The 72089-nt window shown below is 44.2% G+C and overlaps 1 protein-coding gene and 1 long non-coding RNA gene across 3 annotated transcripts; one reads left to right on the top strand and one right to left on the bottom strand.

The window, feature by feature from the left end:
- Positions 1 to 16417: 16417 nt before the first annotated feature.
- On the bottom strand, positions 16418 to 42872 carry YWHAQ (tyrosine 3-monooxygenase/tryptophan 5-monooxygenase activation protein theta). The gene is made up of 6 exons (XM_042827905.1): positions 42771 to 42872; positions 41454 to 41838; positions 21560 to 21683; positions 18979 to 19142; positions 18540 to 18635; positions 16418 to 17487 (listed from the first exon to the last, which is right to left on the bottom strand). Exons 2-6 carry the CDS (start codon positions 41745 to 41747, stop codon positions 17428 to 17430), a joined length of 738 nt encoding a protein of 245 aa, XP_042683839.1. The 5' UTR covers positions 41748 to 41838; positions 42771 to 42872; the 3' UTR covers positions 16418 to 17427.
- LOC122165170 lies at positions 41990 to 52413 on the top strand. 2 transcript variants are annotated; one of them, XR_006170418.1, is made up of 2 exons: positions 41990 to 42073; positions 46454 to 52413. It is a non-coding gene; the product is annotated as an uncharacterized LOC122165170 (long non-coding RNA). The 2 variants fall into 2 exon arrangements; XR_006170417.1 differs by lacking the exon at positions 41990 to 42073 and adding an exon at positions 43012 to 43096.
- The last annotated feature ends 19676 nt before the right edge of the window (positions 52414 to 72089 follow it).

Genomic DNA, 72089 nt, shown 5'->3' with positions numbered 1-72089 from the left:
CTGCCTTCTTGGTAATCAAATAAACTGCTGAGCTGGCTTTTTCATTGAACTGGAATGTGTTTGGTGCTGGTAGCACAGCTATGCTGTCACAAGCAGCAGTTCAGTGGTTCTATGTCCTCAAATGTCAAACTAGGTCATCAGTCTCCCAAGAGTTTGGACCACTGGAATCTGGTCAACTCTCAAAAGAGCCTACTTGAACATGCTGTTGAAAACACGTTCCATGTCATTCCACAGAGGCTGTACTGGTCGCTCATGGGTACAGTAAGGAAGCTACTGGCAAAACATTTCTTCAGCTGTAATTAGCTTAAGGAACCTGTATGGAAGCAGGGAGAGCTTTGACGAGGTCATCTCCTTTCTATATGTGAGTTTGTTTTCCAGAAGTAAAGTGTGGGTACAGATAGATCAAATATGCCCTGTAAGTACCAAGTATTAGTAGTTATTGCACACCTGCTACATCTGCTAACGTAAAGCACTAATTCAAAAGAACTGGGAAATGATCTGAAAATGAGCACACTGCCAGATCCATTTTAAGTGGTTATTTTAGAGGCAGGAGAATTTTCCTTATGAGAACTGACAGTAATACTTAGTGCTCCTGCTTCTCACATGTGATGGCGTATTGTTAATGGCAAAGAACTGGTAGGCAGGAAGCTTATAAGGTCCCTAAAGAAGTGAGCATGGGCACAGAATTTGCTGCAAATCTAGGACAAAGCTCATACTTGGTTATCACTCTTTAATGCTTTTGATCTGAAAAGAACACTGCTTTATACTTAACCAGGGATTTAATATGACTGTTTGTAAATGAAAGTATTTTGGACTTCAGGGTAAATATAATAAAGGTTTGAGTGACTGCTCTGAGCAAATGCCTGTTAGTAAAGATAGCAGGTAAACAGCACTGTAATCAAAGGAATCAAACCCTTTTGAAGTTAATGAGGAAGTATGTGACAAATATCATCAAGAATGCAGTTCAAAGGACACCGTTCCTATCTCTAAGATACACATAGGAAGCCTGATTCTGATCTTATGCTACCTGTAGTCCTGGCTTCAGCCAATTCAAATCTGCTCCTCTTTCAGAAATCTGCAGCAGCTAACTCTGCCTCTGGGACACAGACAGGCTGACCCTGTGGGATCAGGGCAGAGAAGGGTGCTGAAACAGGCCGTGAAGGAGGTCATGAAAGATGAGGAGGTCAGTAAGTGTCTGAGAACAAAATTTAAGAGAAAAAGATCAAACTCTGTAATGCTGCCGGAGCGTTTGATCTTTCATTTGCCCCCTTGATAGCTTGTCTGCCCTGCCTTTTCTTTTCCCTTTGAGCTCCAGCAAAAATATGGCAATTTGACCAGGGAAGTGGTGCTCAATATGGTTTATCCTTGTATGTGTTATCATTAAACTGCTGTGAACTCCTAGGTATGTGATTTATTTCCCTGGCTGGTTAGTTTGTTGGTGGGTTATGTTCATTTTTTCCTGACTTGTGTTCTTCACAAATATAGCTAATAAAAGGGAGAGTAAAAGGTGTAACTGATGATGCAGAACAAAGGTTTACTTACACTTGCTTTGATGCCTGGGCTGTTTGGAACACTCCCGAAGGCAGCTGACTGGGAAAAGTCCAAGGCAGGAAACTTTGTGATTGGACACCATAGCCCAAATCTTACCTTTTACACAGGAGTCAGTGTTCTTGATACAACTTCTTGAGCAGCAGTGTCTGCAACACCATAGCCACAGAATTACAGTAACAGTGGTTGGGTATTTACCAATACCTGTTGGGTGTCTTCAGTAGGATTACAGTCTGAAAGGATGTACTGCCAGCATTTTTTCACTGCGCATACTTTGCTATCGGAGTAATTTCCCTGGAGGGCATAGTAATATCACTAGATTGTTCTCTGCAAATTAAACAATTATTTTGATCTAAAAGATGGTCCTATGCATCCTGAAGAGAAACCTTGATGGAACCAGGGTAAGAAAGGATGTGTTGCTACTTTTTTTTTGCTGCAATTACACTGAGATTAAAGAAAACTGAACTTTTTAGGTGAAATTCTTGCAGCGCAAAGAAAAATGCAGTGTAGAATGGCAGACATTTTTGTAAGATCTCTAAATGCATGTTACTTGGTTTCTCCTTGCTCCTGTTAATGCAGAGATATTGCACATATGACAGAAGATAAACCTTAGCTTTTTTTTTTTATTGTGTTTGTTCATCAAACTTCAACATTGCTTCTACAGTGCAAGCCTTTGGCATTTCATGTAACGACTTCAATAATGTTGACATTTAAGTTGTTTGAAAAGGTCAATTTACCTTAAGAAGAAGTATTTAACTGGCTACTTGTACACTGCAGTACAAGAACATAAACAGGACTTTAAGGATTTTACTTGTATTACAATTTTTCCAGACGATACAACCAGTCGTTACTGTGCCAGATGTGTTTTTAAGTGACCTAACATGCTACAGTCCAAGTAATATATTTAGTGCAAAATTTGAACTTTAATAACACTTTTCTATCTCCATTTGAAAGTAGAAATATGAGTTATGAAAAGGTTTCAGAGGCTCAGAGGACTGAAAACTTGCAGCTGATGATGTGTGGTTACTGGTGTGGGTTCAGCCTAGGTCCTTAGTAACCAACAGTTGTTAATATCTGATTATAACTAATTTCCAAAATGAAGTGAGTCAGTCTTCTGCAAACAGACGTGGACACATCTCTTAAATAAATCACAGAACCATCAAAGAATCATAAAATGGTTTGGGTTGGAAGGGACCTTAGAGATGAGCTAATTCCAACCTCCAGGATTGCCAACCACTAGACCAGGCAGTAGATCAGGCTGCTTAGGGCCACATTCAGCCTGACCTTGAATGCCTCCAGGGCATCCGCAGCTTCTCTGGGCAGCCTTTGCCAGCACCTCACCACCGTCTGAGTGAAAAATTTCCCCCTAACATCTAATATAAATCTCTTAGTTTAAAACTGTTTGTCCTTGTCCTATTGCTATCAAACTGTAAAAAATCAATCTCCCTCCTGACTACAAGCTTTAAGTATTGGAAGGCCACAATGGGGTCACCTCAAGCCTTCTCTTCTCCAGGCTGAACAAACCCAGCTCCCTCAGCCTGTCTTCACAGGAGAAGTGTTCCAGTCCTCTGAGCATCCTCGTGGTCTCCTCTGGACCCACTCCACATCTTTCTTGTGCTGAGGGCTCCAGGCCTGGGCACAGTACTTCAGAGGGGGCCTCTTGAGGGTATAGTAGAAGGGAAAAATCACTTCCCTCACCCTGCTGGCCACCTGACTTTTGAGGCAGCCTGGAGTACTGTCAGCTCCTGGCCAGCTTTTTGTCCATCAGGACCCCCAAGTCCTTCCCCCCAGGGCTGCTCTCAATGAGTTTTTCTCCCTGTCTGTATTCACATCCGGGATTGCACTGACCCAGGTGCAACACCTTGCACTTGGCCCTGTTGAACCTCATTTGGTTCACGTGTGCTCCCATCTCAAGCCTGTCCATGTCCCTTGGGATGGCATATCTTCCTTCTATGGTATCAGCTGCAACACTCAGCTGGGTGTCATCCACAAACTTATCTTAATCTGCACTTAATCTGATTACCTAAGTCGTTGATAAAGATATTAAAGTACACCAGTCCCAAAGCAGACCCCTAGGGGACCCCACTTATCATCGGCCTCCACCTGGACATAGATCCTCTGACTACAACCCTCTGGCTGCAACCAGCCAACCAGTTATTTCTCCACTGAATAGTCCAGCCTTCAAATCCCCGATTTGGAGACAAGGATGTGGTGTGGGACCGTGTCAAAGGCCTTGCACAAGTCCAGCAGGATGACATCAGTTGCCCTTCTTTTGTCCACCAACACCACCACTCCACTGTGAATATACACACACACAAATACGTAGAAAAATATCTTCAATATATATAATACATACATAATGTATATCAATGTATGTATTTCAGCATACACACACCAGCAGAACTGAAACTAGCTGGCACATTAGTTATTATTTTCCCACCCTCTCACTCCCCCAGAATGTGCTGCATCTTTTAAGTTACAGTTTTAAGGTGGAGATTCCAACTATTCTTGGCTTCCCAATGAACTGAACAGGAGCGTTGGCCTGGATTATTTCATTTTAGTCAACTAAACTCATAGTGAACTAATTTTTAGTGGATAGTTGTTTCTTTTATTAATCCCATATTCTCCCATTTCCTTGATTGCAGGCATTAATACCAGGACATTTCATTCTGGAACACTGCAGAATTAGCTTCCCACACAATAAGCATGGGAAAGCTCAAAGCAAGGTTAGTTTTTTGTGCTTAAACTTGCTTTTAACCCTAAACACAACTGCAAAGGTAAGAAGAAAACAAGAACTGTAGTAAGATACGTTTTCTTTCTATGCCTCTGTTTTTCTGGGCTGTCATTTGGACCGACAGCTCTGGTAAGGTTACCAAGGTTTCTCACTTGATGATTTTTGTCCTTTAGTTTAACAACTCTTTTTTTTGTGCAATTTACTTTTGAATCGTGGAAATTTTCAGTACTGGAAAGAATTACTTCTAAAGTGACATTTATTGTGCAGCTCTCATGAGTGTGAATCTGGTACCGCTTTGTTTAAACCAACATGAAAATTATAAGACCAAATCCAGAATCCAGTGCAAATTGAACAAATAACCCTACCCTAGGTCAGACAGAGAGGGGTGCTCAGTCATATGCAGGCTTTGTTACATGGCCACATTAGTCCAACCCAATTTGCATTCCCACAGGGAGGGATAGCCCTCCTCATCTCTCCTCCCACACATTTCTGCTGTTCCAAAGCCAGCTTGCTTGTGGGTCAGTGCACAGCTGGGGAAGTGATATGTGGAAGCTGTCCATTTTCATCACCAGTTTTGCATCCAGGCTGCCTAATGTCAGACTAAGGGAGGCACTGGGGACGAGCACAGATGAGAAGGCAGAAGGTTTAAGGAGCAATACAGTTTTTGTTGGATTAAATCGACCGCATAACTGTGGCCTCAGAGGGATGGATGCAGTGCAGTAACTGGTTGTCAGCATAGGAAGCACAGTTAGAGATAACAGGTTGCTGCTGGAGCTTTCTATCACAGCAATTTCAATTTAATGAAATAGTCCTCATGCACCACTGCAAGCAAGTATACATCAGCACAGCCTTTGGGTTCCTTTAATTTATAAGGCTCAGACTGATACATCTCATCACACAACACTGCTTAAAAGCTGTGCTTAGTGTTTCTAAGCCAGGGATTTGAACAAGGACCTTTGAAATAAGAAAGCAGGTAAACAATTACTAACAGCAAATAAAAGTTTGGGAAATGGGTGGATGCGAGTGGTTATGAAAGCTGAATGACAAGAGCAACAAAGCAAAATATGTCAGACTGCGTCTACTAGTTGCTTTTGTCTCATTTAGTTTTGTCTTTTCTTGGACAGCAATAATCACACTATTCCATTTGGAAAACATGGAATAATTTCACAAGTCAAGGGAAAAAATAAGTAGCAACAGGCTGGAAATACGCTGTTAAATGTAGAATTTTGAATTTTTGGTCATTCTTTCCACAAAGGGCCTTTAGTATTAACTGAGGCATTCCATGTTTCTACAGTTAAGCATTTTTCCATTATCAGATTTCTTTTCTTACTAACCAGTAAGATTTTATCATGTACACGTATTTATTTATACAGCAATTAAGAGCTTGAAGATTGTTTTCTTATTGTGTTTTAGAAATTGGGATAGGACTACACAGGGACATGCTTTATGTTGGGAATGCAGGGCATGGAAAACAACTGACGTCCCTACATCTCATCCTTGTCTCCGGCTCCACAAGAGGCAGTGTGGACAGAGCACATCTGCCCACACAAGGAGAAAGGAGCTGGAACACAGGGCTGGTAACCGAGTCTAATCCTCCCAAGGAAGAATGTCTGCTTCACAAAACATTTACTCCTCCCTCATACCTGGGCTACAAAACGTATTTCCAGCATCCTGTAACAAACAATGCCAACAGAAATAAGACTGAGAGTCAGGAGAATTCAGGAGAGATTGGCCATTCTATGATTCTGTGACACTGCAAAGACCCAAGGTTTCTGCTGTCATGTAAATTACATGAAATAAACTTCCAGCAATGAGCACTTAACTCCAGATTAAAAAGAAGGAAATAAAAATGATGCCACTTCTTGCAAAATTGATCTGAGTGGAAAATTCCTTGAGGGTGTTGGCTGCTTATCACCATCCATGCAGTGTTTGTAGATCAGAGTTGCGCCGAATCTCAAGGATGAACATCTGCTTTCAGGTTATGTGGCTGTTTTGTATAGTTTCCCATCAAAACATTTACCCTCAGCATCTCTCTTCATGCAGATGGAAGTCTTACGTGCTTTCTTGTAATCTGCTCTCATTTTAATGCTAAAAGAGATATGTATCTTTGTAGGTATGGGGTTTTTTTGTAGGTATGGTATGAACAGTGCTTACAGAGAATTATACAAATGGGATACGTAAGGTGGGAATGAAATTCCACACAAAAACTCTATAGTTTGAAGTTATAGCAATTAAATATTTCAAAGACCTGTCCAGTGAGAATGTTGTGTGTTATGTAGACACTCATCCTGAAATTCTTAACACATCAGATAAGATCTGACACTGGGAGACCACAGGCTGCGTGATGGAGCGGGAGCAGTCAGTCAGCAAGAAGCACCAAGTGATGGGAAAGACACATGCAACCAAATGTCAGGGGAGGTTTTACTTGCAAGTAAATAAATAAATAAAAATAAAAAATCTTTGAACTACGACAGCCGGCTCGTGGCTGATCCAGGAACAGCAGCAGAAAGCAGCCTTAACACCGTTTTAACCAGGTGTTAGTTGGCACCCCTTACCCTTGTCATTTGGATACAAGACACTGTGATGTAGAAGTAGCCAGTTACACAGGACCTAGCAATGATTATCCCTGCAACTGTGTCTTTGAGCTCGTTTTTCTCCAATCTTGCTCACACTCATCCATCAGCTGCATCAAACAGATGTCTCACGCAGCTGAGACAGCAGTTCTGAATTCCAGGCCAAGCAGATGGCAAGTCATTTTTAAAGGTTTCATCTGAAAGACCAACATAAACATAGAAAACTATGTGGGGTTCAATTAATCAGTCCTTGCAAGGTGATGGAATCAAGGTCAGTTAGCTTCATTTGTTACACAAGGAGATACATTTTCTGTATTTTTTTTATCCCTATTGTCAGTCATTGCTTGCATGACTAGCTGTGGAATCAGAGACAGCGCTAATGGAAAAGAAAAATTAGGTCATCTGGTCCATCCTCACTGCCAGGGCATGGCTGCTCCCTGCAGTGTATCACTTCCCACACAGTTATCTTTCCAACTGTCCTCTGTAAGATGGAAATGCAATTCAGAGTCCCATTTGCCTCTAACTGCCAGAGCTGCTGAGCAGTCCTGTTGGGACAAAAATGCTTACTGAGAATTGGAGACTCAGAGCTAACAATTTTAAATATGTAGAAAGGAAAAAGAAGGGAAGAAGGAAAGAAGGCAAGAAGGAAAGAAGGAGAGGACAGAAACACCAAATGTCAGAATATATCCGTCTCAATTAGTAAAATATTTCTGAGGGGAAAAAAAAAAAAGTGCAATATTTGAGATAATTGGGGTCACTGTTTTCACTCATCCAGGAAATAGTTTCCATGACACAATTCTACAAATGGAACAATGGGTTTCCTGCTACAGCAACAAGCAACGAGTGCTGTTTGTTAGCTGGTTAGGAAGCAGCCTCCCATCAGGAGACTCAGCACATGCACTGACTGCGGGACTCAAAGCTGCCTTGACTACTTGAAGGGTTTGAGTCCCCATCCTTCGGCTAAACATCTCAGCGTGGCAGCACTGATTTATTAAGCAGGATTGGTTTATTAAGAAGAAAAAAAGAAAAAGAAAAAGAAAAAGAAAAAGAAAAAGAAAAAGAAAAAGAAAAAGAAAAAGAAAAAGAAAAAGAAAAAGAGAAAAATAAAGGAAAAATAGCTATAGTGCTTAATGCAAGGAAATGGCAAACTACTTTCCTTTCAATAGCTGTATCACCAGTAACTTGCATGAGAATGCTGTCTGTTAGTCCCTTGACAACACTAATCAAGTAACTCCAGTGGTTTGACAGCCCAAATGTTTCCTGACAGATCGATCTCCTTTCCTTGTTAGCTTGTTTTTCACCAATGTAGTTTCACTTAAAGATTCACTTTCTTAAATCAGGCAAGGATTCTCTTTAACATTGCTCAGCTTTGCTATGGCATTTCCTCCTGCCACCAGATTCTCAGATTTCTCTGCTTCCATGTGCTTATCTACATCAGTTCTTGAGTGACGTTTTCAGATCATTATCTTTCTCTGGAGGATTTTGTTTGCATGGCACCCTCACAACAACATTTTTACCGGATAGGACTCAAGAGCATTTAAGGATCTTCAGCAGAAACCCAGCAGTTCAGAAACAAGCACATCACAACAAAATGAGTAATTTCTTCTCTAGAAAGTCTCTGGAAAGACAACTGCTGCAACCTCACATACATGTCAGTACATTTAGTGGCTTTTTGTATCCCACCAGAACTGTAGATTTTCTTAGTGAAGAGCCTTTTCCCTCTCCCACTAAAGAAAGAAGAGTCCGCGCAGGTGTTTCTGACTTAAGGAATTACACAGATTACTCTCCACAGCTGCCTTAACAAGTCAGCAATTTAATCCATATAGCTTTCCCTTTTGTCTCCAGCAAATTAGACTCAGGACTACAAGCAAATAGGAGAAATGAAGTAACGTTCCCATAAACCCAGAAGTCACCATCAAGCTCTTACCACGCTACTTATCTTTAAAAGTGTATGAGTACACTCTGCAGTTCTTTCAGAAAAATAATGCTTGGCCTGGTTTTAATTTTAATGGGCTTCATTCCATGTTTTTACATAGTTCTTAAAGCACACAGCTACAAAATGTTGTTTAAAGAAGTCATCAGTCTTGACAGTACGGCCAACATTTCAAGTATGGTTTCTCTGAAACATGTGTAAGCATCCAAAAAAAAGTGTATGTAAGTCTATTGTGAAGATTTACTGAAATAAAAATGATGAGATTCACTCTGACATGAACAAGTTCATCCAGCTTTCTTGAAGTAACAGGATTTTAGACTCCACCTGTACAGAAAGATGTCATTAACAGCAGAATACACTACTATAGTGTTTTTGGGCACAGCAATTTCATGCTACTGGGGAAAAACAAAACCCCATTCTAGCACTTCAAATCCACTGAGTCGTCATATTCTTTCCCACTATTCTTATTGCACTGCTTAGCTCTACTGATTTACTGATCAGCAGTGAGGCCTGCCTAATTGTCTCTTCGAGTGAAACTTGGAGTCAAGGAATCAAGTATGAAGTTTCCAGATGCTGACACAGACCTCAGATCTTTAAAATTGGATGCTGCTTAGACAAGAACAAACCGCCTTTTCTCCTCTGGTTCTAATTGGGCAAAAATAGTATTTGCAGTTCATCCATCAGTCAGGATGGACAGATGAGCAACACTGCCTGCCTGTGACTAACAACTTCTGTCTTTTAAAGCAGAGTAGTGACAAGTAAACCGCCCTTATAAAGAGCAACAATTTAGGAAAAAAATATGTTTATTCATTTTGAATGTCAGTGCACACATTGATTAAAGATCATTCTATTAGGCAACCAAGATTAGAATGTAAAGATTCTCCCTCCCATGGCTATTTTACCTTTTAAATAGATTTTGTGCAGAAGCACAAAACAAAATGCTCTCTTTGCCTATGAAATAATCATTTACAAAATGAAAATGGAACAATTGCAGACCTTCTATCAACAGAATTCCTACTAAAATCAGCAAAACTTGGAGCAAAATGATGTGCAGCCTTGAGATCTGCCTCTGACAACTAATTACTGTTTGAGATACATTGAAGCTCCCAATTCCTACCATTCCTGCAGAGCACAAAAGGTGCCTGGAGCACTCTCATCCATCAATCCAAGATGCAGCCCTCCCGACAGTGGAATGCTTATTGAGCATGGCTGGTTTAGCCAACAGGCAGAACTAATGCATAAACAAATGGGTATAAACTGACCAAGAATGAGCTTTTCATTTAGATTCTAGCTATCAGCAGAGCGACGACCTGGATCAAGCTTCCAGCAGCAGAGGAAGAAGAGAATCTAAACATGAGGCTTTGTAAACATGCTGCATGGTGCCTGTGTGAAGCGAAGATCCAGCAGCTCTCCTTCCACCTTATTTAAGTACATAAACCATGGCAAACATTGTCCCGCTTTGAAGCAAAATTCTTTGATTGTTAGCTTGGCACACTTGGTGCTTTCTTCTCCATAGGAACCATTTATTTACATATTTCTATAAATCATTATTTTGCTATGTATTAAAGCTGCTGGATTGGAAGCACATTCCACAGCTCCACTGGAGATGACTGTGCATTCAATACAGAACAGCACATACATTTTTCCTTGTAAAAGAAAGGTACACTCTCTACCCACAGCTGTAAGCACGTGGTCTGCCTTGGCCACAGAAGAACCTTCATGCCTCTGCACATCCCTGCATCACTGTGTTGAAAGTAAAAAGATACCTGAAGTTATTTCCACGTTGGAAGAAATAGTAAGAGAGGGCTCTTAGCATTCAGTGTTACTCTGATCTTTGAACTCCTTTCCCTTTTCTTGCCTTACCAATATGTAGATCGCTCCGAAAGTAATGCCTCCTGTTTAGTTGCATAGAAGTTAAAACAAAGAGCACAATAACACTTTGATAGAACAAATTCTCAGCTACAAAACACTATTTTTCAACCACCATTAGCTCTGCTTTTTCACCAGCAGTGAACAAGAACCTGCATGCTTTGCTTGTAACAGTGTGCATGGCTGTCCAGAATGCAGCTTGTCTTTCATGTCACTGCTGCACCCACTGCCTCATTGTGCTCACATCCACTGCTTGGTCTCCACAAATGTTCAGCAAGCATCAATGAATGTCAGTGGGTGCAATTATTTCTGCATGGAGGAATTCAGTGACACACCTTTGCTTCATACGCACTTCCGTTTCAAATGCCATTGTGTCAGAGTGCCCCCCTGCTGCCATCTGTCACACAGCAACAACATGTTATGGAATACTGGTGGGAAAGTTCAACCTCTGTTTGCAATACCACCAACATAGAATCATAGAATCACCAAGGTTGGAAAAGACCTAAAAGATCACCCAGTCCAACCGTTCACCTATTCCCAATAGCTCCCACTAAACCATATCCCTCAACACAACATCCAGCCTTTCCTTGAACACCCCCGGGGTCGGTGACTCCACCACCTCCCTGGGCAGTCCATTCCAGTGCCTGACCACCCTTTCTGAAAAGTAATACTTCCTCATGTCCAGCCTGAATCTCCCCTATCGTAGCTTGAAGCCATTCCCCCTGGTCCTATCACTAATGACACGAGAGAAGAGGCCGACCCCCAGCTCACTACAACCTCCCTTTAGGAAGTTATAGAGAGCAAATCCCCCTTTGACGTCGTTGGCCACCAGATAAAAGAGGAGGCATTACTTTCGGAGCAGCCCTCGTACTTGCACTGGCAATCATTTAGCAGTACCTCTCCCCTCCACAGTCCTGGACACAATATGCCTGGCTGCAGAGCCCACCCCCTCCTACGGGTACCTTCAAGGTGCAAGAGATGAGAACTAGAGATGCCTCCAAGAGCAGCAGCAGCTCTCCCCAATACACCGCACACCCGACCGTCACTCCAGGTCCTTGGAGTAGTGAGCAGGAAGGAAGGGCAAGGCCAGGCACATTTAACCCGAGGCCCTCAGGCTGCCTACTGCCTGCCACAGCCCATCCCGCAGCTGCCTCCTGCCAGTGCAGTGGCTCTGCCTCACTGTGCGGCCTGGCCCAGCCCTGGGCATGCAGCCATTGCTCACAACGTTACAGAAGTGCCCTGTCAAGAGTCTGGGCTGAAAATGGGGCATGGAGAGGGGCAGAATCACAAGGTTGGAAACGACCTGCAAGATCATCCAGTCCAACCACCCTCCCATTCCTATTACTACCACAAGCACTAAACCATCTCTCGTAGCTCCTCATCTAGGCGCCTCTTGAACACTGCCAGGGACGCCGACTCCACCACCTCCCTGGGCAGCCATTCCAGTGCCTGACCACCCTTTGAGAGAAAAAGTTTCTCCTAATATCCAACCTAAACCTCCTCTGGTACAACTTCGTGCCATTTCCTCGGGTCCTACTATTTGCCTGGGAGAAGAGGCCAGACCCTTTTGCACCACAGCCTCCCTTCAGGAAGTTGTAGAGTGCAATGCGGTCTCCCCTGAGCCTCCTCTTCTCCAGACTGAACAATCCCAGCTCCCTCAGCCGCTCCTCAGAAGCCCTGTGCTCCAGACCCCTCATCAGTTTTGTTGCCCTCCTTTGAACACGTTCCAGGGCCTCAATGTCTTTCTTGCAGTGAGGGGCCCAAAACTGAACACAGCACTCGAGGTGCGGCCTCACCAGTGCTGAGTACAGGGGATGATCACCTCCCTGCTCCTGCTGGCCACACTATTTCTAATGCAGGCCAGGATGCCGTTGGCCCTCTTGGCCACCTGGGCACACTGTCGGCTCATGTGCAGCCGAGCATCAACCAACACCCCCAGATCCCTTTCCTCTTCACAGTCATCCAACCACTCATCCCCAAGCCTGTAACGCTGCATGGGGTTGTTGTGCCCAAAGTGCAGACGGTGCAGTGCTAACTCAAGCTATGGCAAATAACACTGCGCATTTTGATTCATTGCCTGAACACGGTCCTGTGAACAGAAAAAAACACGCAGCCTCGCTGCTTTGATACAGGAGTTTGAAAACAGGTTCCAAAATTGCTGAAAAAATCATCAATTTTTGGCATATTTGCGATTCCACTTTCAAATGATGTATATATATTCACACACAAGAAACTTCAGCATAACAGTGCTGTTTGCAATGGCAGATCTAAAGCCAGTGTCAACAGAGCTGGCAGAAAATCCTACTAAAGGCCTGATCTGTAGAAATTGAGCTGTATCTAAATGCATTGGTTGTGTATCTAAACTGATTAATTCTAATATTAAAGGTGAATTAAGTGACACTGTCAGCAACTGAAACCATTGAAACCAGCACAATCTTGCACTGGGCCATTTCCTCTGAATACAATTTACCAAATGAACTGCATAAGCTTGTTTAGAGCGCAGGAGAACACTTCCTTTCTCTTGTTCCTCCATCTTTTCCATGGCCATAGCTAGCTCTTCTATTGCTTCCAACAGGCTTAGGACAGTTCTGACAGACCCGGCTTAGCAATAATAAGATCAGCAGTCATACCTTAATTGAAAACTGGAGAGAAGAGGGGGGAAAAAAAGGCACACCCCACCCTCACCCAGCAGGTTTTACAAACTGTCCCTTTGCAGATTTAGAAGGATTTTACAGCTGTGGTCACCACAACAGAAGGAACGAGGCTTTAACTAAGTAGGGAGACTGTGCAACTGAGAGTATCGTTTGTAAGAAGAGTTTATGAGCCACTTCTAATGGCATTTACAGAATCTCTAGCTCAGATGATTCTGACACTGATGTCAGATCACACACTATGCTGGAGACAAGCCTGCTTTCAACAAGCTTTCCCATGCAGAAATGTGAATTTCGAAGCACTCAGTCACACAGTGTGAGACCACACTCTTATGATCAGAAATGTACTCAAGTTGTCCTCTCCATTTCAGGATTCTGGCACAAAAAGACCAGAAGACATAACTCTATGAACTTACAGGCATCACGGTACAGTGGAAAAATATCATGGCAGTCATCCAAATCTGGTACTAGCATTTCACCCTTCCCACACTGGCATTCTATTCATCTGAAAGCTGGCCAAGCTGTAATTGCTGAAGCTCACAGCAGTCACGTCACCTAGCTACACTCATACAATAGAGGGCAGGAGATCTTATTACATAAGTCTGGGACTTCATTTGTAGAATTGGGATTTCAGGTTTGAGGCCTTCCAGTAATGTTAGACAGGAACTTCAAGTTTCCATGTTTTCTACATATGATGATTTACTGGCTAACTTATGATTTGATAAGGAATTCTGTGCAGATGGGATATAAGTTCAGGTGGCATAAGATGACTCTCACAGTTAAGATATTCAGCTGTGTGGCCCACACTTGAAAACCAGATTAACAATGAAATCACTGATGTATTCTGTATGTTCACCCAATATTCTGTATGTTCTGGTTTCCTGAATCAACACAGCAGAGTAGAGCTGCATGCTTCACAATCATAAAATATTTTATCTTCTGCTACAATAAACAGCTTTGTAACACACCAAGCTAGGCTCAGAAAGATGACGGTGGATGTTGACATTTCAGTAAAGATACTAGGAAACACAGAATTCTGTTTCACTGCTGAGCTGAGTTACTGTGCAAATACCTGAAAAGACAGAAAACTGCTTCGAGTGAGGCACCATCTCCACCACCACGGCCCATCTGGCACAGCAGTAAGGAATCCAGAGCCCAGCCTTTCCACAGGAGTCTGAAAAAACTGAGGGAGCTGAGGTGAGTACTGCACCACTGGGAAGTCCTCTGCAGAGATTAAAACAAACTCCACCCCATAAGGATTTACTGTACACATGTTTACAGCAAGTGAAAATCCCACCTTCAGCAAGGCAATTCTTTTTACTAAGGAGTCTTGGTTCATGTTGTCAGATGTATGTGTGCAAAGCTGTGTTCTTGCAAAGAACACGCAGGGCTCAGGATTGGATCTGTGAGCCTGCCCTGTGTTTCCTTAGCTGTGGGGCATGCTGTCCTCTTAGGTGAGCTGGGGCAGCACACAAGTGCAAATTATCTCCTGCAACTGGGAACTGTAACACCACATGAATGTGTTTCATTAGCCTGGGTGCTGTGCTAATAATGGCATTTACCTGGGGGACGGGGGACTTTCCAAAGGCATTTAAGAAATGATAGCCTAGAATTTATTTTTTTATCATCATCTTATTTCCCTAAACTTTTCGTTGCATTCTCAATATAACAGCATGAGAAGGTACTGCACTCAGTATTATTAACATTCAAGGGCTGGTACTGCTGTTTCAAGATGCACCCTTTGCACAGAACGCAGATGCAGTAGACAAGCAGCAGCTGGAAGCCTCCATTTTGACAGACATTAGAAAGAACATCTAACAAATTATGCTGTAATGCAGATAACAAGGCCCAAACAGTGCTGCTGTAACAAACACTGACAACTCACTTTGCACACTGCAAAGGGAAGAAATAAAAAGCAAAGCATCAGCTGACAATGTAGTGCATGCTGAGACAGTATTACAGAAGAGCAACTCAAAAGCAAACTCTTAATTGAGGCTGATGCTGCCTGCTAGTGTATATATACTGAAATATGTTTACAGGAGAATGAGAGCAATTAAAACCTTTATGAAACAAAGGATCAATAGGGAATGTGTGGGGGAGGGGAAGAAATTATGATACCAAAACACCAATTAAGAAGCATATGAGTTTATGTAGAATCCTGCCACACAATACTTTGACAGCAATTCAAAGTGACTGAATGAAGAAAATGGAATTGATACATTAATTTTCTTAAAGCAACGCATGTCAGTTGAAGCATATATAATCTGAACAGTTTTATTGTAGGAATACTCATTGTGCACGCTCAAAAGAATGAACAAAACAGATGGAAGGTGGAAGATGTACCATCAGAAACCTACACAGACTAGCAGTATGTCATTTTCCATAATGTCATATCCTGTCTAGCCAGGACACTAAAAGGAGTTAAATATTTTCAAAAACCCATCAACATGGGGAACTAAGAGGTAGAGATTTAGGAAAAAACTCTGACATGATCTAAGCAAAAAAAAAACCAACAACATACACAGAAACCCACAGAGCAGTGTGTTATTACAAAAGCTCCAAAAATTGGGGAACCTGTAGTACTAAAAGCAGTCTAAGAACAAAAGAAAGCAGATTATGACGCGGCAGCACAAAAACTAACGTTCTAGAGGAAGAATTCCTCAGCACTCCTAAAGCTGCATCTGGAATACCATAAAATAGTAACAACAATCATGAGTTTGGGGGGAGGAGGGGAGAGAGAGCAGGAAGACAAATGAGAATTTCAAGATTTCAAGAGATTACAAAAAAGGCATAATTTAGAAGAGAGAATTTGCAAGCCAGGGAAAAACATCCAAAAATTGGCTACTTGGGTGTTTTTTGTTTTGTTTTTAAGTAATTAATAAGGTGAAGCCATTAGCTCAAGTAGATTTAGTTATTGAGAAGTCCACATGTCAGGTTAACTATGAAAAGTTATCCAGGATATTTTCATAAAATGCACATTGCTCAAAAACGAGTTTAAGAGCAGACTTTTTACAAGTATGCACTCAATTGGAGAACAACACTTCTAGCACGAGATATTTGAGTTTAGCCCTTAAGCAATTACATGGAATTGTTACAAGCCAACAGTGAGTGGTTTATAAAATGTAATTTTATTTAATGTTACTTTGCTGTTACAGAGGGCATAACATTTTCACAAGGCTTTTTTGGGACTACAATCAATGATTAGCAACACACAATAGTGGTCCGAACTCTCTAAATAACAATCACTGGACAAACTTGACACCTTCTCACATGTGCACAAACCTGCATGGAAAAGTACTAAATTTTATACTTGGACATGTGAACTTCAATTGGTTTTCCCATTCCAGTGTATTAAGAAATGACATGCACTTTAGTCTGCCAAAAAGCACTGCCTGTACTCCGGCAGTAACATGCTGCTTCTAATACATAGTCAAGTGAATACCAGAACTACAAAGGCAGGAGTGTAAGTGAACTTTTATTGGGAAGGGATATAAACTCAAACAGCAGCAACTGAAGATGAAGAGTAGCCCCTGTTTTCGAACACACGAGCTCCTGTCTTACATTATACAGGAAGCAATTCGATTTGTAAATTTCCAAGCTAGAAATGCTCAACTTGATCAGGACCAATACTTCCATACCTCTACTGAAAAATACACAGTAGCATGTGAAAGTCAATTATGGAAAGGAAAACCTGCAGAAAGGAGGGAATGTGGAGAATTAAAAGCTATGTGGAACACTCTTTAGTTGCAATTAACTACATTTTCATATCTTACTGTAATATAAAACACAGTCAACTGGCAGGAACTGGTTCAGATTTGTTTTTAAATACCAGGTACACTTTAGTCCGCTACATAAGTGTTTGGAAGTTACTTATGTTTATATGAAATGAAGCTATTAATACTTTTCTACAGCAGTAACCGCACACCAGGAAGGCCAGGACAAACACAAATCAAGGAATGGAGTTTTCCCAAAGCTGCAGTGTGAAAAGACTATAAATTGATTTCCATACACATGGATGGGTTTTCTTTGCTATAGGAAATCCAAGTGGAGCTATAAGGAATGGAGACGTGTAAAAAGGTTTCTTGAGAAGGAAAGGGAGAATGACACCCCATGTGCAGTTTAGTTTTCTGCACCTTCTGCAGCATCACATTCTTCTCCTGCACTGTCTGATGTCCATAACTAGAAAGAAAAGAAAAGTGGCGTCAGCTTTCAGAAGCAGTTTTATTTCCAAAAGGAGACAACTATCATGCAGAACTAAGCAATTACATTTCAGGAGCTAGGCAAAAGACCAACGCGTTGGAGCTGTACAACCCTGGCTTACGGTACTTGATTGTGCAGGGGTAATTGGAAACATTTCCCCATGCAGCAGGCACAACCAGTTATGCTCCTCAGCTATTAAAGGCAGAGCAGACTGTGAAGTCCAGATTTCTGTGCTCAGTAACAACCTACATCATTAACCTGAGACCGCTCAAGTCTGAATGACAACTTCAGGAGAAACATCAATTTAAAAAGCAGGGCTAGATCCTAAAGCGAAGATGGCCATTTTGGTTATTGAGACAAAGCATTCTATAATGCTAATAAAGCCATTTCTACTGAAGAAATATAATAAAATTATAAATCTCGCTGCAATTTTAAGTGCAGTGAACTATCCACAGAGAGGATATTCTCTATAAAAATTACCACAGTTACATATTTTAAGAGCCCAAAAGTTCCATTAGGCGCTTTTCTTACAGCTAATCATTACAACATACGCTCAAAAGTCAACTCATCATTAGTATACTGTAATTCCAGACCTTTTGTTTTAATGAAAAAAATCAGGAAAATGAATTAAAGTAAGCTACACTGGATATAACAACAGGAAAGACACCTCGTTTCTGAGGTAACGATCACAGAGTTTTAGAAAGAATCTCTTGACACATCATGGACGACTATTTTTGTACTCCTTGCCCTATTTTGTATGTTAGAATAGCTGAAAGCACCTTCCTCTGTTCCTTTCAAAGGCCATCAAGAAATGAAGAACACAAACAAGCCAAGCTGTCACTCTGTGTTAGACAGCATGGAGTTGATGACATCATAATTCAGCCTTAATGTAGCATAAGTAGAAAATATAATACGGTAAACAGCCTGAATTAATTACTAAGTTTTGTGCTAAACAATGTTTCCGTTTCATGACAAATTTGGTCTAAGCAATTAAGATTACAGAACTGACAGCACAGAAAACGTCGACTTACTGTTAGGTTGTCTCTAAGTAACTGCATGATGAGGGTACTGTCTTTGTATGAGTCTTCGTTCAGTGTATCAAGTTCTGCAATGGCCTCATCAAACGCCTGCAACGATTAAGCCATCTTTACTCTACTGACCAGTCATTAAAAAACAGAAGCTCCGTTTATCAGTATAGGCAGCTTTTTTTTTAAAATCCAAAAAAGTAATGTTAGAAATTAGTGACCTGAATTGCTCTACCAGAAACATGAACAAAGGCAGTAAAAACTTGTCGTGCTGCTTAGGATTTAAATACAACTGGCTTGCACCCCTTTAATTCCACTAACAACATGAGCTCATAAACTTGCTATACTACACAGGATGAACACTAGGAAATAGTCATTCAGATAATTTTAAGCATAAACACTCTTCTACTGTCCAGCATGCACAGAGAACTGAAGAATAACTTACTGTCTTGGCCAGTGTGCAGGCAAGCTCAGGGTTGTTGAGAATCTCATAATAAAATACAGAGAAGTTAAGAGCTAGACCCAAGCGAATCGGATGTGTTGGCTGCATCTCCTTCTTGCTGATATCAAATGCCTCCTGGTAAGCCCCCTGTGAGTTTTCTATTGTCTCTGTTAAAAGAATATGAAATATTTCAGTATGAGTTAGGGTCACTTTGTTCATTAAAGATACGATGCTTAGCAGGAGAGCAGACAGCCCTCCACTGAGGACTGTCTACTCTGCGTTAAATCATGGCAATCATTTTACATCCATTTTGGGTGGAGGTACCACACTGACAAACCGCAGGAGGCAGATGAAGGTATTACAAAGACAGATAAACCTACAAGGTTAGTAAACACAGACAATGAAAATGACTACAGTACCTCAGCTTGACATATAAACGTATGCCCTCTGACACAACACGATCCTTAGGTATCAAAAAAAATCATCCATTACTTTTTCTACAGAGCTCTCTGCACAGGATGAACATACCCATGTTTGAGTTGGGTGTGTAGCATTAAGAAAGCAACAGTTTGTACAGACCTGCCTCTTTTTGAGGAAGTCTAAAAGGCACGTGCTGCGTGGTTCTGAAAAACTAAGTATCTGCCTTCAAAAACTGGGTGAGGAGAAATAGGAAGTCGAGATTAAAGAAAACGAGGTCATGCTTAGATTAATTTGGAAAAGTCCCACACTATGCAGAGGTTAATAGGCCAAAGGAGATAGACTTGGAATGCTGCATATGGTCTAGTCAAGATTGTCTTCGGGAAGGCAACCAAAGGGCCAAAGTAACCCTAAATGCCCCTGCTGAAGTGTCAGTAAAAAAAAACCCGCTAAATAAAGTCTGTTAAGTGTTAAGTGAAAGTTGTTAACATACATGGAAGCTTCTCAATATTTATGGTGTAATGAGCACTAATGGTCTATTCTTGATTTACTGAGAACAAGAAAAAAAGGCAAAAAGCCTAGTTAATGCAGGAAACTTGCCTAGATATTAGAGACATTTTCCAAAAGCCAAGCACAAAGTGTGTACGTGGTGATACATGTAACACAAGTTCTTCACACGGAAAGCAAGAAAATCCACCTGTAAGGTTATCAATCAGTCCTTCTCTTACAGTAACAACCCGTATCAGCATGTAGCATCACTTTACAAGCAGTCTTTTCAGCTAAGATATGCTGGCATTTCTCTGCTTAGAGAAGTCCAGATCTGTAGCTGTTGCTTGAGACAAAAACATAGATTAGAGTATCTTTGTGAAAACCAGAGACAAGCCGCATCTACTGAACTCGGACCTGCTGGTGTCGTTTGAATAAGATGAAGGGCTAAAAATTCCTGAAAGCAACTAATTAACGTGAAGATTTTTACTCTGTTTTCTGTGTTTTCATCCTCCAACTTCAATCCTTTCAAGGCCTTTCATCTCTCTTCTTTACTACACCATCACTCCAGAACTAACTTTTGTTTCTTACACAGAAAGGCATCCTTAACTTCTGCCATACCGCAACTTTTAACATCACAACAGCACCTGGGTATCTTGCAAGACAGTTCTGTTATTTACTTCAGTACATCCTCTGGACAGAATTAAAACACTCCCAGAGATCTTACTGAGGTACTCAGGACCACCTACGCCTGCACAAGTTCTAAGTGCCTTCTTAGGACGCCCAGTGACAAGTAACCCTGCTAGGCTGTGAAGTTTTCCAGGTCTTTGCTGCTGGGTCCAGAAGGGCAAACTAATATTACAGGGATGACATTAGCCCCGAAGGGAGGTTGTGATGAGGAGGGGCTGGCCTCTTCTCCCAGACAACAAATAGGACCCGAGGAAACGGCCACAAGTTGTGCCAGAGGAGATTTAGATTAGACATAAGGAAAATTTTTTTTTCTCAGAGTGGTCAGGCACTGGAATGGCTGCCCAGGGAGGTGGCGGAGTCACAGTCCCTGGTGGGGTTCAAGAGGTGTCTGGATGAGGAGCTGCGAGATGTGGTTTAGTAACTCAGTGGGTAGTAATGGTGACAGGAGGACGGTTGGACTGGATGATCTTGTAGGTCCTTTCCAACCTTGTGATTCGGTGATTCTATGATCCCTATCAACATCAAGTTTCCCAGGGAGCTTATACTTTTCTCCATGGTTACTGAACTAGTAATGCTGTTACTTATTTAAAATCTTAGTTGGATGACTACAATGAAGACTACCCCACATTTAGATGGTTAAAATCATAAATAAGCATAACATGTTCATGGATGATGACATCAAGTATATTCCCAGACTAACACCTATTTTTTTCCCCAAAAGCTCTGAATGAGCATTATTAGACAGCTATCCAGAAGCACAGGGTAGATGGCAAGAACACCAGCCAAAATCTCCCTGCATACTGTGTTAAAGGTGTATTCAGAATTTTACCCTCTGCCTATAGAAACAAGCCTGGTCTTTCCCACACTGCTGACTTAAACATAAATTCAGAGTCAGACACTGATGTGTGTAGTTCACTTACTGTCCTCTCCCCCATGGCTCACAATTGAAGTTCATTAGCTAACAATGACCTAAGGACCAAAAGGCACTCACGTTTTCTGTCATCACCACAGGCAACTTCAGCAAGGTACCGAAAGTAGTCTCCCTTCATCTTCAGGTAGAATACCTTGCTCTCTGGATTAGTTGCATTAGCTATTAAATATTTGTCCAACAGCTCCTGGAAAAAAAAAAAGAGAATCAAGACATTAGCATGTTATAAACACTGTTTCAACTAAGTTAAATTTATTTTCTTCAGCATTTTTACATAGACTTTAATGTTAGCTACAAATTAACGCAAAAAAAAAAAGTTAAAGAGCATTTTAGATAGACTGAACAAACTGTGCAAATGCACAAAGCTAGATACTCTATTAAGATGATCATTTCAGTCAATTATCTGATCAGAGTGCAGAAAAAGTAACAAAAAAAGGCTTACTGGCATAGAGTTTCAGGACTGAGTTTCATTTCAGAATAGATACTTCTCATAAAAACATCACTTCAAAGAAGTAAGCTTTTACTGGAAAAACGAAATATTATGCAATAATTGCCAAAGCTATTTATAAGAACTCATTCTGTTTCACAGGAAAAAAAAAAAGCAAGAGGAATAACTGTGCAGCATTCTGTACAAACTGCATTCATTAGTCTTGAGATAAAGGATCTGCAACCTACCCACCAGAGGCAGCTACAGGTCTGCACCCATCCAGTTGGCAGCCAGCCTCATCAGACAGCAGCACCAGGAGCTGGTACAGCCAGACCCTGCTGGCCAGCACCATCCTGAATCCCTGCTCGCTTGCTCACACAGCTCTTCTTCCCCTGAGGCCTTGACAAATTGAAGGTCTGAGCAATCACCAACCACGTGAAGATGGACAACAGCAAGTGCTGGATTTTGTGCCTAGGAGAGGGCAGCTATGGCTATATGTACAGACTGGGGAATGAGAGGCTGGAGTGCAGCCTGCAGAAAGGGATCTGGGGATTCTGGCTAACTGCAAGAGGAACGTGAGCCAGCAGCCCAAAGGACCAGCTGGACCCTGGGGTGCACCGGGCCCAGCAGTGCCACCAGAAAAGGGGAGGGGTTGTCCTGCAATGCTCTGTGCAATCTCACCTCCTGCACTGGGTGGGGCTTGGGGGGGGTCAAGGGAGGACAGTACACAAAGGACATTCGTACTGTGCCAGAGGCCCCTCGGTGTGCTCAGCTCAGAGCAGAGGAGCTGAGGGGAGGCCTGATGGCAGGAGGGCAGCGCTGAGCTCTGCTCTGTGTGACAGCGACAGGGCCGAGGGAACGGCATGGAGCTGTGCCAGGGGAGGGGCAGCTGGGGGTGAGGGAAAGGGTCTGCGCCAGAGGGCAGAGGGCATGGAACAGGCTGCATAGAGCTGTGGGCACGGCCCTGAGTGCTGGAGTTCAAGGAGCATCTGGACACTGCTCTCAGACACAGGGGTTGATTTTGGGTGGTCCTGTGTGGAGCCAGAGGAGGGAGTGGATCCCCATCAACTCAGAGAATTCTATGTTCCCTACAGCCAGAGGAACAGGGACAGGTTTGCAGACCTCTAGGCAAGATGAGATGAGTTTATTTTCCAAGCTGTGCAGCATTCTGTATAAATGCACCCCTAGCCCTTCCATGGTGGGAGTGAAGGAGGAGGTTTGGATTTCCAGCAAGTGATAGCAGCACTTCGCTTTCAGGTGCTTCAGAGAACTGACAGGGAGAATGTTTTCTGTCTTCCCTGTCCCCAAGCCCCATGGATTTTACCTGACTCCTGACCCCAAAGCAGCCATGCTCTCTGGAGTTTACAAAAGATGCCAGTAGGCTCCAACACACTCAAGCCCCACAGAACTGAGAACAACTTTACACTAAGAAGTGAAGCGATAATGATCTGTATTTAGTTACTTGGAAAATTATCAGGTCATAAAAACTGCAGAAAGCCAACTTCAAGCAGCTACAAAAGTAATGTTCGAGTTCAACTGAATTTTAGATACAAACATTCTTCCTCCAATGCCTACTGCAACAGCACTACCACTACCTGCCAGCAACCCATCTGCAAGAGCTTACTCATCCCAAACCCTCTGAGGTGTTCGTTGGTAATGATTCTAAACTGCCATTTGTAGCAGAGCACTTCTAGCTGGGTGAAAAAAAGCCTTCTGAGCTTCTACACAGCATTCTTACCATGGATATAACATCGCAATACAGTCTGCTTTGTAGCTCCTTTCAAACATCCTCCTACCACCACATTAGGGAACAGCAAAGAGCTGGAAGCACTCCTACTACACTCCATGAGAACACAGCAGCAGAGAAGGTGCTACCTGGCACCCGACATCCTTCCACTTACCAAGTCAGAAACAGACTTTTTAAGTCTTGTAATGTTAGAAAAAGACTACCGAAGACCACACACTGCCTAACATGGCATATAAACTGTTAAAAAAACCTCCTTGCTTCACACGGTGAAGTAAGGAAGGGCTTGCATGAATGTATTAAATAGCACACTTCAATAGTGTTATGGAAGCAACAGCAAAACCTTAGATATGTTTCAAAACAAGAAGTAAGACAGAGTAGGCAGATGGGTAATAAAATCGCATTAACACTGTTATTTTGCATGAGTCACTCACTTTACAGCAAGTTATTCCCACCCTGCAGGTTTGAGCTCTGCGTAGGTAGTTTCCCAATGCCTCTCTCCGTAGATGGATGTCTATGCCAGCCACGATAGCACAAAACAGTTTCAAAGGCTCAGAGACAGCAATGCAGTACCCTCAGCTACAATGAAGAAGTTCCAAAGAAACCTCTCAGAGATGAGAAAGTTGATTCTTGACACAGCTGTGCTTAGAAAGGTTCCTTAAACTGGTGAGGAAAACTTAGCGATCTCTGAAGGACATTCTAATGCTGGGACTACCTTAAGCAGGTGAGATCCGATTTATACATGTACACAGATTACAGGTGAGAAATGATGCCAGTCTGAGGAACACTGACCAGACAACTAAGAAGGAAGCATTGTACAAGATTTTTAAACAAGTACTTGATAAGACCATATCCCTGATTATTCTTATTTTTATTAATGCCAAAATAAGACTGCGTAGAGACATGATGAGGTAGATGATGATCCATACTGAGAGTCACCAAGGTCAGGCCAGTGAGTGAATCTCAGTCATCTCAGAATCTCAAAGATGGAGACTCCACAGCCTCTATGAGCATCTGTTGCAGCATTCAGTCATCCATGCAGTAAATAAGTTCTTCCTCAGAGCTCCCCACATTTCAGTTTCACACCTGCTGCCTCTTGCCCTATGGCTGCTCACCACCTCACGAAGAAGAAACGTTGGGTTGCTGTAGGCAACTCCATTTGGAGGGATCAGATCCAATCAGCCCATCAGATCCATTTTTTTTTTCCTCTTCAGAGTTAGCAGGGTTGACTTAAAAGAGCTTTAGAGTAGTTCCAAGGACGAAAAGGGGTAAGTAACAGGCTTCTTAATGGTAAACCATAGGATGGCAGGACAGTGGTTGAGGGACAATGTGCTGGTGACAGCTTTCATCCTGTTCCACCATGTACTGAGTAAGCTGGAATGTATTTGAGATGTGTAACACCAATGCACTCAGGAGAAGAATCGAAAGGAGGAACAAGACTTTGGTAAGTCCCTGCTAAAGATGCCTTCTCCTGTCTTTAAAAGCAATAATGGGCTGAAAGACCACAGCTACAGTATAGGTAAGCTGGCGTTGAACTTGTACAGGATTTGCTGCTGCACACGTCTATGGGGCCTGATGAGATTCATCGTAGGATTCTGAATCGACCATCAATACCATGAGCCTTCTCTCAGTTGTTTGGCAACAGCACAGGTGTTCAACCTTTTGGCTTGCCACATGGAGTGAAGAACTGTCTCAGGCCACATACAAAATATAAACCAGTTACTGCACTTCAGTAACTTCATGTTTTCATTTAAAAAAAAACTGTAAAAGCAACCATAAAGCTAGTAGGATATCTGACCTTGTTTCTGAAAAAACTAATGCCTGAGTCTGGTTTGATGGCAGCGGCTGTAATTCTTAGTGAGCTCTCAAGGTGCTCATCAGAGATTTCTCATGACATTTTATTTTTCCTGTGCTTCACCTTGAAAACAGTTGCCCACAAACGTACGTACTGCCAAGAAGTGATGACATGAAGCCAAACCAGGCTGCCTGATGGGGCAGAGGCACAGCCATCAGGACCCAGGGCAGGTGCAGGATGAGCTGCGCTGGGCTGAATGCAGCTTGCACATTGGGAAAGGCTGGTCAACAGTCTGCAGAAACTGCAGAGGCTCCAGTCAGCTGGAAGCTGCCAAATGTTATTCCAATTTTCAAGAAAGGCAGAAAAGACTCGTAATTATAGGTCTGTCAGTTTCGCTTCAGTGTCTGGTAAAATTATGGAGAGAGTTATTCAAAGTCACCTGAAAGACAATGCAGTCATCTGACAAAACTAACATGGGTTCATGAAGGCAAAATCATGTCTTACTAACTTAATATCCTTCTGTGACAAATATACCTGCCTAGGGAATGCGTGGTTTGTGGGTTTTAGAAGAGCTTCTACAGCCATCTCTCACAGTATCCTCCTGGACACATAGCTGGACTCACAAGTATGAGCCTGACGCTTCAAGCCCATCAAAGTTGTAGTAAATGGAGTTACACCAGGCTGCTGACCCAACAACAGCAGGGCTCCCCATAGCTCAACTCTAGGGCCAGCTATCTTCAGTGTTTCCATCAATGACCCAGACACCGGAGTTGAGTGCACACTAAGTAAGTATGCACACATTAAATTAGGAGGAGTTGTTGATTCTCTTCAGGCCCTACAGAGATGCACAGTGTGCCAGTGCATCCTCAAAGCGCTGCCTGCATCATGCAGGCTTGAAACCTCATGATTCCATGCAGAAGTCTGAGAAAACTACCAGAAAAAAAAGTCAATGTTCGGAAAGTCTTTTTCAGACAGCAAAGAGCAAGTTACATATGCTGCTTTATTTCCTAGGTGCTCCTCAGCTGGGGGAGTGGAAGTGTCCAGACAGCAGCTCTCACTGACAGCTCATCGCTGATTTAGGGCCTCCAAAATCATCATCACACCACATAAGGTTTTACACTTGGGCTAGAGGAATCCCAGGCATCGATACAGACTGGAAGGAGCAGTCCTTGAGAGCAGCCCTGTGGAGAAGGACCTGGGGGCCCTGATGGATGAAAAGCTTAACATGAGCCAGCAGTGTGCCCTTGCAGCTCAGCAAGCGATATACTGGGCTCCAACAGAACAGGGGAGGCCAGCAGGGACAGGGAGGTGATTGTCCCCCTCTACTCTGCTCTTGTGAGGCCCCATCTGGAGTACTGCATTCAGGTCTGGAACCTCCAGTACAAGAAAGACAGGGAGCTGTTGGAGAGGGTGCAGAGAAGAGCCACAAAGATGACCAGGGGGCTGGAGCATCTCCTACAAAGGCTGAGGGAGCTGGGCTTGTTCAGCCTGGGAAAAGAAGGCTGCAAGGTGACCTCATTGCAGCCTTCCAGTGCCTAAAGGGAGCCTACAATCAGAAGGGGGGGGTCAACTCTTTGAAAGGGTAGATAACTGCAGGACAAGGGGAAATGGTTTTAAGTTGAGGGAGGGGAGATTTATGTTGGATGTCAGGTGGAAGTTCTTTACAGAGAGAGTGGTGAGGTGCTGGAACAGGCTGCCCAGAGAGGTTGTGGATGCCCTGCGCCTGGAGTGTTCAAGGCCAGGTTGGATGGGGCCCTGGGCAGCCTGGTCTGGTGTTAGATATGGATGTTTGTGGCCCTGCATGAGGAAGGGGGGTTGGAGCTTGATGATCCTTGAGGTCCCTTCCAACTCTGACCATTCAGTGATTCTGTGGTAAGAGATCTGCACCTCTACCACTGAGAGTGGAGCATATTTGTTCCCCATTTGTGTATCTTTTTTTTTTTTTTTTTTTTTTTTAAATAGCCTTAAGTGGACCAAGATTTTGTGTTTATCAGTCATGTAGGACAGAAGAGAATGCAAACAGACTGAGTAAAGCTAATTTATCTCTATCCTGATTATCTTTCAAATCTGTAAGGTATTTGGAATGCTTAGTGAGCCATTCATCTCAAGACATCATCATTATCATGTCTTGCAATCCATCATACCCTCCCTCTAATAGATGGAAAATGCTGGTAGGGCAGTGAGAGCTGACATGCATGTTAAGAATTTGCTTCGCAGTAACAGACTAGAAAACTCCAGATGTCCTACAACCACTCCCCATTTGGGCTTTTCTGTCTTTCCATCATACAGCAATCAGTCACAGAACCTTACATCAAGTACAAGTTTAATCACGGAATCACAGAATCACAGAATTGTAGGGGTTGGAAGGGACCTCCAGAGATCATCGAGTCCAACCCCCCTGCCAAAGCAGGTTCCCTACAGCAGGTCGCACAGGTCGGCATCCAGGCAGGTCTGGAACATCTCCAGAGAAGGAGACTCCACCACCTCCCTGGGCAGCCTGTTCCAGTGCTCCGTCACCTCACTGTAAAGAAGTTCTTGCGCACATTTGTGCTGAACTTCCTATGCTGCAGTTTCCGGCCGTTTCCCCTCGTCCTGTCTCCACTCACCACTGAAAAGAGTCCGGCCTCACCATTCTGCCCCCCACACCTTAGATATTTATAGACCTGGATCAGGTCCCCTCTCAGCCTTCTTTTCTCAAGGCTGAACAGACCCAGTTCACTCAGCCTTTCTTCATAGCAGAGATGCTCCAGGCCCTTCACCATCTTCGTGGCCCTCCGCTGGACTCTTTCCCAGAGATCCCTGTCTTTTTTGTACTGTGGAGCCCAGAACTGGATGCAGTACTCCAGATGAGGCCTCACCAGGGCAGAGTAGAGGGGGAGGATCGCCTCCCTCGACCTGCTGGCCACGCTCTTTTTAATGCACCCCAGGATGCCATTGGCCCTCTTGGCCACAAGGGCACACTGCTGGCTCATGGCCAACCTGTGATCCACCAGGACACCCAAGTCCCTCTCTGCAGAGCTCCCCTCCAGCAGCTCATCCCCCAACCTGTACTGGTGCATGCAATTATTCCCCCCCAGATGCAAGACTCTACACTTGCTTTTGTTAAACCTCATCTGTTTTTTTTCTGCCCAGCTCTCCAGCCTGTCCAGGTCTCGCTGAATGGCAGCACAGCCTTCAGGCGTGTCAGCCAATCCTCCCAACTTCGTATCATTAGCAAACTTGCTGAGGGTGGCCATTATCCCCTCATCAAGGTCACTGATGAAGACGTTGAACAAGACCGGACCCAGCACCGACCCCTGAGGAACACCGCTGGTTACAGGCCTCCAACCGGACTCTGCACCGCCAACAATGACCCTCTGTGCTCTGCCAGTCAGCCAGTTCTCAACCCACCTCACTGTCCACTCATCTATCCCACAGTTAATAGTAACTTAATTAACTTATTATTAACTTAATTATTAATTATCAACTTATTAACTTAATAATTAGTTAACTTACTATTAACTTAGTTATTAACTTAGTTATTAGTAACTAAAATGAAAATGGGCAGCCTGAACAATGAGGGAGATCTCAGCCACCTCAAAATTTGTTACGGCAAGTTTTACTGACAAACAGAGTTGGGGACTCCCATATGTATGATTTCAAGAAAGTTTCGTAATATGTCAGACTGCCATTTCAATTCATGTAGACCAAATGTGCCTATTATTTATTTATTTTTTTTTTAATCTAAGGGGGCACGGACCAGGTTAGAGAAGTGTATGTATACAGTTGGCACCATCAAAATCTGCAATGGCTCTTAGTATCTTTTAAAGAACTAGTAATTACCTGTTCTAGCAAATGAAACATACCTTAGATGCCTCCTTGAAAAGCCACATGATACTCGAGTCCTTTTCTGCTGGCTTGCCCTGCTGCTGAGTGACTCTCCAAACCACAAGCGGTATGAAGAAGCAGGAGTCAAGAGTCTGTTCTCAAACCAGACCATTTCAGGATGACTGCATGAGAATAGGTTTGCACTGTGACAGTCTGTGGTTGGATCTGCCGCTTCCTGTACACACGTTATTCTCCAGCAGCACACTGACCCTCCTGCATTGTGACAGGATTTCCCCTCTTCCTTCCCATTAGCGTTGCTTACATATCTCAATTCACTTCTACCTTTGCAGAGGGCCAACACTTCCCATCCTTTCAACATCAAGTTCCCATAGACAACCTATTAACATCAAGCTCCCATAGACAATATTCTTATCCCACCCCCCCACCAAAGGGAGGCCCTTTTAAAAAAAAAAAAAAACAACAGAAAGAATAAACTTATTTCCTAAAGAGATGCCAGCAACATGGTCTCTGGAGCAGATCCACAGCTGCCTGAAGGGGCCATGTTAGGAAGCCAGTTAGGAACCTCTAAACAAACCATTTCTTCCCCCTCTAAAGCCGAATTTTATTGTGATACCCTCCCTCAACCATTGGCACACTTATTCCTTTACATGACAAAAACAACCCTATATTTCAATTGCCTTTTTGGACCCTTCTCTAATTCTCCTTTTGCTCTCTCCCAACTGAGAAGCTTTACCATTACTTTCACTCTTCCCTCACTGTGTAAGCAGGAACAATGGTTAGCATGTAGCCACAGCATCAGACCATTGCAACCAGACCAAGCCAGAAACATTACATCTAATTCAACTGCTCTCATCACATCCTTATCATTATGCCTTACGAAATGCAAGCCCTGAAGGAATAAGCCAGCCATGTATTCACTTGGAGTACCTGACAGAGACAGAGAAGTTCCCTAAAGACTCAGACCCCTCATAATTATTTGTGCATGCATCCAGCCCCTACAATTCATGAACCAGCTGCATGCCATGCATGCTTTCTCCTGCCCCCTTTTCCAGAGAAGTCAGCCTCCTCCCCACAATCTATTTCAGAAGAGAAGTTTGCCTTAGGGTATCAAGTTCAACCACAACACGCACTAAGTATCTTCTGCACAACTTAGCTATGTATTATGTTTGAACAGAAGAGAAATAATACCACTTTCTGATCTGTGCTGTTCTCTCTCCTCACATACTTTGCTGTCAAGATTCCTGATAGCCAAGAAGATCTTTAAGCAGCACACTCAGTACTAAGTTGATAGCTGCCTTCAGCACCTGCACCGGTATTGCATATGCTTTTCTTACTGAATGCCATTAACGTATTTGCATATCAATGTTACTTAATGGCTTTGGCGTCTATTCTTCACATTTACCAGTTTAATACTAAAGGATGAACATGAACCAGGTCAGTTCCAAAGACTATCTACTTCGGGGTTCTGGGTGGCTGGAGACCATGACATTTGTGGGACCCTCCCAACTCAGGCACTTCTATGATTAGAAGTAGCTCAAGGTCTGTTTTTCAAAGCAAGCTAAAGTTACTGCAGACTTCCAGAAGCAATTTATTTAATGTCAAGCCACTAAAAGACTCATCTGCATTGGGTTTTACCTTTGTCACCAACTTGATTTGGTGCTACATTACTTACATTCCATCAAGAAAGAAATAGAGCCAGTTAATACCAAGATCAAGCATCACAAGCAGCAACGTCCTCCAGAAGTCTGCTTCCAGGAACATCAACTGCATAGGCTGTGCCTGGTCGGAAGAAGCGTGCTGATGTTCAAAATCCCTGGCAGTTTCATGAATAGAGTTCTGATAAAGTTTGATTTTTCAAGTCAGACTATTTCAGCAACATTCTCGTGCTTAAGACCTTGACGTCTTACTTCAAGTTAATTAAAACAGCTTATTCCATTACCATCTCCATCTTTTGGGCATAGAATTTTGCTATTCTTTAAAAGCAAGCATAATAGTTTGTGGGGAAGCAATCTGGATTTGCAGGTTTTAGTGACTGAAGAGAAATATTCACACTAGGGTTTCACTAGCATGATCAAAATAAAGTATCTGCAGAAAAGAAATCTCATTAGGATTTCTCCTTGACAGAAAGAGAAGCAAATCAATATTTACATGTATAGTATTAAAAATGTTGCAACCTTCCATTGCCAAGAAAGAAGTTCAGAAATGGAATAAAAAGAGATCAGCTCCTCAAACTTCAGCTTCTCCAGCGCTCTGCTGTCCAAACGCTCCTCAGCCCTACCAGAGGACGTGCTCCTCAGTATTCTTTAAGAGACCAGGTTCAGTACCTTCAGGTCTCCCAGGCATTCCTCCCTCAGCTGATGCAGAACGTTCTGTATTTTCCATTTTTATTTAAGATTTTGAAGTTAACCACCAGAACACATTATACAGGTGAGAACAGGTAACTTTAATTAGCTGAACGTTGTACTTGCCTGCAACAGCACACACTGGTCAAACTCCACCAAGACAAACAGCTGCGTGTAAGCAAAGAAACTGTTTCAAAGTAAATCTATTTTTGAGGCAAGGTACCTCAGAAACAAACACACACACATATGCTCAGAGTACATGTCAGAACTCTTTTTTCAGTAAGTTAACTCATTGTTCCAAACATAGATTCAAGGTCACACTCAGTCTCAACTGGGAGACAAGCAGCTTAAATCCAACAGACACGCTATGCAAAGCGCACAACCCTCCCAAATTCAGCCAGGCCTACAACATGCAAAATACTGGAGACTAAGGAATTTTCCCAGTTGTAAGTCCATCGTAGCCCCGTATGAGATAGGTCACCTATAAGCAGATCCAGGGAAGTGGTTTCCACCAATCGCAATAGAAAAAAAATAAAGCTGAGAAGTTGAGACGGTTCAGAGCAATGCATTCCTTCAAGGCAATTATCACCTGCAAGTTTAAACAGTCCAAGTGTTACGTGTTCCAAACCACCTGACAGCACAGACCAGTGCTGTATGCTCTGACCTCTCAGTCAGACCTGTACTCACATACAACCTCCTGTTTTGACTGTCTAGTACACGGGTATTCTAAGAGCCCCTGACTAGTTCAAGTCTCAGTCAGTCATTCCAAAGTCCACAGCATGACTCACTGCTACCTAGGTGTGTTTTAACATTCAGCAGTTGTTTTCTTGACAGGAAAGGGAGAGTCCCTGCTGTAGCACTAAAGATCACTTTACTTTCAAAACTAATTCAGCAGAAGTAAGCGCTTCATCCTTCTGGATTCAAGCTCTCAGCATCACCTCCTTTGGGGAGAGCATTAAACAGTTTCCATGCAGACCTCCTAAGACATCTGTACTACAGATGCATATATTGAACAAAATATGCATGTGCCTTTCCAATAATGGCACGACCTTGCAAGATGACCTGACAAAGCACCACAGAAAAGAGGCAAACACCAGGCACAGAAACAGAGAGATGACCTAATTCATCTTTTCCATTCAGTCCTCAGCAGCTGTCTACACAGTTTTAAGAACTGGCAGTCTGTATTTAGGACTGGCCCTGAACGATCTGGAATCCCATTTAGTAGATGCATTGGGAACTTCAGCTACAGCACATCTGCCCCCACCATTCCCACCTGAGGCAGAGATCGATTTCATCTAGCATTAGCATTCCATGCTTACATTACTCCTAAAGCAAGAAGTTAAGTTCTGTGGTCCCCAAAGAACTACGTAAGCCAGGAACACTAAGCGTGGAAATGCAAGTTCTCCTTTCCATAGGTCTTCATCAGACAAAGCCAACAATCCAGCAAAAGCCAAAGGATTATTCAAGTTCTCATGAAAGATGCCTGAAGCCTGACAGTTTTTTCTCCTGCCAAAGAGAAATGAGTTCAAAAAGTGTTATTTTTTCAATAATTGCAGTTTCTGATTAAATAATAGCTATACAGTACAGCCAAAGCTCTCAGGAAAGGGTGGGTTTTTTTTTCCTTTGTATGGACAGGTTAATCTCCAACTGATCAGTAGCTTTCTTCCATAACTCCATTTACAGATTTCCCCTGATATACTTCCAGTGTTATTTTACACTTAGCAAACATATTACTGATAATAAATTCTTCCCTTCAGGACCTTGACTACCTAGAAGTCTCCTCCTGTGTGCTCCATTTGCAGTCTTCCATAATGACAGAATAGCAGTCCAAGCCTAAATTTGCATTTAAAAACTACTTACGTGATCTGCGGCCATGGAAGTGCTGAAGGCCCTGAGATACAAGACCAGCAACACTCAAAGCGAACCCAGAGCAAGGAGCTACACAGGGTTTACTGGCAGCCGCTCCTGTGCGGCCAACTTGTTTTTAAAGCCAACCTTTCAAGCTGTCAAATGAACTCTAAGCAACAGCTCTCTGATTGTTTTTATTCAGTTCACTTTTTGCTCTGTTTGGAAGCCCTAGATCAAAGGCTTGTTATCACTGACAGCCAGAAAGGTAATAGAATTTCATGTGCTTCCCTCTCTCTCACTGCTCAGAGCTGCTGGAAGAGCCTTTTGTATTGCTCTACTCCATGGTAACTTCGAGGAGAGACAAATATATGGGTTTTTATTTAGCCCATTAAGAGTATGCCAGTAATTTGTTATCCTCCACCCAGACAACCTTAAGCTAAGGAAGTCTAACAACTCTAAGTTCTGAGAGCTAAATGCCAACATTCCAGATAACCTCTAACAAGTTCTCATAGAAAGCCAGCCCTGACTTTGGTGCTAAGTCCCTGCCTGCCCACCTCCACGTACAACAATCTCCACTTACAAGAACTTCACAGCATTCATTCATCTGGCATTGAAACTTCCTGAGGAAGTTTTATCCAGAAAATAAGATGGTGTCAGCCTGGTATGACTGTATGTAGGACATTTAGCATCAGAGCAAACAGCTTCCTGCTTTCAGAGCATAATGTGGCTCCTGTATCTATAGGAATTAAAGGCTAGAATACACTTTCATCAATGTTAGGAATTGGTACAACACCACTTACTTTGTTCCTTTTACAAACTAAGAAGAAAGCACAAACAAGACCACAGGTAACTCGGGACTTCTTGGTTTACAGGCCTTCTATGTTTTGGTGGGTGCTCAGAGCCATAGGACATGGAATTATTTCCAGTGCCTGGTATGGCTGCAGAGCCCAGTTCACATGAACTGCCATTCCGATGCATGGGGTGAATGACACAAACTAGAAGGCAGCTGTATGCTCAGCTGCAGCTTCCTGGAAATAAGTGAGGAGGAACCTGGAAGGCTCAAACCACTGAACAACGCGGAGCTGTACGAAATTAAGCACTGCAAGTCATCAAGAATAGTCTTACTTAGCTAGTCAGCCCCCAATTGAATTAGACTCATGCTAACTGTCAAGTACAAAAGCATTTGAACACTACAGTAACACTCAGGGTCAGCAAACCCATGGTTCTTGTATGGGAACTGCTGAGTCACGGCCTGAACCTCTGATGGATCACCTGAGGCGAGCCGTGAGTCAGCCAGAGGAGCACAGGTGAAGGCAATTCACCTGTGCTGCTGAAAGGTGTGGAGCCTGGCTGCACCTCTCCTAGACCTATTTAAGAGCTGGCTACCAGTGGGGAAGGATCTCTTCAGTAGAGGCGATCTCCAGGTGTTTTGTGAGTGAGCCCAGGATAGGGGTAAGCCTTCTATTTATTCTCTTTTGATACCATAGTCTGCTTTGCCTAACTCTCTTGTTTATTTTGTGATTATAACATCCTAATATCTTTGATTATACAGTTCTCAAAGACCAAAAGCATAACATAAAAGAAGAAGAGAGATTTACAGAACTGAGACAGCACAGATCATTAACAAACACCTCCGCCCCACAAACTAAAGAGAAGAAGATATCGCCATCACTGCTTTAGCACCGTCCCCATCACCTCCAGTTTTCCTCATTGCCCTCCTCTGAAAACCTGGTGCTCCCCGTTACTGAAAGCAGAGTATCAGGCTTCGGCTCCCATACAGAAACAACCACAAGTCTATGGCTCTCACGACATGCCAGCCAACCCCAATTTGTATTTATGCCTTCCTAAAGATACAAACTACTCAGCCTTCAAGCTCTACAATGTTCCTTCTACTTCAAGTTCTATTTCTTCAATATAGAGACTTCTACTCTTTATTTTAAAAAGGCATCTATTGTACAACTATCTGCTGTTGTTCTCTGCTCACCTGCTGGATAGGAAAAATGCCTGCATGAGAGTGATTTAGAAGCAGCTGTTACGTGTCACTTCCTCAGCAGGGTAAAAAAAAATTCCAACATAGGTGCCTTTTGTTACCTTCCAAGTATGTCCCATTTCCTCAGCACCAGCACACCAATAAGAGACCTCCACTACATCTAATAATTCTTGATGAACAAGAAGTATTATAGGCGCTTTAACAGGCTCGACTACAACCATGCTAGTTAATCTACAGCTTAACCTAATTAAAATATGGATTTGACACCACAGATGGATGAAGCTTTGGCTGCCCCACTCTCAACAGCTAGGTCACCTGCATTAGTGCTATGGCTTCCTATTCCCATTACTGCACACCCTGCTTCTCTCAGGAGAACACTGGAGCCACTAGTAGCTGTGACTTTGCAGGAGTGCTAATGATCACTTCCTGAACTCTTAAGAGCAGACATGCCTCAAGCCAATGCTTTTCTACCTTCCACAGACATTAATTAACCCCATTCTCAGCTTCACCTCAAGATTTAGATATCTGTGTATATCAAATCAGTGATCTGAACTCACCCCAACAGCTTCTAAAAAAGGAAATAAGGCTGCACGCACAAATAGAGGCACAAGCTTCCAGGACCTCAGACAGAATGCTTTGCTGCCATTTATCCTGCATCCTTCACCACTCCGCACACATTTCAGAAGTTCAGCATCCAGCAGGGTGGGTGGCATGCTGCAAGGGATGGCTGCACAGGAGGGAGAATCCCCTGTGCTATTTTTACTGTGATCCAGCAGATCTCAGTCACTCTAAGAACCTCCATGCATTCTAGGACTGCTCCTACAACTCTCAATCCTTTCTCAGAAACAGATTCAGTTTTCCTTGTAGGAAAACACGTAGCACTCCGGCAGCAGATTCTAATGAAGGACAAAAAAAAAAAAAAAAAAAAAAAAAAAAAAAAAAAAGACCTAAGATACAGCTATGAGTAAGTTAAATATAGAATTCATGATCTGAACTTAAATTTAAAACAGTCTTCAATGGTAACTCCACAACTGGGGATGTGCCAAGAAGTACTGTTCCCAATCTAAGGCCTGGCTCCGTGCCATGAAGTAGCTGCTTTTTAGCCAGTTACTCACGAGGGTGAGTCAACAGCATTTGCTTCAATGTAAAGATGGCAAAAAATGACTTGAGGCACTACCCCAACTGCTGTCAGGAGAACTGATACCAGTCGCAAAGCACCGTTAACTGCAATGGTTAGTGTATCTGATCTTCAGATTAATGCTGCATCTTAGCTCCCATCCTCAGAAGACTGTAACGCCCCTTTACTCAGATGCCACTTTCACCTCTACAGCACTTTCTGTATGAACTTCGGCAGCTCATTTAGAATAGGAAAGCAGAAAGAAACAGATTTTGTTCGTGTAACAGCACCAAGCTGACATTTACTGAACTTACCAGATGCTTTGAGCACCCTGGTCTAGAGGGAGGTGTCCCTGCCTATAGCAGGGCATTGGAATTAGATGGTCTTAAAGCCAAACCATTCTATGATGCCCACATGTACAATTCAAAAATTAAACAATAAATCAGGATTTCCATTTTTTCTGAGGACAAAGATAACAGCAGTGAAAAACAGGGTTAGGTTCAAAGCTTGTTCATCATTTGACACCGGGTAATTTTAGTTGAAATCAGGAATCTATTTGCTTTTGCATTAATCCGACTTCATTTTCACTGAAATAATTAATTTGTGCTGCTGGAAAAGCAGTGTCTTCTAATACATGGTTTTCAATGGTGGTTGGTTGTTGTTGGGTTTTTTTTTTTTTGCTTTCTTTTTCAGTTAAATAGGTTATCTCTAGAACAAGATCCACAGTAAAACCAGAAGGACAGAGACTTTACCCTTAGTATTCGTTGTTTCTTAATTACACGAAGCAGAAGTATTAACAATGCTGCAGTCTGAAGAGGGAGGGTGAGGAGGAAGGAAGGAAAGGGGAGCTGGCAAAAGCAACATGCTAAGCCACACTTTCAGAATTGAACGCTGCAACCTCACAGAAGATCAAACATTTACAAGCATCCTCTAAACCTGAAGGCACTAATAACTGAAGTGAGGTACATCCTCCTGCTCAAGACTAGTTCATTACAGGTACTGCCCACAGGGTACAGAAAAGAACCACCAGCACAAGCAACACTCCCTTCAGTCCGTTCTTCAAACTCCAAGATGCACTCTCTCCCCCATTTCCTAGAAATACCTGACAGGTGCAATGGAGAGCTGTTTGTGGAAGACATCCTGAAGGGGCATCTGGAAACAAGCAAGAAACCTCACATCTCTAAGTCTTCTGCAGTAACTGAAGAACCAGATTAGAACAACGGTTTGCGTTTCAGCTACAGCCGTGAGGATGTAACCAGCACCATACTGCTGTTTCAAGGCCTTTGCAGCTTTAGCCACCACCTCTTCACCAAGTTCTAAGCCATAAGCAAGCAGCCATCAGAACTCTCTCTCTACTGCTCCATGAAGGGCACAAATCACACTGAGACCCAGACACAGCCCATACGCTGCGCTACCAAATACGTGAGGGAAAAAATGCTCCAGAAGCCGGTGAAAAGTTAAGTGCTTTCAGTCAAGGGTTGGTGTCCTGCTTCTCATTACACTATTTTCCTTCCCCTTCCCCAAAAGAGCCTGAACATAATGCAAGTTCCTGACATGCCAAGGGACCTAGTTTATCAAACCCAGCACTTTGATCCACATACTCAGACAAGTCTCATTTAAAAGTTACCCTCCTGGAAAACCTGAGGAACCCAGAATCACAGCCTGATATCACACATCTCACAGTCAAAGTTTCTTACATTATTTCATTGATGACACGAAAATCATTACTGCTTCCATCCCTTCTATTATCCAGCCACCCTGCCTTGAAATCACCCGCTGAATGTGAAAGAAACATGAACTTTGCTCTCAAGGTGGATGGGGCGAGTAAAGTTGCCAACCTATTTCTCTATTCATAAAGAAAAGGGTTTCCAGAACCATTTGGACTCTGATTCCTAAGGAGCAATCCAACATCAATTCTCTCAGTTACAAGATAATCCAGCCATCAGTGCAGGAATAAAACTTGTTGGTGTCACTTTCAATTAAAGCATTTCATGCACACTGTTTGACAAATCATACAATTTCTTCACTGAAGAGTCATTTCAAAGACCAGTCACCAAATCAAGAGCTGAGAAGAGCTCAGACCACATCTGCTCCTACTTGGATGGCAGACATTCAACATTTTCACTTCTTGGCACAAGATGCAATCTCTCACACCTTACTACAGCTACTGACAAGGCACACTGATTACATAATTAGTAACACAGATGTATGTTTTCATACATTTTTATGTATACAGATGCGCACAAGTATATGCACATTTGAGATATACCTCTCTATATGATTTTGGATGCTCCTACTCTCGTGATGTTTAAGTCCTTATCAAGCCACAGCCTAAAGTCATGCCTTATCTAATTATTTTGAGGCATTCTTCATAGCAAAGGAGTAATTATGGATTCAGTGTTGGCGGTTTCACCAGCAATCAGCAGTATTTTGTAACGCTAGCACAGGTATTTCTACAAGAGCAAATACATTTCACTTTGAAAAGCTATGCCATGCCAGAAATCAAAAAAATTTTTGAAAAAAAACCTGTCAGTGGTATGACTAACAGCAGCCACTCCACCCAGTGCATCCACCCTTGCTAAATCCAAATATCCAGATGACAAGCAACCTTTCCATACTACTTGCCAGCAGTTGCTTCAGCTTAGCTGCCTTCCCAGAACTGAAAAAGCATCACCAAAGTTCAAATTCAAAGATCAAAAGATGTCTAAAGATGCAAGCAGACACCATAATATTAGTAGCTAAGAAATACCATTCGAAGATGAAGGAATCAAAAGTTCTTTGTGGCTTAGCTTTAGGAAACCCATCCTTTGTAGTGCCTGCACATTATAAGTTTCAACCTCGGCTGCTGACTCACGGGGCAGAGCAGCAGTAGGTAGATGGAGGAGGAAAGAAGCAGAGCAGAACGTAACTGCGCATGGCACTCAACAGAGAGTAAAAGCACAAAGGCTTGCAGCAGGTAACTGTCATCTCCGAGCAAGAGACACACCTTAGCCAGCAGGGTGGAACTGGGCAGGCATGCTCATCTGGAGGTTTCTATCTTCACTTCCTGCAGCCTTCCGGGCAAGGAGGATGAAGCTACCAACCAGACTGTGGCTGTTAACAAAGGAAACGGACTAGAACTTGGGGAAGATGACAGTTACAGGGCAGGAGAAGCTCACCTTCCCTACACGAGAGGTTTGTGCTAGCACTGCTGCACACCATTAGACACAACTAGAATAATTTCAGTATAACCACTGCTTAATATGGCTTGTCAATTTACCATCCAGAGGTGTTCAACCTTCCCAGACAAACACAAACACAAGCTCCGTGTTACAATGGCACAGCATGGGATTTTACTCATAACCTACCCTTAGGATCCATATCTCAGAGGACAGAAGCAGATTAAGAAGTCTGAAGAATAAGCTCTATGCTCAGGTCTCAAGAAGCTGGTTCCAAAGGGAATCCAAAGAAGATGGAGCAGAATCACAATGGCATTAGTATCAACACCCAAATTTCAGCGCCAATCTTTTCACAGGAAACCACAATCAGTGCCCTATACAAGTTGCACCATTTTCACAAAGGTGAAGCTTTTGCAAATTAACTATAGGCACAACTGTAGAAACAATTTCTTTGGAAAATGGAGAATCTTAAACACACCAAGAAATTGATTCAGTTCATTCAATGAATGTATTTCCAAGTTATTTTCAAGCAACAGTAACTCATTTCAGAGAAGTCTCTAACTTGTGGTTAGAAACTAATCTAGGTGGCAGCATGCAAGGAAGCACATAGGTAGTTTCAGCACAATCCAAAGCAGCACCCTTGTACTTGAACCAGAACACTTATCAAGATGCAAATTCTGCTACTTTTAAACTCAGGTCTCCTAACCCAATTCAGGGTTAAATCAAAAACTTACTTGCTTCCTTTCTCATGCTTGCAATACTAGACATCAAAAATACACAGCATAACCACTGAAGACTGCATGCCACACCATTACCACTGCACTACACACACACAGCTTCCTGCAGCCAGAATATCTTGATCACACAGAATAGGTTCGCATACTTTCCATACTGCTGACACAGGTCTGTGGAGCTCCTGCTGCACTGCAATGCTGCTTCACTATCAAAAGCATCTGGAATCCTGCTCCTGGCACAGAGATATATTTACTCCTGGGCTTTGAAACACGCTCAGGTGTACTATACCTGTCATAGAATATCCTGTTTCCAAACCTCAGTTGATCATTAGTCCAAAATTTGCTGCATATTTGTTTTGAACAGACCCCAATAAGTCAACTTGAGTCTGACAAAGCCAATTTCTACCTCTTTCTTTCCAACTTCTAAAGAAAGATGTCTTACTTAATAAAATTATATTTTATTATCTAAGAAAGAAAATCTAAAAATGTCTTTTGAAGGCCTCTGTTTTTCCTTGCATGAAGCAGCACATTATATGAACACCAATAATTTAAATGCACTTAACAAGTTACTAGCTCCTACTTTAAGAAATAAAGGGCTTTCATTTTCTTTTCAGTTTACCTTATGAAGTTGAGCTTACTAACGACAGCACCAACAAGCATGAGTCTAAATTCTCTGCATCTCTGTGCTCAGCTAGTGTAGTACTGCACACAGGTCACTTCATCAGACACACATCTCAAATACAGCTGAGCACATCTCAATTACCTCTGCACATACAGCACCCACAGCAAACTGCAGATGATTTTCTGCCTCACAATAACCGACACAGCAGCTACAAAAGTTACTGCACTGACTCCCCCCACCGCAGCATAATACCTCACATGTTCCCCAGCCAATTGCCCACCTTCGCTCCTGAAAACAGCAGCATACCGCTTCTCTCACGATAAAACACAGAAGAAGCAAAGCCCCCACTCACCAGTACAGTGGTGCAGATGGACCTGAGCTCAGACTCCACCTTCTCCCTATAGTCCTTGATAAGCTGCATCTTCTTGTCGCTGGTGTCTGTCTTTTGCTCGATGCTGGAGATAACTCTCCAGGCAGAGCGTCGCCCCCCCACCACATTCTTGTAGGCCACGGAGAGCAGGTTGCGCTCCTCGTTGGACAGCTCGGCCCCCTGCTCCGTCACCGCCTTCATGCAGGTGGCCATGTCGTCGTAGCGCTCGGCCTGCTCCGCCAGCTTGGCTTTCTGGATCAACTCGGTCTTATCCATGGTGGCCGGCGGCGGGGCGAGGGCAGTATCGTAGCAAAGGCAGGAGAAGCCGGGAACGTCACGCCGCCAGCGAGAGAACGAGCCTCAGAGCCTGCCAGGAGAAGGATGGCGACCGTGACTCCGGGAGCCGGCGCTTCGCACCGCGCCCTCGCAGCCCGCTTACCGGGGCCGCAGGGAGCTCCCCATCCCCACACGCGTCCCGCGGCGCAGCGCCGGTACCCTCCCACCCTGCGGCAGGGACGGGCGCCGGTCCCGGTGCCCGCCCCGGGGAAACGACAGCGCGGAGACCCAGCCAGGGACGGGACGCAGCTCCAGCCGAGGAGCCGGTAAGAAGCACCGGCGTACTGAGCGGCTTCTTGTCCTCACCCTGCGCGCCCCGTGCGAGCGCACCGAAGCGCTGCTAAACGCGGGGACGCGCAGGAGGACGGCCGGCTCCCAGAGAGCCCCTTCGTGCCCGCACCCCGCAGGGGAGGGCCGAAGGAAGGCGGGATACGGAAAAAGATACTTCAAAAGAAAGCGAGCGGCGCGGTGCGCTCGGCCCCGAGGCCGCAGCCCAGCGGGGCGGGAGGCGATACCGGGACCGGGCGGGGCCCCGCGGGCAGCACGGGCCGCTTCGCCTCCTGGTGGCGGGGCGCGGCGGGACCGACCCTCCCCCCGGCGGGAGCGGCCCCGGCCCGGGACTGAGGCCTTCCATTCCCATCCAGGAGCGCCACGGGCGTCGCCGGGCGGGGTCAGGTTCGGGGACGAGGCGAGGGCGGGGGCCCGACGGCTTCGCGGCGGCCTCGTCCCCCGGGACGGCGGGGCTGGGGGCGCCGAGGCGGGAGGCGGCGGCAGAGCGGGAAGGTCGGGGCCTGGAGCGGAGGGGAAAAGCCCCGGCGGGTGTGAAATGGCGGCGCCGCCCGGCGGCTCCTTCCGCCGCCCGCGGCCGCCGAACGCTCCGCACCGCGCTCACAAAATGGAGGACGAGGAGCCGAGGCGAGGCGGGGCCCGGCGGCCGCCGGTGGAACGCGGCGCCGTGCTCACCTGAGTCCGCTACGCTAGGCCGGGCCGCGGGCGGCACCCGATCGGCTGTGCCTCGCTCGGGGCTGTGGCGGAGAGAAAGAGCCGCTCCCGTCGCGGGCGAGAGCCAGCGCTAAAGGGCGTTGGCACAGGCAAGCCTACCCGCTGCTCAGCCCGCGCCCACGCGGCCAATCGCGGCCTCTTCTGCGAGCCCGGCTCCGCCCCCCTGCGCCCGCACAGCCAATCCGAGGACGGCGCGCCGCCGCGGGGGCGAGCGCAGGCAGAGCACAAGCTCGGTTGGCCCGTGGGCTGCGGCTGGGGCCACGGGGTTTCCTCCAATTAGATCCAGGGTGAGATGACGTCACTGTCGCCATAGCGATACTGCTACAACCCCCCCCGAGCCCCCCCTCCGCTCTCCCCCGGCAGCCCGGGCCTGGCAGCGGCGCGGGAGCGGGCGAGGGCGGCGAGTGGGGGCGCGGCCCGTGCGGGGGTGTCCGTGCTGAGAGGGGGGCGGGCCTCGCCGCGCCCTCTGCGCTGTGGCGCCGGAGGGCTGTGCGGGGCGGGCTCGGTGCGAGGGGCCGCGGCTGAGGGGCCGGGGGCGGGTGTCGTACCGGAGGTGCCTCCAACAAAGGGCGGCTGTGGGAGGACAAAGTGCGTGGTCCCGAGGCCGGGTTGGAGGCGGGCTGCCCGGCGCCCTCCTGGCGCGTTCGCTCCGCGCGGGAATGCCGCCTTTGTGTCGGCGGCCGCGCGTTTCCCAGCGAGAGATTTCCAGGAGCCGCTGGCAGATGCCCGCGGCCGAGCCGTGGCCCGGGAGCCCGGTGACAGGAAATTGCTCGTGAAGAGTTAATGGCGCTGTGCCGTGGGGCCCCGGGCAGGGAGAGGCCGGCGCTGCCATGGGCAGCGATCGATACATTTGCTTTTGCCCCCGTTCCGATTTCACCTGGACTTAATTTGCAGGAAGTCGTAGATGCAGTGCACTGAGGCAGGAGTTTTAGGCTCTTACTGTTAGTACATACAAATAATAAAGTAATGCCCATCCATCGTGAGCCAGCTGTTGTGTGCGTCTCCAAAAGCTGCCCAGATCCCCGAGGATCTGGAGAGGATCTCCGCTAACGGGAGAGCGGCCTTGTGCCTGCGTCACTGTGCTCAGGAGGGCTCCAAAGCCCTTTGGTCCATCAGGCCTCAGGCTCGTACATCCCTTCACACAGCACACCATGTCTGTGAAGCAGTGAAATCCCTCACCTTTGCTTTCAGCATCACCAAATTTAGTCATGTCCAGCAACTCCGGCATCCTGACAGGATGATGAATGCTCTGAATCACCTCAGGATGTTGTCGTCTCAGCTCCTGTCTATGTTTGGATAGGGCTGCGATGATGCACGTGGGCATGAGGTCTGTGCTGTGAACCAATGCTGTTGGTCATTTAAGTGGGGGATGCATTTATTCTATTATAAAAGAGAGCCTATTGATAGTACTCCTTGTGAAGTTAACGAAACTCTTTCAGAAAGAAATGGAAATGTATTACTCTCTCTTAGAAATAACTGTCCTGGCAATTTCCTATGGCTTTAGTTTGCCTTTTTGTTCTTTCTTGACAGTAGGATATTCTCTTGTTTTCACCAGATCCCAAGTCATCATCTCAATTTACATGTGAAGCAACAACCAAAATCGACCAGTTGTGCTACAAAACCTGTGATTAATATCTTGTCTCCATCAGAGACAAAACTATTTCACCGTTAAGACACAGAGTGTGGATTTCACTTAAGGAAGGATAGCTGATCTAATCAAGGCTACCTCCCTCACTGATTCCCCTCCAAAATTGTAATAGTGTTACAATTAGTCTCTCACACAACATAGCCCATACCTCCTTCCCACCTACTGAGAACTTGCATGAAGAGGGGAGATTTAGATTGGGAATAAAGAAAAAGGTTTTTATACAATAAGGGGAGCAAGTCACTGGCACAGGTTGCCCAGAGAGGTGGTGGATGCTCCATCCCTGGAGATGCTCAAGCTCAGGCTGGTTGAGGCTCTGAGCACCTGATGGAGCTATGGGTGTCCCTGTTTACTGCAAGGGAGCTGGACCACATGACCTTTAAGGGTCCCTTCCGACTCAAATGATTCTATGACTAAGAGCTGCAGAACTGTCTTATAAGTGTGGAAGTGCTGGTCACAGCAGGGCTGTGTGCAGAGAGCTGTGTGATGAGCCAGGACATAACTGCACATGCTGTGCAGTCGCTGTGTCTACAGGTCAGCGGCATGGCTTGCGTAGCTGATTCCAGAGCTGTGCTACAGTTTCTGTCGGGCATCTGTTCTGGGGGCTTTAGAGCACCATATGGTTTTAAAAATCACAGTCATAATCTTGTTTCCCCGTTGGAACCCTGTCTTGAAGTAGGAATTATGATCTTTCATGAGAGGAGGCTGGAAGAAGTTGTTGTGTTTAGATTAACAAAAGTTAGGCGGAGATTTGGTGCCTGAAAGGAGGTTAAGCATTGGTAGATTATTGTATTGGTATTGGTATTTAAATGTAAGACAATGTATAAAACGGGCATTGATGAAGTTACACTGTGAATTAGAAGATCTGGTATTTTCAGAGCAATGAGATTGTGGAGCAACTTTCCTGCACTGAGAGCTGCGAGCCCGTCTGCTTTGAAATCGAGTCCTGATCAATCTATAAAAGTGCTTATGTGATACAGTTGCCTGAGATAGCAGGAGACTAAACTCCAGAAGCTTTCCAATTCCTTGTTTCTATTTAATGTTGCTTTTAATGCTTATTCCATGTATAATTTAATGCACGATTTACTGCACAGCACTATCATCCATTAAATAAAAATATTAATTTCCTTTAGAGCATTTTAGAAATGCTGTCATCCTGCTAAACATTAACAGTGTTATCTGTGTAACACCATTATGAAATGGATGGCATTATCTTTTCTTATGTCCAGGAAATGAAAAAATAACACCTCTAGATACCTGTGTGGTGAAATATAAGGATTCCTTTTGCAGCGTGTTGGACAATCAAAGGCTTACATTTCAACTTTCTAATGCTTACATGTATTCAGAGTCCACTTCTCATTGACTTTAGATGTGCCTATGGATGTTCAGCATCTCAGCAGCTCACATAACAAATTACTCAACTGAGGTGGGGCAGAAAATGAGGAATACACATAACACAAATTCCTTAGATTTGCATGTGAATTTGAGGATGGAGTTAGAATTCAGCTTTCTAGAGGTTTAATCATTTGCCGTAACTTTAAGGCTGCTTTCCCTTTCTTTACCTCACCTTTTTCTCAGCTCTTGCCCATATTCTCCCTAGTCTTGCCCTCCCTCCTGTAATTCCTTACCTACTTCTACTCACTGGCCTTTTCTTTTTCTCAGCTCCCAAGAAAACCTGTGAGTGGAGGACAGGGCTTGCTTAAGAGGACTGAACATTCAGTAGTCTTATGTGAGAGCTGGACTATGGAGGCTTGAGAAAATGTACTGGCAAATTTTAAGACGTTTCCTGAGCATACTCAAATTGAGTTTTTTTGTGAAGTTTACCACATTTGGGTGGTTTTCCATGAAACCTGCAGAAGACTTGACCTCAACTGGCCAACTTCTTGCTAAGTTTAAAGGAGCCACTCTAGTGGTTGTGGATGGTTTGGAGACTTGGGAACAAAGGAATAAGGTGAAAGTCTTTTGTTACACTACCGTATTTTGTGTTTACTCTGTAAAGGTGCTGGAGATTGACAGAAGTGCTCTTCATGTTAAACCTACATTAAAGGTAAAAAGACACCCATCTACGAGGCGAAAGCATCACCATCGTCCAGTAAGTAACACATAACTGTGAGCTTCTGGGACCAAGCTCTTTAGACTTTATTCAGCCTGACTCCACATTGTATCTGCATTATGCTGTGAGGAAGGCCACAGGACTTCCTATGTTTTGAAAATACTTGCAGGGTTCGTTCATTACTGTGTTAAACAAGTCACTTCAGGGAGGGCAAGCCTCTAAAGGAAGTTGTTGAGTGTGTAGGCTTATAATGGGTGCAGTTTTTCTGCAAACTGTGTCCTCATGGGAGAAGAAAAATCACAACATGTCTGGGTTAGGAAGGTGAGTGTCAGTGTGGGGTGGTGGCATTGAATTTCATGTCTACTGCTGTTCACCATTTGTCTGGTTTAGCTTGCTGCATGTTAAGTGTATCTGTGCTGGGAGTCATTTGTCTTTGCTGCTGAAGGATGATGCTGATGGTTATTGATACCTGCTGCTGGGGCAAATGCTGCTGTAGCCTGATAGACTGGAGCAGCTATTGATCATGGGTGGTAGTAAAATCTCAGTATTTGACACTTGCTTTTTCATACCATTGCAGTTGTTAATGTTAAATTCCACCTCTCTCTCTGGATGTGAAATTACTGTCACTTTATTGCATATAACTGTGTTTCTCTGCATCTTTTCCTTCTGTGTTGTGTGGTACAGAGGAGTGGAAGAAACTCTGGGGAGTGCAGTCAAATCTCTTTTATCCAAGTGAGCTGCCTACCTCCCTGCCACAGGCCTGGGAGGATGCTGGCTGGACACAGAGCAGTTCCTCTTTGTGCTGTTTGGATAAGAACACAGGCCTGGCAGTGCTGGCCCCAAGCAGGTCCAAGGAACCTCTTGCAGAGTGGCTCTTAAGCCTTAGGGCCAGTCTAGGCTGCAGATGCCAGGAGAGAGCTGTGAAGGAGTCCCAGAGGGGATTCCTCTCCCGAAATGCCATGCATGGGTCTAGTGAGGCCTAAGGACAAAACTTTTGAAGATATCCCTTGTGCCTCTTTTTGTTTTGCCTGTCCCTGTCCCAAAAACTGTGACTTGCAAGGGGAAGGGCAGAGGAGCCAGCTGGGGATAATGACATCCATGAAAGTTGAGGTGTGTCTTTTTTTTATGGAAATGAAACAAACAGTCTTGTAATGGATTCTGTTCAGTTAAATGCAACTTGTTCTGCCAAAACATAATAAAGCGCCCGCTCTTGCATGAACAAACAGGAGTGGCAGAAGTCACAGAGACTGCCAAGTAAATGTTATCCTCCTGAAGCTTATCCTATTGGGAGGTAACAATAGGACCCCTAGAAATAAGATAAATGCAGCTAATTTCCTCATAATGGTGATTTGATTATTCTTTCTTTACAAGTAACTAGTTCCCTTTTCTAATTATATAGCTTGCTTTTATCCAAGAAAAATTACCCAATTTATGAGAGTGAACCATTAAAGTCACTCATCTGTGAAGAGCTTATTGTAGTGCCAGCTTCAGAAAACATCTCTATTGCAAGGGATACATATAGATTTTTGTATCTTCTGCTGTTTTGCTAACGGTCGTGACAAATGAGAAAGCAGATAGCAGGAATGGATGTGTAAGTGGAAATGAAATCACAGGGCTGGGAGCATAGACCCTTACACCCATGTAGCGTGTCTTTAAAGCAGGGAGAAGGTCTTGGAGGGAAAGGGGGTACAAAGGAACAAGACAGAAATGTGTGATGTTCTGCTGGTGGTTGGCGACCCTGCACATAGCAGGGGGGTTGAAACTAGACGGCCATTATGGTCCTTTTCAATCCAGGCCATTCTGTGATTCTATGATTCCTTCTCTGGCAGCTGCTCTAGGGCTCTCCAAAGGGGAGATGGGACTTCACCCAACCCGACTGCACAGCGGGAAGGGAGTGTTGGTGTGTAGCCAGGAGCATGGTGAGTTTGGGAGAGAGCTCAGGTTCCGCTGGTAGGCTGCTGCTGGCTGCTCTGATCAGTCTGGTTGTCCAAAACTGTGTAGCGAGGGATGTAAGCGACATAGCTGGTGCAGAGGTGTACACCCTCCTACTGATGATATTAAATCAAACAACAGTTGCAAAATGTAGACAAGCATTTGATCCAAAAGCATCCATTCTCTGTATAAGTAAAACATAATCCTTTGCTCTATGATATTATCATATTAATGATGATAGGTATTGAAGGTCAAGGATTTGTCTGAATTGGGAAGCTGACTGTTAAAGAAATCAAAAGAAGCATCTGTACAGTTATGTAAGGTGGGGTAATTCCCCATGTGAAAAGTGTTCTAGAAAAAAAGCCACTTTTATTCTGAAATGCTTCTGCTAAGGGATCAATAACAGCAGAACTGCAATTATCAGATTATTCTCAGTGTTGGCAAACCATAAGAACAAAGGATATAAGGGAGAGGACAGAAAAGATGGGGTAGGAAAGAAGGTAGAGAAGCAATGCCTGTGGGACAGCTATCCAGACTCCTGTGAACTCTGCAAGCCAAAATAAAGGTTGTAGAAAGAATCAGAACAGAAGTTTGTTTCATGGTAAGCTATTTTTTTCAAACTCTGTTCTGAAGTGTTCCTGTGTTAGCTTCCCATGCCAATAGGATGTGTGCATACCGAACTTTTTCTTACAATCTGTAATGGAAAGAGTCTTGGTTATGAATTTATTTAGGACTCAATACAGCCTTTTTTGTATGCAGATCAGAAATCTGAAGACTATGACAAAGCATGTTAGGTCCCTACCTAGTTGTGATTGCATGCCCAGTACACAGTAGTGATTTATATGCAGAATGAAGTAATTTTTCAGTTGAAAAAGGGGATGACATGTGCATGTATGTGTGTATGCATATATGCATATTTTAGGCTTAAAGCTCTTTGATAAGCCAAGAACAGGACACTATGTCTGCATCTTTAATAATTGAGCTTCTTGTAGTGTTTAGCATACAACATCTTTGCTTTACTGAAATATTTTATCACGGTCATATACTGTGATTATAAGCAAGCTGCTTAATGATGACCCATGCTAATGCAAATTGTGTCACTTAACTACTTGCATTAATATTGTAGGAAGCCTCAGATACATGGAATGAGCATCCATGGAGTTGCAAGCAAGAGAAAAGAATGAGACTAGTGAAAGAGGTCTCTAGGCAATGAGTTGTCTCCTACATTAGTGGGATGAGCTTACCTATGGGAAGTTTTCCCTTCTGGAGAAACCTAAGTGAGAGATACTCCCTCCACCCCTTTCTTCTCTTCCCATTCTGCTGCTAATGAGAGAGTAAAGCTTTCAGTTGAGGTAAACAGCTATGCCTACAATATGTAGCCCCAAAACATCAAGGTAACACATCGTGGTTTGCTGTGTTAGGTAATGCTTTTTCTGTAGTGGGAGATACTTCTGAATAGAGAGACTTAAAGGTGAGACTCATTCATGGATGAGTAGATGAGGGGTTTAGTGTGAGGGTACTACATGTTCACTATGGCAAACAGGGATACTGGGAGGAGTTTTTAGAACTAATTTCCATGTACTTAAACACCGGAGACTTTCAAACAGAATACACAACTGTAATTAAATTCTGATATTTATTTCATTCTGTTTCTTTATAGGATTCCTCCTAGTGCAGCTAAATTGTTCTTGTTCTTCTCAAATTATTCTTGTTCGTGTAACTTTCAGTAAATGTTTTTCAGCGGTTAATACTTACTGATACACAGCTAGCATGCTCCCTCCTTGTTCTTACCAACAGGGAGTTCTGTGAATTCGTTTAATTTATGTAAGTTTGAGCACCATGTTTTTTATAAAACTGCCTATGCTTAGAAGTTATGCATGGATCATCAAAATGGTAAGATAATTAAGAGGAAAGCTTTAGGATAAAAGATTTCGTTAACTATATCAAGTGTTCCATAAATCTGTTTTTCTAACATCATAGCAATCTTAGCTACTTTATTCAAAACTTTCCAAGTTTGATATTTTTTATTTCCTTGGTTAATTTTAAATATAGAGTGATTTTCTTATCTTTTCCTTATCTCCAGCATAAGAAACTTCTCAAAGCTGAAGTTTTATTGATCGTTACTTTTCCAGCAGCCCCTCCTTGTGTTTCAGCAGATAACACTGGATCAGAGCCAGAGCTGTTCCTGGCTTCATTCCAAACATTTCCCTGAAAATGAATGCACAAACTGCCCATCCTTCCTATACTATGGACTCAGTGTGCATAATACAGAAGAAACGTCTGGTTTTGTAATGTGATGCCAAAAACAAAGCTTTCATTACTCCTTGTGAATAGGTATTTCTTCTTAGTGTGCATAACTTAAAAAATATGTCGTTGCTGTTATTGTGGCTGTCATACTATTCCATTCTGGAATCTGGAATATTACAAAAATGAAATACTATATGAGAAGTGAACCTTGACAGACATTTTCCTAGAACATATCTGAAGCGACCTTTCTGGGAACAAATGAATAAAATTCATCCTTCTCAAAGCAACGGTCAATTTGTTCTTAAGAGCCATCAAATCTGTGGCTTGTACACATATTTTGTCCAGTGAAAAAGCATAATTTTCCTTTTTTCTTTTAGATGGAAAATGGCAATCAGTTATACCTCTCAAGTCTGGAAGGCCTTTCTGCTTGAAATGCTCTTCGAGTCTGGGTCATGACACAAAGTGCTGCGCCTTGGCGTTGGTGTAATGGGTTTTCTTTTTTGACCAGCACCCTGTTGTCTTCAGGTTTTTAAACTGTAAGACAGTTAAACCATTTTAAACAACTCATCCTGACTCCAAACATTTTTGTAAGAAAATAGTCCTTTGGTGAAGTTGACTAGATTGGCAGGTAGCCATCAATGAGGGCAGAAAACCGTTATGTACGTAGGAGAATATTGTAACCGTCTCTGCTAGGTAGCTGCCCAGGTACCATGCTGGCATGCTGGCAGCAGTCTATGTAGACATGATGTGAAATAACAAAGACTTCACCTGGCCAGCAGTTGTTTGAGAAATAATTAGTTCTCCAGTTTCATGAGTTTACAAAGGAGCTAAGAACCCATTTTGGAGTCTTGTGGAATAATTAGAATTTCTGCATTGAATTTTTGTTGAATATGAATTAACTCTTACAGATTAATAGGATGATGTATCCTGGAATATAAATGCTGTTTTACAGGATTTTGCTAGGACACTCCCCAAAAAGACACGTGAGTTCCTCCCTTGTAGGTACAGTTCCAAGTTCCTGAAATTTTGAGCATGGAGGCCCTAGCATCTCTTTGTTGCCTGCAGAAGGCATTTCCAGAGGACAATTCTTCCCATCCCACTGAGACTCTGGAAAAGTCTCTTTCCAGATCCTTTAGCAGCTGCACTCCTGACAAAATGAAACTGGCTGAACATAAGGCAAAGGCTAGCAATATGAGAGCAGTTTGATAAATATTCATCATGGCTGAAGTTTCCTCCTCATGGACCAATACAGAGACTATATACTATTTGAGTGGAGGCTGAGTTCACTCAGGAGGTGCCCAAGTGGTGGTCAGGCCCTCACTGACATTGTATGTAGAGCTGAATTTCATATTGTTTAAAGCATCATTTGTCAGGACCCTGATTTCTCTAGATTTTCTCCCTTTGTATCACACATACTTTCATTCAAAATCATACTTCCTTCAGGTGGAGAGGAATATTCTGCATTGCTGATGCAGTTGACTTTATGATTGTTGGCACACAGCAGTTTAATAGGTTTGAGCAAACAGTAGTTGCAGAGCCCAGTAGATACAATGATTGTCATCAGGAGTCATTTAGTGCTTTCTTTTACAGGGCACAAACTCCCTGTGACTCACACTAACAGGATAAGGTCAGATTTTCATGTGGCGTAAATCAGAGGAAAACGTTGCCTGTGGTAATGTGTGCGTTTTCTCTATTAAATTAATTAAAGATTTTTTTCTTGTGTGCTCCTTGTAAGATTTATATAATCTGAGTCAGTCCAACCCTGCATCTGAAATTCTTCTGTTGTACTTTTCTGGACACTTTCTGTTTCACATGAATCTCTGTGATGGGAAACTTGGAACAGAACACCAACTGCAAGGTGAGACCGTATTGATTTAGACAGTGGTTTAATGCTTTCTTTTTTTCTCTGTCCAATACTTTCTCATACTTTGTCAGCTCTTTAGAGTGTTTCTGAACATTGTGCAAATGTTCTTATTTTGCTGACCACATCAATACTCAAATATTTTTTCCAAGGCTGTAGTTGATAACATGAAGTTTTCCTCGTTTTTTGTGTTGCCCTCTCAACCAGCGTCTGTTAGATCTGTATGCAGTTTTTCACAGCCTTATCTCAGGCTTCTGTTTTGACTGTCAAATAACATCATGTCACTTGCAAATTCACCCTGCTCAATCACTTTTCCAGATCATTAGTCGAGACATTGAGCAGCACTCTGCATCTTTAGGCACTGTGCAGTTAATCTTTGGCCTCAGTGAAAGTAAAGCACATATTCCCACTTTTCTGTCTGCATCGGTGACAACAGCAGACATTAATATGGCTGATAAGGCAACTAAAAAAAATCTTTTCCTGTAGATCACAGCATTGGGTGAAGTTTGAGCCTGTTTGGATAAAAGATCACACTGTGAGCAGCTGTGTTGGCCTCAGAATCTCAGAGTGGTTCCAAGAAATCTGTAGGGGTTGCAGGAGTGGAGCCCACAGGTGAGTGTTTCCTCCTGCACACAGAGTCACACAGTTGCTGTATCTGTAATCTAACCACCAAGGTGCCTCCAATGGGCAGATGAAGTCTTGAATGGGTGAAGTGTGGGCTAAGGTGATAGATGCATGTTCTGTTCTCTAAGTATGCACAAGCCTCCCTGATGCATGGAGATGGTACAAAGTGGACCAGCCTGTGCTGGGATCAATGGCGTTCTGTGCCATTTTTTCCTTTCTCCTGCCAGTCTTTCTGGCTGTCACCAGAAAGGGATATTTCTGCACATTGCTTGTCATTACTGTGGTTCATTCAACAAGCATGGAGGAGTATGGAAGTCTCACAATCCCTAGAAATTCAGCTCTTTTTTTGGATAATGTTACATTCCCAGAGATTCAACCTAGGATGACTAAGACTTGGCATCTCTCACATTCCCAAATGATTGCCTGGCCCCATGTCAGATATGGGCCTTCCACCATCCTTGTGCTGCTGAAATCTCAATGCTGTTCCATTGCAAAAGAGCTACTTAATGACTTAATGTCCATGTTTAAGCATAAGAGCGTTATGTGAGACACTCCCTTACTTAATTCATGTCATCCCCCAGATATTCACAAGCAGCTTGTGGAAGGTATGGGTTGGGGTGTGAGGAGAAACATGTGAGTGCATGGGGAAAATGGGATCAGATATCAAAATATCAGGAAAGAATTCCCTGCTGAGAAACTGGAGAAAAAAAGAGTCGTTTCATTAGTTGGAACTAGATGGGTATGTCTAGTCCAGTTTGGCAAGGAAGATCCACTTTTCAGCACTTCACTAAGGCAGCTTCTGCAGGAGCCATTCGGGCAGGCCTCTCTCCTCTCAGGTTTGTCATTAATTACAAACAGTAGAATTATATTCTGGATGCCTTTGGGAAGGCAGTAAGAGGGACACTGGAAAGCCCTGTGCCGGCTCAGCAAAGCACAAGAGGAGATTCTGCACTCACGTCCAGGTGGGGGAATGCCTGGTTGACAGCTTCTGCTTCAAATACCACAACCTTGTGATTCACTCAGACTGCTGTGCAAGTGTAGCCTAAACCTGTATGCTAGCCTGCATCTCCCTCCTTCTTTCTGCCAAAGCAGCCACAGCATCTCTTGAACTTGAACTTGTTTTTTTTCAACAAAAAATGCCTGGCATCTTAGAGCATCCCAAAAAGACCTCAGTAGGACTTTCAGTGCTGACACATTCACTTTATTACTGGTAAAAATGAATCTTCTTATACCTCCTGGCATCACACTTCAGTTTCTCAGCCCTGCATCTCATCAGTAAGGAATTTTAACATTTTTTAGCTAGAAATATGAGGTGCTCCTATTTTGCTGCTAAATGATGGCCTTCACAAGGCCAATGATAGCAGAAATTCTGGTGTTAATCACTAAGTACATGACCTTATACTTTGTGATCTTCAGTTTTATCCTGCTTGTGTTACCTTTAGCCTGCCTGTTTAAAAAAAATGATCTTCCTTTGCAATGACAGAGACTTAGAATGTAATGTGCTCTAGTTTCACTAGTATGTTTTCATTTTCTTGTGCCAAGGTCATTAATGAAAGTATTAAAGAAGACCTGTTGCAAGGTCCCAAGCTTGAAGAAGACCTAATTAGGTGTGCAGAGTGTGTTTTGAAGATAAACAAGGGATGCAGCACAAATCCTGCCAAGCAGCCTAATCCCAGTGACTTCTGTAGAGTTATCCTGGTTACTCGAAAGCTTCTCCTTCAGTTCAGTCTTTTGTTCTGTGCATAGATAGCAAAATAGTGCCCTCTACCAAGGCCTAAGTAACTTTTTAAGGACAAATAATTTGGAAGAAGCATGTTTAGACAGATAATACCACTGTTGAGGTGGAGGTGGGACACAAATACTAGTGTCTTACTGCTGAGCACATTTTACAGCAACTTAGTAAGGACATAAACATAGAGAGCGTCCTGTGCAGATGTGGGAAGAGGCAGTGGATATAACAGCAGTCAGATAAGGAGCCCTCACAGAAATGCTGTGTGCTCTCAGGGGCACAGAATCAGAAATGGATTGTGCTCCTGGTGTGACTCAAACAGCCGCTTGTGAAAAATAGAGATGCCTCTGTATAAGGCATTAGTCAAGCTTATTACATGTCTACTTTGTTGTCAGCGCGTACGGCAACACTACTTGTGTTTGAGGTACTATTATCATGATTCATGTGCACATTTTACCTTATTCTATGTGAAGAATTAATCATACTTTCTGTGAAATTGAAAGATACTTTTTAGTGATTTTTGATAAATAACGAGGAGTACATCGAGGTAAACATTGAGCAAAAATCAGTATTAAGCATTTGCAAAATGTTAGGAGTATCAAAGGCAGAGGGCTCCAGTGTGGTTATCTACCCCTGCACAACCCCAAGAGCTGTTTTGCTGCAGTGTATGAGCCCTTTTCCTGCCCTCCTCTTCTCCTGATTGTACTGATGCTTTGCACAAAAGAGAAGAATACGAAGTTGCTTTCCATCCTGTAGGGATCAGCTCAGTGCAGTTACCCTTTTGTCTTTTCCTCAAGTTTGCATCACCGTACTCATATTCTTTCTAGACATAAACAAATCTGAAGTTACAAGGATTTAATCTTCCCAGCTTTTGCTGGCCCCCTGGGCCTGCTGTATTAAGGCAGTGCCTTGCTCTTCTGGCCATTTTTTAAAAATACCATGGATGTTTAGATATCCAGGGAAGGAGCAGAAGGCTAGAGAGCTGTTACCTGAGAGAGATTTTGGTGTGTGTGCGTGTCTCTGTTGGGTTGATGGCTGCTTTAAGTACAAGGTAGCAAGGTGCAAGAGAGTTAAATTAGTAAGTGGGCAGCTTTAGGGCTGTTGTCACTTTGAAGGATGTCATTGTCAAGCACATTGCCACCAGTCAAGATCAGATTTTTTTTAATGATCTTGGGACAGAGTATGAAAATACATTCTGTTCCCCCAGAATATGTCCCCACACCAAAGACGAGCACACGTCCACCCAGTGTGAGCATCACCAGAGAGGTGGTCAATACACAGCCTCCATGCTATCAGAGACCACCAGATTTGGCGTAAGTTCCTGTAAGTCCAGCAGGCCAGCATGAAGTACTGCAAAATGACAGGAAAGCTGCAGAGAAATCCCCTACAGCAACTCTCAGAATTGCTTTCTTTTGGCAAGTGTCTGCAATGCCTGAGCTCAGCAATTTCCCTCATCACAATAATTGATGCTGGCTCAAAGCTGAGGGCGTTAATTTAATTGTAAGCCAGCAACATGTCTCTAGAAGTTGTTTTTTTGTTGTTTTTTTGGGTTTTTTTTTCCCCTTGTTCAGTAAGCACTGTTAGGATAAAATAACTTTTCCCTTCAACTGATGTGGTTTTGCTTTAGCTATCTCTGGCCTTTGGCCAACAAGGCAAGGGAGGTGATTCTACTCTGCTCTGCTCTGGTGAGACACCATGTGCAGTGCTTTATACAGCTCTGGGGCCCTGAGCACAAGAAGGACATGGACCTGTTGGAGCAGGTCCAGAAAGGGCTGGAGCACCTTTCCTGTGAACACAAGCTGAGAAAGGTGGGGTTATTTAGCTTGGTGACAATGAGGCTCTGAGGAGACCTTATTGCAGTGTTTCAGTACTTTAAGGCTTACAAGAAGACTGGAGAGAGACTTTTTACAAGGGCATATAGGGATAGGACAAGGCATAGTGGCTTTAAACTGAAAGAGATTAGGTTTAGATTAGATATAAGGAAAAAAATGTCTTACTGCTCTTATTGCTGAGCGCATTTTGCAGCAACTTAGTAAGGACATAAACATAGAGAGCGTCCTGTGCAGATGTGGGAAGAGGCAGTGGATATAACAGCAGTCAGATAAGGAGCCCTCACAGAAATGCTGTGAGGTGAGGAGGGAGGTGAGGTACTGGAACTGGTTACCCAGAGAAGCTGTAGGTGCCCATCTCTGGAAGGGGCCAAGACCGTGTTGGATAGGCCCTGGGCAGCCTGATCTGGTAAGGGTTAATCAGCCTATGGCAGGGGTTGGAACTAGATGGGCTTTAAGGTTCCTTTCAGCCCAAGTCATCCTATGCTTCTGTAGATTTCTTTGACTGATGTAATTCTCCGTCATCTAGGCAATCAGCTAAGTGAAGGAGGAAGCAACAAACATTGTGGTGGATATGGAAGGACATTCTGGGGGATGCAGAAGACTTCTTGTTGTCTGTGATCTTACTCGTTTTGAGGAGTTCTTTTTGTAGGCTCTGAACATTTGCTGTTTAATATATCATGTGATACCTTGTGGAATGATCCTTTCCCCTGTCTGCGGAGTGATGCCCAGCAGGGACTCAGAGAACCTGAGCAGTCAGGTCTTCAGACACAATGTGCAGTAGCAGGCCGTCTTTGCTTTTATTGATGCCTTGTTACCATTCTTGCACCCTAGCTCTATTTTCTTTATTTTTATTACCATTACTGGCTTTTTTTTTTTTTTTCTGCATTGAGCACCAAAGAGTGATGGAAACAAGAGACAGTCTTTTCAAGAGGCCATAAACTCCAGACTTCAGTATAGAGTGGCAGTGACAAATCAGCTTGCCTCCAGCTGGAATACTGCAGAACAGCCCTCAGCTGTTTGCCACAGCACCCAACAGGCAGGTAGCAGCAAAAAATGGGTAGCTGGCAAATTAAGCTGGAGCATCAGTAAAACAATAAGGGGCCATTTGAGAAGAAAGATACACCTCACAGAGTCACAGAATGGTCAGGGTTGGAAGGGACCTCAAGGATCATGAATCTCCAACCCCCCTGCTGCATGCAGGGCCACCAACCTCCCCATTTAATACCAGACCAGGCTGCCCAGGGCCCCATCCAACCTGGCACTGAACACCTCCAGGCACGGGGCATCTACAGCCTCTCTGGGCAGCCTGTTCTGGAGCACCTCACCACTCTCTCTATAAAGAGTTTCCCCCTGACATCCAACCTAAATCTCCCCTCCCTCAACTTAAAACCATTTCCCCTTGTCCTGCAGTTATCTACCCTTTCAAAGAGTTGATTCCCCTCCTGTTTGTAGGCTCCCTTTAGGTATTGAAAGGCTGCAATGAGGTCACAATGCAGCCTTCTTTTCTCCAGGCTGAACAAGCCCAGCTCTCTCAGCCTGTCCTCATAGGGGAGGTGCTCCAGCCCCCCTGATCATCTTTGTGGCTCTTCTCTGCACCCTCTCCAACAGCTCCCTGTCTTTTTTGTACTGGGGGCTCCAGACCTGGATGCAGTACTCCAGACTCCAGGGCCTCAGAGGAGCAGAGTAGAGGGGGACAATCACCTCCCTGTCCCTGCTGGCCACCCCTCTTCTGATGGAGCCCAGGATCCCATTTGCCTTCCGAGCCGCAAGAGCACATTGCTGGCTCATGTTAAGCTTTTCATCCATCAGGACCCCCAGGTCCTTCTCCACAGGGCTGCTCTCAAGGACCGCTCCTTCCAGTCTGTATGGATGCCTGGGATTCCTCCTGCCCAAGTGCAAAACTGTACTTCGCTGTGTTGAACCTCACAGGTTCACCCAGGCACACCTTTCAGGCTGTTGAGGTCAAAACCTAATTTTATGCTGAATGGATTAGACTCCTCCAGCCATTTACCAGTCTGCCTCCAGACAGAGTTTAAACCTCGGTCAGTTTGGAATAAGTTACTTATTAGTTGGAGCAAGCCTAGTGAACAATAGTTTACAAGCTCTCCCACAGGCATCCTTGGTGAAGGCAAGGACAACATCCTTTCTTCAGTGACACTGATCTCTCTCTCAGTTCATAAGACCGAAAGGGAGGATGTGGATGTGCTTGTGCCTCCATTGCTTGAGCAGACATAAAGCTACATCTGAATATGCAGTGCTGCCCTTTTTCATTCCTGTATTCATATTTAAGCTGTAGTTTCCAGTGTTGGGACAGTCTTTAGGCTTAAGTGCAGAGCACAAGGGAAGGAATTGCCATTCCCCACTGTTGTTTATTGTGCATTGAGTATTAATCTCAGTGTTGTTAAAATCTGTGAGTTTGTGTACCATATATAACTCCTATGCCTCTGACATCACTCCAGCTGGAGTTAGGCATGGAAAGAGAAAGAAAGCAAGCTCTCTCTCTTGGCTCATCTATTACTGTAGGAGATCACTTTTGTTCCATTTCCCCACATTCTTTGCATTCTTTTGCAGTTAGGTCTGGGTCTGGAGCCAGCACCAGCCAGACTGTGAGCCTCCTGCAAAGCCACAGGCCTGAGGCACACAGACAAACCTTAAAATGTTCATCTGCAGGAGATGGGGAGTGTGCCCTTTGCAGCATCTCTCTTTTTGCACTCAGGGATTGAGGATCTGTATTTGCAAAGGAGAGGGTGCCTCGGGGACAAATATTTTCTGTTCAAGTCTATTCCCTTTCAGTTTCTCCTCTCAGGTAAAAATGGCTGGACCAGCAGTAGATTTGGACCCTGAATGCAAGACGTTGTATGACCTACCTTCCCATGTGAATTTTACCATACATATTCTCCAATGTCTGAGCAGAAGTTTCCTACCATACTTAAAGGAATATTTGCCACACATTTCAAGGTATGCTGTATATAGCGCATATATACACATAAGGGGCTCCATTCCCATTCAGGTTGGAAGCTTTCACTGCCAAATATTCAAGAGCATTTTAGTTCATATGGTAATGTAAGTATAGATATACAAGGGTGGATCTGCTTTCTGCAAGCATTTGCCTTTGAAGCATGTATACTAAGGGGACATTTCTTTTGAAGTTCCCGGTGAGGACAGCTTGAGAAGGCACAGCAACCTGCTCCAGGACAGCTTTTTAACTGAGAGAAGAAGTATGGCCACAGCACTGCATCCTACCATTAGGGAAAATAAAGCTGGGAATGTTGCTTTTTCCCTGCTCAAAGAAAGCAAAGGGAAACAGAAGCCTCCCAGCCTTTCATAGCAACCTAATTGAACAGAGAAATGAAGGACATCAAGTAATCTGGACTTTATAGCTGAAATCTAATCTCTGTCAAAGCATTTCTAGGATGTGCATCATGCCTGTTAAAGCCATTATAATTCTGGTAGCAGAACTTGCACGCTAATTTGCACTGCCTTTGCCACAAAGTACCTTGGCGGTTTTTCGTCTTGTCCTCATTTTGCAGCAAGGCTGAATCCATGTTAAACTGTAATTGCAGCAGTGAAAGTGTGTCTGCCTCGCCTGGATGTGTTGGTTTGCACTTAGGAGACATATAAACAGCTCAAAGGCAGTTATGTGAGGTGGAGCTGTTTGTGTTTTCAGGCATTGCTGTGCAACAGGCTCTGATGACCTGCCTGTGATATCTTTGGGAAGCTCCTATCACTTTGTCATCATGACTGTGCTTGGCATATCAGAGGGAGTAACGCTGTGCGCCTGTGATTACTCCTCTGTTTGTTTATTTAGTCACTTCCATACCTCAGTCTCAGTCCAGTCCTTCCCAGAGCTACAGGAGCTGCTGAGTGAGGACTCGAACAACTTTCTGATGAAGCAGCGTTGGGAGCATGAAAGAGGGCCGCGTTTGTGAGCACAGGAAATCTTTGCTCGCTCTTTGGCTGCAGAGCCGAGGAGGCTGTTTGCTGCAGCCCTGCTCTCATCAGCTGCCTCTGTGGAGATGTCAGCTATGTGCTGCTAATGTCCTCCAGCCCAGAGAAGTATCACATTTCTCTCACAGAATTTGTCAGGCTTTGTCTGATTCAAGAATTAGATTTAACCCCTGCTTCAAGCACTGTCAGAGAGCTTCTTAAAACTGCATGTTAAGCATCCAAGTTTTATTCCTACACTTCATTTAATATCTTTTTCTTTTCCTTTTTTTTTTTTTTTCCTTTTTATTGCATTATCTTGCTTTTGTTTAAAGTCCACCTCATTGCCTAGCTTTTTATGCATACCAGCACAGTATCTAAATGATTTAGATTGTGGTATGACACATATTTAAGATATTTAATTGCAAGCCAAGGATTGCTTTATAACTCATCGTTTTTACTAGCATCGTTGGGAACCCTGAAGAACTCTCTGAGTCCTAGGCCTGAAGCACTGCTCAGTTCCTTTTTATGTTGCAGAAAATCTGCTTTGACCTGCAGAACTGAAGTTCCCAAATGTTAAAACTCCCTCAATCTGTGAACAAAATAGAGGTCACGTTAGCAGACATTACACAGTTCAGACCCTCAGTAGGGCTACAGAGATTGGGAAGGCTCTGGAGGTGAGGTGTGTGAGGAGCAGCTGATGGCCCTCAGTGCGCTCAGCCCAGAGCAGAGGAGCTGAGGGGAGGCCTGATGGCGGCTGCAGCTCCTCACAGGGAGCGGAGGGCAGCGCTGAGCTCTGCTCTGTGTGACAACGACAGGGCCGAGGGAACGGCATGGAGCTGCGTCAGGGGAGGGCAGCTGGGGGTGAGGGAAAGGGTCTGCGCCAGAGGGCAGAGGGCATGGAACAGACTGCATAGAGCTGTGGGCACGGCCCTGAGTGCTGGAGTTCAAGGGCACCGCTCTCAGACACGGGGTCTGGATTTGGGGTAATGATCTATGGAGCTGGGGATTGGACTGAGTGATCCTTGTGGGTCCCTGCTGACTTGGATGTCCTATGATTCTGTGACTCATTTCCTTGTTATTACCTGAACAGAATCCCTGAAGGCTGTGGGAGCCGGGCAGTTGGTATCTCTGAGCAGGCAGAAGGCCTCTGACACCAGCAGAGAGAGATATATAGAACAGGAGAGAGAGCCTATTCAAGCTGAAAGCAAAGCACGTTTCACCCTCCTGATACTTTTAGCAGGTCCTTTCCTAGGGCCCAAAGTGTTATTTACAACAGAGGAAATATTACAGTCGAAGCAGTCCCCGGGGAGCTCTTCCCTGCCTGCTCTAGCTGGAGGAAATCTGGCCCACCTTGCATGTGACCCCAGCACTGCTTCCAACCTGTGCACAGACCTGGGCCGGCAGGGATGCCGAAACCAGCACTCAGCTGCTGCTTTATCCTGTGCAAAGCTGCAGTGTTTCTAAATGCACACTGTCTCCCAGACAGCAATTTGTGGACTGTCAGCTGGATGCTGAAATGCTTTTGAAGGCCATGCTGACGCTTTTCCAATGCAGAGGTCACAAATTGCTCTTGACATACCTTAGAGAAATAAGAAAAGCAATCCTCTGTGACAAGAGGGGAGTGGCACTGCCTGTTGGTACGGATACACTTGTCTAGTACAACACTGATTGTTTTCCACACTGGAAAATCGGAGCTCTGCATTGTCGGGACATCCTGGAAAGCTGTGGCTGCACTTGCACCTGGGACTGCTTATTGCCTCAGCAGTCTGCAAGAGCCACATTCAATGGGAAAACAGTTATCTGTGTCCCTCCAGACTATAGGTATGCTGTGTTCTTAGCTAAAATTGTTCAGAGTTGTGCTTGTCAGCATTTTATCAACACAGCTATGTGAAGGCAACTAACATTTCAGAAGAGCTGAGAATCCATGATTCTTGGGCTTCTGGAACTCAGTTCTGAGTTTCCATTGGTATAATTAACCATGATATTGTTATGAAAGCTGTGTAACATTTTTTAAGGAAGAAGGTGTCTTCCATCCTTCCTAAGATCATCAGTGCACTATCAGGCTTATGTGAAGACAAGAGGGGTCTCTGGCACTTCGGATTTTGGAGGCTGGTGGAGCCCACTGGCTGCAGGGGGCCTCTGGGCAAGGTCTGCTGAGGATGCCATTGGCAGGTCAGAGATAACATAAGGCAAATACCAGACGTTTACCTCCTAAAATATTCTTGTAGAATAGTGCCCAGCTCTATAATCAGCACAGAGGAGAGGAAAACAACAGGAAAACTTGAGAAAAGACTGAGAACTCTTCAAGGTAATGGTTTAAATTCTGCCCTTATATAATTTGTTGAAGTCACCCAATATGAATTAGGTCCAGCAAACTAATTCATTTGCTTGTTCTATAAATAGTTTCCTCTCTCCAGCAGCATAAGTCTAGGGCTTAATAGTGGTTTGGCAATTTCCAGTTCTTACAGAGAAAAAGCTGCAGGGTTTGCCAGTTCTTGGCAAGGGAGGAGCAGAGGCGTGGTGAAACACCCTGCGACTCATTTCCATCTGAGCACACGGTGACTTAATGCTTGAACTTAACCCCTCTGTGGGATTCAGCGTAGCTGATTGTTCATAAAACATCATAAAACCTAAAGCTCAGCAGAGGCTTCTTTCCCCGGCAGTGTGACTCAGCGCTGGAGCCTCCACATCTCATGCTCGTGCTTTGGCAGGACACCCCGGCTTCAGGCACACCTTTCACTGTGTGGCTTTTTCAGACTTCTGAGGAACAGGGGGACCCTAAATGTGGTGGGCTTTGGCTTTTGTGGTTGTCACTTATGACTTACTTTCCCTGTGCAGTTCTGCGTTGCAAATTGGGAATACAGAGTTAAAGAAGGCTATGCTGGAGTAATTTGAGAAGCCAGGCAGGAAAGAGAAAACAATAGCTTGGGTAAAAAGCACCCCCAGTCATAAATGGATAACTAGGCTTAGAGGCGTGGGGAGGGTGTTCTGAGCTCCAGTCCTGTGAAGGCAGGACAGACGTGGGGGAACGAAACCATGCGAATTTAACCCCGCAGCAAGGGAGGGAGCAGTGGAGGGCTGCTGGGCTGCAGCGGTGAGATGCTGGCAGACTGGGGACGTTGTGATGGAGACGGAGGAGTCGGCTGTTGGCTGGCTGCTCCTGCAGCTTCTGAGGATGAGTGAATGGGATTTGCCTGGTCTGGGAACAGAGTGGATGCATTTAGGTAAGGGAATATGGAAAAGTATATGTGTGCCTGGGGGGAGGGAGGAGGAGGTTACACCTTGACTGTGTCACCCTTTGATTTTTGTGAGGATGAGTGAAAGATTTCTTCTGTGATAGCTGCATCTGATTCATAGCAACCAACTGCTGTCACAGGCACATGGCAGAAAGCAAACCTTTTTCTGGGAGAGATGAAGTAGCTGCAGTTGGTTGCAGCATAGCATAAGCCTTGGCAAACCCCTCAGGAGAGGAGGGACACAAACCACTCTGCTCTCTGTCCAAAAGTCAGGACAGTGTATGTGGCCAAGCAGTCACAACAGGTCCAAGTTCTGATTTTCTGCTTGCTGTCATCACTCTTCAGTTCAAAAATCATATCAACATATCAGAGTCATCTCAGTCCCTGCTGTGAGCCTCCTCTGCTTGGAGGGCAGTAGGCTGGGTGCAGATGCAGACCTGCTTCATGTCACTGGCACAACCGCATGCAAAGCCAGCACACGCACGGGGCTGTGCCTCTGCTGTGTTGCATGAGAGAGGCTGCAAGGCTTCTTCCAGCCACGGTCACAGGGACAACTTGCTCAAGTAGCACCACCTTGCCACCAGCCCCTTTCTTTCAGAAGCATACCCCACTCAAACAAGGGAGGAATACCATAAAATCATGGAACCATTCCCTAACCCTGACCCTCCATGCCACTGCCTCAGGTCCTGTCACTGCCCCTCTGCTCCCTGTGAGGACTGTGGGCATCCAGACCTGTAGATGATCAAATGAGGAGAAAGAAACTCAGAAAAAAATTAAATCTCAAGATGCTCCTTATATACCCTTACACAGGAAATCTCCTAATATAGACTTTCATGGATGTCCCCAGCTAGGACAAAAGTAGGGTTTCCACCTCAGAAAGTCACAGAGCTAACACTTCTATCCCATAATTCTCTCTGAAATTGTCTGTGTCTTTATGTACTGGTAAGGACCAGGTGGTGTACATAAATGGCACAATGGGACATGATTTAGTAATGGAACTCCGTAGATCAAGTTGATGGCTACATCTGGTTATCTTGAAGGTCTTTTCCAGCCTAAATGACTCCATGATTCTCCTGGCTCCTCCATGCTTTCAAACATACTGTACCACTGAGTTTCAGCCCTCCTGTTCTTTTCCCCTAGGATTTCACCTTCTTTTAATAGTGTTCCATGGCAGGACATTGTCATGGTCATCTAGAATGCAGGTCCCTGTGTATCCTGGGGTACCTTCACAAGATCACTGGAAATGGGATTCACTGGCTTCTCAGCTGGCCCTGATTTTGCCTGTGATGTCGTGCCTGCTGTGGATACTCTGTGATCACCCATATTCTGTGTGAGGCAGTGCACAAAGAGCAGATCTTCCCCAAAGACGGTGTCTACATGGTGGAGTCCTTGGCCAGGCATTTCCGCCTCATGCTGAAAGTGGAAGCCCTGTTCTTCAATGTGTAAAACCATTAAGAGAGAGGTATTTTCCATTCATAAAGCCGTCCAAGATGCTTCAACATCTGACTTCTCTCATTTTCATTCATTGTGCAGTCACCTTTTAATTTTTTCTTTTTTTTGAGAAGGAGGATGGAAGTTGTTAACTAACAAATGTATTAAATATTTCAGCAAGAAAAGTGGTTTAACAGGCACTCCTGGTTTCATGCACTAGTTACTTGTGATAGCTTAGGTGAAAAGTGTTGTTTAAGGGAAAAATGTGATGCACTTCTGCCAAGACAAAATTTCTCTCAGCCCAAATGATTGCATTTACTTGGTTATGACCTTCATCAGGAGAGCAGTGAGAGTTTTTTAATTTGAGTTTTATATAGCAGGGGGTTTGGAACTAGATGAGGTCCAAAGGGTCTTAAGGGTCTTAAAGGTCCCTTCCAACCCAAGCCATGCTATGATTCTGTGGTATCAGAGACCTAATGACAGACCAGGTCCTCAGACTTTAATGGCTGCCTGGCACTGTTTTGCAGAAGTTGTACTGTTAGTGTTTCTATAATAGCCACATTTTTATGTGTAATTTCATGTTGCTACACGAACAGTCCCTTGAATGTGGAATGAAAGCTGGTTCTCCCAAAGACAGTGCTGAACTTCACAAACACGTGGGATTCGGTTCTCCTTTGGAGTATATTGCATCTGTTACACTGACTTCATGCCTGTAATTGAGACGTCCGTATGGAAGTTAATGGTTGTTTGGGCTGTGCTTTGACGCAAGTTGTTCTACTTAGATACGGAGCACAGTCTATAGGAATATAGATGACAGGATGTGATCTGAAGTTTGATAAATTGCCAACGTGCTCGTGAGTCTGATGCAATGTGCTTGTGATGAGGGACAGCTGACTTGGGGATTGGAAATGAGCTGTTACAGAAGATATCATCAAACCAGCCTTAGCCTACATCGCTAACTTCTAACCTCTGATTCAGCGGGAAGAGGCGATCTCTCTTCTCTTGTATTTTAGTATTTAAAATGATTGCATTAGTGTAATAATGAGTGGAGAAAAACAAAAAGAGAAAGAAAAAGCAATCTGTTTCTGTATTCTTTTTCAACCATAGATCAAATGGTATTTTGGGAATACTACAGTCCTATAGAGCAAGTGAATTTACATCAAATAATTTTGTTTCAAGTTGCAGAGCAAAAAGGGTAAAAAGGAAATGTCTGATTTCTCATCTTTACCAAATTTTTTTCTTGACAATATGCAGAGGGAAATTAGAAACACTGAATAATTAAGGTTGGAAAAGACCACTATGATCACTAGTCCAACCATCACCCCATCCCCACCGTGCCCACTGACCGCGTCCCTCAGTGCCACATCTCCAGTTCTTGAACACTTCCAGGGTCGGTGACTCCACCACCTCCCTGGGCAGCCTGTGCCACTGCCTCACCACTCTTTCTGAGAAGAAACGTTTCCTAATATCCAACCTGAGCCTCCCTGGCTCAGCTTAAGGTGATTCCTCTTGTCCTGTCACAGTTACCTGGGAGAAGAGGCCAAACTCCACCTATTCAAACACAGTGGGCTTATTTCCCTCTCCCACACTGCAGCACAGATGAGGGCCAGCTCACATCTGCATATGAAGCCAGAGTGCCACAATTACAGATCTGTTGCTGCAGTTACACTGGTGCAGTCTCCCATGTGAATCTTCTTATTACAGGATAAAGAGATTTTTTTTACTTTCTCTTCAGAAACAACTGTGCTGAAACCGGCCAGTACTTATATCAGAAGAGAAATGCTCCCATGGGGGATAAGGTTGCCAGCATGATTAACTTCACACCTTCCTTTATCCTGACATAGTTCCCCTCATCTGTGCTTTTGTCAGATTTGAGGCAGTGTTAGTCTCTCTTTCAGCCTGTTTAAACATCTGTTGAGAGTCTGCTGCTGATGAGCTGCCCAAGCAGAGTCCTACAGCTGGCATTGTAGCACCAGTATCCTCTCTGCTGTTCATCATGGTGGGCAAAAGCCAAAAGTCACTGATGTTATCATGTCCCTTGGATCTCAAGGCAGTTGACTTTCTCCAGTGAATGTCTCCTTCCAGTTTTTCATCTTTTTTTGATACCTTTCATTTTGTAGCCCTAGCTCACCCCACTAAGTCATCACCTCAATGTATTAGAAGATCTTCTCCCATGGATTGGGTTAGTTTTAGTTTTATCAGTGCTGATTTCTATGGGACATGACTTTGTGCCCAGAACTTGCTCAGGTCCCTGCACAAAGCTGTGCCAAGGCTGGCCAAAAAGCCACGGGCCTGTGGTATCCCATTCTGCATGCTGGAGACATTTCTCCTACTTTATTGGTCATGTCTTGCTGCACCTCAGAAACCAGAACATCCCTTCTCCATTTCCCAATCTGACTGGCAAAAAGATGTGATACTTCCAGGTACAAGAGTCAGCAGTTTCTGAGCCAGGAAGGCTTTTTTTCTTCAGCAAATCCACCCCAGCTGTGGGAAACAGCGTGCCATTGTCAGCTCTCGTATAGCAAGTGAGTTGGTGCTCTCTTACTCTGTTTGAAGGCAAATTGAAATAAAAAGGATATTTTTCATGTGGTTATTAAATACGTGCCTTCTTGGCATTAATCCATTCCAAAGATTAAATCCTGTGTTTTTATTTTACTGCATGCAAACCTTTGAAAACTAAGGTTAGAAATAAATACACTAAGTGTTTTAAAGCCCTTCTTTAACTACTGAAAACAATATGAGTAAAGATAAACCAAGAAAGCCAGCTGGAAAGAAGATTTGTGATGTGCCCTTGCTGCTATAAAGGCTCATGGTGTCCTGGGTGGCATCAGGCCAAGCACTGCCAGCAATAGGTCAAGGGAGGTCTACTCAGCACTGGTGAGGCCCATCTGTGGCTGGTTCTGGGCTGCCCAATGCAAGAGAGACCTGGATATACTGGGAAGAGTTCAGCAAAGGGCGGCCAAGATGGTGAAGGTTTTGGAGCACCTGTTTTATGAGGAGAGGCTGAAAAAGCTAGAGGAGGCTCAGGGGGATCTCATCAATGTCCATAAATACCTGAGAGGAGAGTGCAGAGAGGATGAGGCCAGGACAAGAGGCAATGGGCACAAACTGGAGTATGGGAAGTTCCTTCTGGGCACCAGGAGCACTTCCATGCAGTGCAGGTGACAGAGCACAGGCTGCCCAGTGGCTGCAGGGTCTCCTCCTTGCACTGGTTTGTATACTGGTATATATATACTGGTACATGCACCATACCTCCTTCAAGTTTCTTATGCCACAAGATACATTTCCAGCTTTATGCACCACACACCAAGGCAGCTTCTGTGATCAAACTTGTGCTCTTTTCTCAGTCTTTAGTAATGTTAAAATTCTGTAAGAACTAAAATCCTGCAATGTGAGTCTGTAAATGGAGCCCAAAGGTCTTGCTGAGCGAGATCCACTCTGCAAACGTGGTGATGAATATTTATGGTGTAATACACATTCTTTAGCTGCAATTTTCCAGGAGCCAGCTCAGCATTGTGCAGCGAGCTATCCAGGATCTCAGCGGTGTGTCACACGTTACCCCTTTCTGCTCCAAATGCAGAGGAACTTCTTTCACCCCATCTTTTCTGATAGTGCAGGGGCAGGAATTGACCTAAAGACTGAGCATGTAGCACTCCTCCTGGAGAGAGGCATCCCATCTGGTGGGTGTTGGTGGCATCTGCAGAAGATTGGGATTGCAAATGGAATGTGAAAAGATGTACCTTTCCCTACAGTTTGTGTCCATTCCCTTTCCCTTGAGGGATCCTTATGCACTAGACTTGCTTCCTCAGTACTTTTTAGTCTCTGTTGACCTGATATGCTTGGCATGCAGAGGTGATGCTGCTGATATGAGTCACTCCTGTGGGATGAGGCAGCGCTGCTGACGGGTTCCCCACATGCTGGGGCATCTTCAACTGGTGTTCCCCATGGGGTTTGTGATCCAGAGTGGTGCAGCTGATCATTCCTCTTTCTACACCTCCTTCCTGCAGTAGACTGCTACACTATTCTTCATTGATTAACCCCAAACTGTGCTCGCTCTCAGTTTGCTCACAGGTCATTGCTCTGTGTGCTCAATATACCTTTTTACCTGTGTTACCTCCACCTCAAGTGCGTGTCTCCAGGTACAAGCAGATTTTCCTCCTGCACAGCAGTGTGCTTACAGTTACAGCTGGCACAGACAGCACATATCTAGGGGGGCAGTGCTCAGGCAGATCACCAAAGCATTAGGTTTTATTTATTTTTAAATGTATATTTTGCATTTTTACCTCTTTACAAAGGCATAGTGTAGGCAACAGTGTAGGCAACACTGAAGCTAATAACCATTGTTTGTGAACAAGGCTGCAAACAGAAATAAAATAATTTGCTCCATCTAAATGGAGCTGAGCCCTTTGTAATACCTGAATGTAAAGGTTTCTGGGCTTGTAGGACAGACTGAGATCCCCATGTGTCCACGTGGGAATGCTCTGGGGCTTAACATTTCCCACTGAACTCAGGATTCAGCCTGCTATTGAGTGTGGGATAAGTCTATGCCCAAGAACTGAGCTCGTGTGTCAGTGGAGAAGGTGGTTGGGGTTTGATCTGGTTTTGGCAGTGCTGATGTCATCTTTGCACAGACAGTGTAGCTTTGCAGTTTGAGGCATGCAGTGCCCTGCTCTGCACAGGCCCCATCACGTGCACCGGCAGCAGCAGAAGGGCTGTACAGTGGCACTGCAAGAATTGCCTGTACTGGAATTCCCAAGTCCATGGGTGCATGGACAAGCTCTGGACTCTGCTGCTTTGGATTCAGTCTGCTGGATTCAGGTTTCTCACAGCTTACTGGTGAGTTACGTTGCTGCACTAGGGTTTCCCATGGGTGGGGTACTGTCTGCCTATGCCGCTCTAATTTAAGATCAGTTCTTATTTGCTCTCCCAAAGATAGCAGAAGCAACCATACAGCTACAAAACGAGTTCTTCAGAAGTTTCCCATCACTGCCAACAGTAATTTATCTCTGTGAGTGTTGCCACTTTTGCATTCCTGATGCTGTTTAGCTGCCATTTGCCAGTGGTACTTTCAAAAAGGGTTGACTTGACAGAAATTTGTGAGGATGCATATTCCCACAGACATATGTCTTCCAGTGCACAAACAAGGTAGGAGATGTTTTGAAGATTCTTTGAATGAAATAGGTAGTGTCATGGGCTCAGTGGAGATCCAGTTATGGGGTGCAAGTGATCTACAAAATAGCCCCATTCTTCCCAAACCATTCAGGCATCACCTGATAGATTTTATTACAGTGCTACAGAAGATGAAGCAGCACTCACTAGCCCATAACCCGGTGATTTAAGTGGAGAAGCACCCTGTGAAATACCAGATCTAGTTTTGAAACAGAAATACCTCCATTCAGCTGAGAGCAGTGTTGCTGCTGCCTGAAATCTTCAGCTTTTTTACGCATGCCGTGACATTTCCCTTCCTCTAATGGTGTTAATCCTACTCCAGGATTGCCTTGGTTGTTGCTGGGATGCTCTTCTGCCTAGATTTTTGCTACAGTTGAATAAATGAATACTTTGTAGTATCTGCAAATCTGCCATTTGGGTGTATTTTTTTTCCTGTGTGGTTCATCCCAAATTCCAGAGCCACTTTTGTCCTTCTCTCTTTTGTGCATCCCTTTCCCTGTCGCCCATCTGCATTTAGTCAGATGAGTGGGAACTGTGGGCACGCAGCAGTACATGATCCCCTAATTACATAATTAAATTGCCATTATATATATGACTTAAGAATACGTCTGAACAAGTTGCTATGAATCATACATTTTTCTGAAACTGCCCTATTTAGCTTTTATTAATCATTTCACTGTTCCTACGTTGTGAAGGAAAGCTTCTCCTTGCTTTAAAGACAATAAAAATGCAAGGGTGAAACACTTTTTGATCTCAGATATTCCCATGAAAAAGATAAACCACACCACGTGCAGCTAAGATCAGAATCTGGCAGATTATCTCTGTATTCCTGTGATAATAAAATATTTCTATAGTCCCAAACTGCTGAACTATCACCATTAGCATGCAAGTGGATAGGCGTTGTTTTAATTTAACATATGTTTTGTTGGGGTTTTTTTGTTTTGTTTTGTTTTGGTACAGATCTTCAGAGGTGGTGGTTTTCAAAAGTAAAAACAATACTTACATTGGTTGGTGTCTTCTCCTACCTGTGGCTAATTGATCCCTTCTTGTCTCTGGTAGGATCCTGCTATGAGCAAAACCAATTTTGTGCTTATCCAGGGGTATGTCTGATTGGAGAGCAAGGATCCTGCAAAAAATATGGTAGAACTTTGGCTACAAAGAAATACAAGTCAGTGGCAAAGGGAAAAAAGGTCAATGTTTGCTTATTTCCTCTGTGCAAATCTCTGTCTTCACTGGAGTTAATTTAGCTTTCATTAAGTTACTCTGAGCAGAGCTTGGAACTCAAGTGTCTGAGCTTCTCCATCCTGGTCCAAGTGAATAAAAGGGATGGCCATCTTGCTGCATCTGGGGAGCAGGCATGAGTCAAAAGTGACACATCCTTCCAGATTAAAGAAATCTGCCTGGGAACGAGCCACATTACTGTGCAGGCAGCACTTGGCGAGTCAGCATCATGATGTCCTCATCCTGGGAACTGCCTTGTCCTGGCCACCAGTGACACTGCCTCTCCTGTGCCTCAGTGGTGGGAGTGTTGCTGGTGTTCCCCACAAAGCCCATACCAACAGGCAATGAGTGGTGGAGAACAGAACTCTCTTTA

The sequence above is a fragment of the Centrocercus urophasianus genome, unplaced genomic scaffold, assembly GCF_019232065.1.
Source record: "Centrocercus urophasianus isolate 14NV4802_14NV808 unplaced genomic scaffold, USGS_Curo_1.0 seq_10, whole genome shotgun sequence".
NCBI classification, from domain to species: Eukaryota; Metazoa; Chordata; class Aves; order Galliformes; family Phasianidae; genus Centrocercus; species Centrocercus urophasianus.
Note: the sequence above shows the minus strand (reverse complement) of the source record. Positions and strands in the feature narration are given on the sequence as shown.

Excerpts from the sequence above, each read along its gene's own strand:
- YWHAQ (XM_042827905.1), bottom strand. The coding sequence starts at position 41,747 with ATGGATAAGACCGAGTTGATCCAGAAAGCCAAGCTGGCGGAGCAGGCC. Across the intron at positions 19,143-21,559 it reads CTGTGGTGATGACAGAAAAC|AGACAATAGAAAACTCACAG; the intron begins GTGAGTGCCTTT and ends TTCTTTTAACAG. Across the intron at positions 17,488-18,539 it reads TACTTAGAGACAACCTAACA|TTATGGACATCAGACAGTGC; the intron begins GTAAGTCGACGT and ends TTTTCTTTCTAG.